Here is a 60,948-nt window from a genome sequence, read left to right on the forward strand (position 1 = left end):
GGCTTCATCAGATCATCATATCTTTGACTTTCACCCAAAATGTCAATTAAAAAAATCTACCATGATGTGATAATCCAGTAGTAACTCATGCATAGAGTACCTCTATTTTATAAGCTTTCCACAAATATCTACTCTCTGTTCTTTAATTTGTGTATTAAGTCCATTTTCCAAATGAAGCATCTGAAGCTCACAAAATGGGAAATACCTTGCTTCATGAATAACACAGAGATAGCAAGGGCGGATCTGTCTCCAAAACCCTGGCTTCTTCCCACTCTACCATGCTGCTCTTCTCAATGCTTTTGGGAGCCTCAACCTAGAAACAGATGATGTTTTCTAGATGCTGAGTACATACACTATAATGCCAGATCAAAAAACCACACATGCAGACAGACAGGACATATTACTAAAAATGGTGTTTTAATCAGTGGCCCAAGCTGTCCCTGAAGCCAACAGTAGCCCTAGACTTCACAGCTCTATGAGCCAGTACTTTCCTATCTGGCTGGCATGGTTGGGTGGAGTTTTCTTTTGCCTTTTTTTTTTCTGTTACTTGCTACAGAAATTGCCCCGATATACCACCACTAACAAACTCAGAAAAAAGGTCTAGTTTCCTAGGTTGATCTTCATAGCAACATAGACCAATCAGAGTTATAGATCTTTTCGAGCTGGAAAGGAACCCATTGAGTTTCTATATATGTGAATATACAGAGAAAGAACATATACTAGTATATATATACCAGAGGCCCAATGCACGAAATTCATGCAAGAGTAGGCCTTCCTTTCCCTGGCTGCTGGCACTGGCTTCCCTCTGGCACCTGGGACCCGGGCTTCCCTCACAGCCCCAGCTTCATCCAGAAGGTCGTCCGAAAAGATGCCCAGTCTAATTGGCATATTACCCTTTTATTATTATAGATATGTATACACACACACACACACACAGAGAGAGAGAGAGAGAGAGAGAGAGAGAGAGAGAGAGAGAGAGATGCTCAGTGAGAGAGGGACAAGAACATAGCAGGATATTCACACTTGAGGAGACTATTCTACATATGCTTTCATTCGGTTTGACAATAATGAACTTTACCTGAGCCCTGTGCTCCCAGAAAACAGGGACAGTTAAGAAATTCCCCCAACATTTTCTGTTTCATTACACAGTTCACCACAAAAAAAAATCTATTCTTCCCATGTGGCTTAGATAAGACTCAAAGTCCACTCTTTCTCCTGACCCTCCTAAGACATGGGGGTGGCTCCCTTATTTACCTTCAACCAGGCCAAACACAGACATTTCCCCTTCTGTCTGAACTTGTTGACAAGGCTGACCACAGTCCCTCCAACCTTCCTGTCATTTGTCTCGTGGTTGATTAGCTGAGATTAGAATTGTTTGCCCCCCTGAAATGTAGCTAACCACAGAGAAGAACATGTCCTGGTCAAATAACTAACTGAGACTTGTCCGGCTTGCAAAACAATCCCAACTGTAACTCAGCTCATCTACAATTTATTACTCTCCTTCCCCTCCCTTAAAATTTTAAGACAAAACCACACTGTGGAGACATTCTGATCTTCAGATATGGGGCACTCTTTTTATTGCAATAGCCTGAATACAATCCATCTTCTTGTCTGGTGTTTGACTTTTCCATCCCAGCTTTATTGAGATATAATCGAGTGCTTTTTGCCTTTAACAATTTAATCTGCTCAGGTTTTACTGAACCTCTAACACGCATGCAGGGGATAACTATGACACTCTTCCTCCTCTTCAGATGTCAACATGGAATAGAGAAAAGATACATGAACATAACTAATCCTAGTAACTGGCAGGCTGTAGCAAGTGCTCAGACAGGTCAAGTGTGCTAAGGTAACTATGGAGATGGAGAGAGGAATTTCACCTCGGGAAGATGGAATTTAAAATGGGTCTGGAAAAGCAAAGCAAATCTTCCCAATGTGTGGTCCCCTCCTGGTGGTACTGAGGGGTGAGAAGAGAGAGTTCTAAATCCACTTGCAACAACTCTTCCCAAGCCATCGAAACACAATCGAAGTAAACCCAGTGTCCTTTATATGCTTCAAATATGAACCCTTCAAAAAGAAGTATTTTCAAAATAAGCCAGTCAGAGAAAGATAAATATCACTCATATGTGGAACCTAATAAACAAAATAAATTGATGATCAAAATAGATCCAGAGACATAGAACCATGGAAAGGACTGATGAATTTCAGAGGGAAGGTATGGGTAGGGAGTTGGGGGTGGAGGGAGGAGATTAACCAGGGAACTTAAATGTATACTAGAGGCCCGGTGCATGAAAATTCGTGCACTGGGGGGGGGGGTTGTCCCTCAGCCCAACCTGCCCCCTCTCACAGTCCAGGAGCCTTCAGAGGATGTCCTACTGATGTCCTACCGCAGTCTGGCCTCCTTCTGTGGGAGGCAACCTGGCTGATCAGGGGAAGGCACCGCCCCCATCACCCTGCTGCTGCTGCCACTGCTGGCCGCGGCAGCTGCAAGGCCTGAGCCCTGGGCCTCGCAGCCACTGGGGCTCACAGTTGCCTGAGCCCCAGGCCTTGCAGGTGCCTGAGCCCATGGCTACCTGAGCCCACGGCTGCCATGAGCCCTGGGCCTCGCAGCCGCTGTAGCTTTGTCCGGATAGACGTTTGGAAGACGTCCACCCTAATTAGCATATTACCCTTTTGTTAGTATAGAAGATATGCATAGCCCATGGACACAGACAATATTGTGGTGAAGGCTTGAAAGGGGCAGGTGTGGAGAAGAAGGGGACAATGGGAAAAAGAACACAAAGGGGACATCTGTAATACTTTCAACAATAAAAATAAATTTTTAAAAAATTATTTGGTGCCCACCAGGTTGTGTGTTTCTGTGGAGAAGATCATTGGCAGACATAGACTGCTTGAGAGTCTGAAAATTACCAGAGCAGCCGAATGAGATTAACTGACATGGGACAGGGTATGTAGTCTCCAGCCGGCCTCAGGGAAGTAATAAAGGGACCCAGTGCTGAACTGATCTCTGCAGGAAGGTTATTTACACAAGCCCACGCTAGTCCTGCCAGTGAAAAGTGGGTTGAAAAGAATAATCAGTTAGTAGTTCAGCATGATGCTCTCCTTGTTTTACTTATGCGTAGGCTCAGATTGTAGCAAATGGGGTGGTTTCTATCCCTTTCAAAAGTGAGGGTGGGGGAAAGGGAGAGAAATTGTGAGACAGAACCAGATTGCAGAAAGCAATCTATCACAGCTTCCAGGGAATCACAAAGGACATCGACTTTATCATAAATCATAAATGTGCATAAACTTAAATGCGCATTACAGTAGCTGAAGCCTAACCAAAATTGGTGCATTTTTGTTTCAATAGCATTTGATTGTTCTTGTGATGTTATTCCTATGATCATAACTATTGCAATTTGCCAGTGTATAGAGATGGCTTGTCCAAAGAGATGCAGCTTTGAATCAAGAATAACAGAGGTGATTTGCTGGGAGCACCCGTGGGGAGGGAAATTGGTCAGGCAGCATTCCATTCAGGAAGCTCAGTGTGTTAGGGAGAGCCTGGCCACTTACCCCTGGGGAGAAAGATGCTGTGGGGAGACACCATCCTTAACCCCAAGCCTTGCTGTTGTTAAACAGCAACAGGACCTGGATAGTCACTTCACCCCCACTCCCAATAAGAAAAGTGTCACATATGGTGAGAGTAGCATGACCACAGGCAAAGAGACAGGACTAGAATGGGTAGGCGAAGACCATGGGACCATGGGACCAACCTGATCAACAAGGCATGCTTATGTTATGGGGCTGTGACAGGTGGAGCGGCAACATTGGAAATGCCCATTTTGAGGAAGGTCATGACTATTGCCTCCTGTGAAGTTGACCTGAAAAGGTCAGGAATCCTATCTAATAAAGAGGGAATATGCTAATTGACCCTCACACCATTGCAAAGATGGCAGTGCCCACAGCCAATAAGGAGGGATATGCTAATTGACTGTCACACCCTCAAAGATGGCGCCCACAGCCAATAAGGAGGGAATATGCTAATTGACTGCCATTCCCTAAAAGATGGCTGCGCCCAGTCCCCTCAGCCCCCCAGCTGCCCAGGGCCAGCCTGAGATGCAGGCAAGCCTCGGATGGCAGCTGCCCAGATGCCCAGGGCTGCCTGAGGCTCAGGTAACCAGGGCTGGCCGAGGCTTGCGCTACTGGCAGTGGCAGCAGCAGAGGTGTGATGGGGCGTCCCCTTCCCCTGATTGCCGGGTCGCCTCCTGCCCCTGAGGGTTCCTGGACTGTGAGGAAGCAGGCCAGGCTGAGGGCCCCCTCCTCCAGTGCATGAATTTTCATACACTGGGCCTCTAGTGCTAAATAAAAGCCTTACCTTTCCATGACCCCATCTGCAAAATGCTGTGACAAGATGAGGTGGTCAGTTGAGGACAAAAGCACCTAAGCTTTGGGACCAGCCCCAGACTGGGACCCAACCCTATCTCCATCCTTTATAAGTAAGACTGAGCAATATATCTTGATGCTCTGAGCTTCAGTGTATTCATATGCCAACTAAAGGTAATTATACCCACAGAAGAGATCATAGAAAGGCTAAAGGAAACTGTGTGTGAAGTGCCTGGTACAGTCACTCAAAGACACTGGAGCATGTGCCATTCCCCACACCCACTGTAAATCAGCATCGCTCTTAATTAGGCATGTGACACAGCACTGATTAGTAATAATGACGATAATAACGTTGCTGATTGTTCCTGATTACTAAGCATACTCCGTCACAGGCACGACGCTAAATGCTTTTTCTGTGTTATCTCATTCAATCCTCGCAACAATCCTGAGAGTGAGACAATCCAGTACAAGTTTGTCCTTGTAAAAGTTTTCCAATGAAATTATGCTCAAATGATGATCAGATTTGGACAAATGAGAGCTTCTCTGTCTTCGAGTTGGGCACAGTCATGAAAACAAATGCTCTCCCTCAAACCTGAGCCCATCAGGCTCTGGAAAATGTGAGTTCATTCCGTCACAAGAAGTGGTGAGGGGAGGTGGTTCAGGTCCAAAGAGCACTGACTGCTGTTCAGTCAATAACATGAGAAGAAAGCAGTTGGGTGAGTTGAAAGAGCAGCATATAGAAAGGAGACTTTGGTCCTAGGTGCAGATTTGCTGTAAATTTGGTCTTTTGTATGACCCTCAGACAAGTCACTTGACCTCTCTGAACTTGAGCTTCTTCCCTTGTAATAGGTAATGTTTTGTCAGGTAAAACATAAGGAACTTGCCCCAGTAGGGGGCGTGCAGGAGGCAGCCGATCAGTGATTCTCTCTCATTATTGATGTTTCTCTCTCTCCCTCTCCTTTCCATATATATACACTGAGTGGCCAGATTATTATGATCTCTGAACACATAATAACCTGGCCACTTAGTGTATATCCTATATAATAAAGGCTAATATGCAAATTGTCCCCTTGACTAGGAGTTCGACCAGCAGGCAGGCCAGCCAACCGCCCATGTCCCCTCCCCCTGGCCAGGCTGGCCAGACTTCACCCATGCACAAATTCATGCACCTGGCCTCTAACACACACACACACACACACACACACACACACACACACACACACACACACACACTGAGTGGCCAGATTATTATGCGTTCAGAGAGCATAATAATCTGGCCACTCAGTGTATATGGAACTTGCCTTAGGCCAATCGTTGTAATTCCTGGTTTACACGTTAGAATCACCTGGCGAGAGTTTTTTAAAAATAGGATGTCCAGGTTTCTACTGAGGCCAATTAAGTCAGAATCTCTGGAGAGTGGATCCCAGGCATGGAGTTATTGTGTGTTTTTTTTAATTCTCCCACATGACTTTAATGTGCAGCCGAGTTGGGAATTCAGTGAGCTAGGTGATTTTTAAGAGCTCTTTCAGGTTTAAGATTCAAAGCACCAGATATTTGATACAAGAAGATGGAGAAAAAGTAAATAAATGCCTCATTGCTTAAACTGAAACAGGTCAGTGAACACGGTGTGGTGCAAACAGAGGTGTGGCTGCCTGAGATTTGGGCAAACTATTTGAACAGATAAGCCCAATGTGGAGAAAAGACATATGAGTCCCAATAAAGATGGTGGGATTGGTAATAAACTGAGAGATCAGCATCCTGGCAGATTTACTGAAAGTGTTCATCAATATTTGTGGAGCTTTTACTATGTATGGGTCAATCCCTGTTGGACTCTGTAGCTGAAACACAGGTACGTTGGATTTGGATGATTAAATATGAGATAACAGAAAACACCATTGCTGAAGGCATTAATCACTTCTCTGTGGGCACCAGGAAATGCCTCATGGAGGAGGTGGTGTTTGAATTAAACCTTGAAGAATGGGTGAAGGCATATGCACATGAGCTCAGGTTGGGATGGAAAGCACATTCAAGGCAGAGGAAGAAGAGGACAAATAAAGCTTCGCACTTCACTCTCAGCAAAACTCAACTCTTTGTTTCTCCACACACACTCTTTCACGTCTCCATACTTTTCATCAAGGTGTTCTGCCTGTCCTCTTTTCTCTGGATAAGTCCTGTCATTTTTTAAGAGCAGCTGAGGTTAACCACCCCTAGGACAGTTAGAGGGAGAGAGAAACATTGCTGAGGCACCAGCTCTGTCTCCCAGTATTTCCCCAAGCTCTCCTCCCTCATGACATTGACACATAATAGCCCCAATCCTGCTGTGAGCTCTTTGAGGACAAGGATGTCCTATATATTCATTTATGGTCTTGTTCCCAATGCCTTCCACATGTCCTGCCTCTTAATGAGTCATAAATAAGTATATTTTTAACTGAACCAAAAAAATGAAGCAATCTTTTTAAAAGAATAAATCAGATTATGTTATTCTCTAGCTGAAAATTTTCAAATGGCTTTTTACTTACTTATAATAAAATCCAGACTCCTTACTGGCAGTGATTTGGCCCCTGGATATTTTTCTAACTTTAAATCACGATATTTTTCTAACCCTTTTTCACTCTGTGCATACAACAAGCCTTGAAAGGATCCACAGGTAAATAAACTGCCTGCCAAAACAAAAACTTAACACTTCTATTCAGGAAGATGATGAAATACAGATAATCACACCACGGCATCCAGCATACAGTCAAAACTTTCCAGGTATGTGGAAAAACACGAAAACATGACCCAAATTCAAGAGAAAAAACAGTCAATAGAAACAGATACAGAAATGAAAGGGGTGATGGAATTATTAGCAAGGGATTAAAAACAGCCATTAGAGGCGATAAAATAACATGCTAAAAAAAAAAAAAAAAAGAGGTCTGTTACTCTTAAAGAATGCAGGGAAGGAGGCGGGGAGGAAGAAAGAACTCGTGGCCCAAATAGAAAAACAAACAGCAGTATGGTGAACTAAAACCCAACTAAAGGAAAGTAGATTAAACTCTCCAATTAAGGGGCAGGGGCTGTCTGATTGAATAAAGGTAAAACAGAAAATAATCACATGGTAAACGGCAAGTGTCCCATTCACCAGGTTTGATAAGTAACATAAGACTGGGAAGTTTGAAAGGAGCTAAATCATGTTGGATCATAAATGTCAAATCCTATACTTACTATAGACACTTGTGTTTTCTCTGTGCAAATAGTTAGCTCACCCTGTGAGATGGAATGACCTTCTGGAAAAACAAGTATAAAGCTGACTTACTTTTCAGAATGTTTTATTTGATAAAGAAAGTACGTCTTCATCCCATCTCCTGATTTTTACTTTCCTGGAGAGGAAACAGAGTGGCCGTGGCCATACCTTTCAGCTGCCCAAGCCCGCAACACATAAATAAGCCAGGTGATGAACAAAACCACCTTTCAGCTACACACTATGATCTTTCCTTTAAAAGTGAAAATGTACTTGGAAACTGAAGAAAGTACTAAGTCTAATCTCCCCTTGTCATTAAATCAATAAAAAAAATTAAAGACAACATTACTCAAAACTGTGGTTCTTGGAAGACTGTCGTTTTTTATTATTATTGTTATTTCATTTTTCAGTGGCCACCTTGTATGAAGGTTCCTAGAGTTAAAGGCATGGCCAGATATAGGAAAGATATTGCTCTTGCCTGAGTTTCATGAAGCTGATATCAATCTATTTCATAAACTTCAGGCTGGTTATTGCTTCAAACACGGGCTTTGGTGCATTAAATGTGGCGCCGACAGGAATACAAATAAGAGATTTCCCAATGATACTGAGCAGAGGGGCTGGGGAAGGACTGGATTTCCCCCACACCTGAGAAGGAAATTCAGGAAAGGTCACAAGGCAGCCAGACTGACTCAATGAATGACTCCGAGGTACAGTTTTTGTTGCTGTTTTTTTCCCCAGTAAGAGAAGAAAGAATAAAGGATTCGATTGAGCTCAGAAGGTCAGACTTGGGGAGGTTGAAAGGGCCCAGACCTCAGAGTCAGAAGATGTGGAGTTTACCCCAAATTCAGCCCCTAAATAGCCCACCTCTCTGGGCCGTAATGAGATCTGTATAGCAGTTCATCTCCAAAAAGTCCTTTCTGACCTGAAATGTTAAGGACCTATGTGGGGCAATCATTAATATTTGGAAAATATTTTCCAAAACACAGTTGTCTTGATGCTAATGACAACCTTGGAAGGAATGAAGGGCGTAGTGGAGTAAGCTGAGGTTTAACTAAGCTGAAGGACATACAATTAGCTAACGAGTTGCTAGATCTGGTCCCAGGTCGAATGTCTTCTGCTTTCTAATCACGGGTCCTTTATCCCTCACTGCCTTTCAACAAAGAGAATACAAGACCTATTTAAAGGGAACATTCACACCTGGCCTATGTGGCTCAATGGTTGAGCATCAACCTATGAACCAGGAGATCATGTTTAGATTCCTGATCAGAGCATATGCCCAGGTTGCAGGCTCAATCCCCAGTGTGAGGCGTGCAGGAGACAGCCGATCAATGATTCTCTCTCATCATTGATGTTTTTAGCTCTCTCTCTCCCTCTCCCTTCCTCTCTGAAATCAGTAAAAATGTATTTAAAACAAATAAAGGGAACATTCACACAAAACAGGGAAAGGGTGCTTTTGAGTTCTTCAGGGAGGATTTGGATCTGGGACCAAACTGTAACAACATCAAGACTGGAGTTTGCCCTACTCCTGGGTATATACTCAAAAGAACTGAAAACAGGTTCTCAAATCATTGTACATAAGTGTCATTAGTGTTGGGATAAGAACAAGTCCTTATGCTATAGGGCATGTGGATAATATCTCCACAGATGATGTTTTAAGGCAAAATCCTTAACTTCCAAAGTCCCCCCCCCCCCCCCCCCCCAGTAATCTATTCTTGTCTTGCCTTTCCAGGCTAATCCTCACCACTCCTCAGTGCTACACTCTCCGATTCTTCCCTGCACCTGTCCACACCTTCCTGCCGCCCTGTCCTCCCACTGTTTCCTTGGTCCCTAATTGTATCCTCTTCCGTCATGTAAACACATCTCCATGGTTCTAAAAAGCCGACTCTGATTCTTTGAGCTGAAGTACTCCTCTCTCTCCTCTAACACTTTCCTCTTTCTCTTCTGCACACTTTATTTCTAACACTGTAACTATTCCTGAACTCGGCCTTATTTCCCTCTTAAGTGGTGCACTCCTTTAAGAGGAATGTGAACTGTCACAGAACATGGACTTAGGGATTCAAACCAATATTGATCTCTGGGGTGCCAGGAACCCCTAATCTTTATCTCAAATTTGAGATTAAATGGCTCAATACATAGTAAGTGCACAATAAAACTTGTGAAAAGTGATTTGTTTGTTCATTTGATCTCAAGCCCACATCAACATTAAACCTTTTTTTCAATCTTTATTCACCAATTTATTTGAAAACTGGCTTTTGGAGTAATAATATTTGCTGCCCAAACAAATATGCAAAATAAACTAGTACCTCCATGAGCATTTGTAGGGAATTTTCTCCTAGAAAAAGAAGTGGAGGCACCAATGACCTTGAAAGACTCAGGATTATCTCTTTCCCATTGCTCAACCCTGGCATCACCAGCACCCTAGCCTGGGAGAGCAAATCTTCTTTGTGGCATATTTTTAAAGCCTCCAGGTAGAAATGCTGAACTGAAAGAAAATGCCTTCATTTCGTTGCTATCAACCCTCACTCAGTTGACTACTGAACACACACCTGATCATGGCATGTTTAAGCTGTGAAGTATTTATGGCGCAATCAATGCCTAAGGCAGAGGATGTAGTTTTATTCATTCTACCACTCAGTGAATTCTGAATGCAGAGACTCCGACTGTGCAAGAAAACTTTCCTTGAAAAAAAAAAAAAAAAGAGTCCTTCATCTCCAGAATTTGATTTTCCCTCTGAAACATGGTGTTCTCCAGACATGCCTGAGATGATGTAAACACACCGAGGCTGTGGCTCAGTCCTACACATTCTGCCCTGTGGCTGACCCGTTTCTGAGCGGGTGACACTCTTCCTGCTGGTCCTGACATGGTAGAGCCACCACATGAAGGGCTACGTCTAAGTGCATGTTTGCTAAATGAAATAAAAAATCTCAGCTGAATTTCCCAGAGCTCATAACAACCCCCCTCGACCATTTTGATGTCCCCCAGAAAGTGCTGACTGTATCAGTGAGTCTGTAATCCTGGGAACCACAAGCACGTGGCAGTAGATGTGAGTTGAAGTGTGACCTGCCAAGAGCCTTTCTTTGTCGGAGACTGAGAAACTGTCTCAAAACTTCCATATGCCATTCATTTGCCTCTTTAAATCATGTTGCCCCAAACTCTCCTCTCGCCAGCAATTCCACAACTATCCTCTTTGGGGCTCCTGCTTTCCTTTCTCACACTGTATAACAGTCACTAGAATCAGTTCATTGGGTGCTCAATCAATATTTGTTGAATAAACAGAAAATTATTTGTGAGACTACTGTGCTAGGTGCTAGAGATGGCATTGTGCTAGAGATGATATTGTGAGAACAAATATAGCCTCTTACACCCATAGAGTTCACTGTCTAATGGAAAACAGACCACCAGTCAATCATGACAAAATAGAGGTTGGCTTACAGATGCGATAAATACCATGCAAAAGCAGCATGACACCTTCTGGGGAGACGAAGAAAGCACCAGTATTAACATGTCTCATCTAAATTGGTGAATTGCACGGTATGTGAATGATATCTCAATGAAGCCACAATTTCAAAAAGACAAATGTCTCACATATTAGAAATGTGAGCAAGTGTGAATCAAAGGCATTCAAGAATTGATCTTTGGCAAGTCAAAATATATCCTATTATTGTGAGGCCACATGACAAACATAACCTGAGAACCAGCCATGTTCTCTTGCTTCCTCCCACAGAGCAAGCTGGAATCAATGATCCCTGAGAGAAAAGAAGAAAGGAGGGGTGGTGAAAGGTTGGCAAGATTGTCTTTCGGCGCTCACCCTATCAAAGGCAGTAAAATTTCCTCTGCTGCCACCTGGTTCTGAACGGCAAATACATTTCCTGCTCTGGTAGTCGGGGAAAGTAACAGACACTGCCAACTACACTTTGATGAATGGCCAAGCCAAAGCCATCCAATCAAAGAAGTAGTTTAGGCCGAAACCGGTTTGGCTCAGTGGATAGAGCATCGGTCTGCGGACTGAAGGGTCCCAGGTTCGATTCCGGTCAAGGGCATGTACCTTGGTTGCGGGCACATCCCCAGTAGGGGGTGTGCAAGAGGCAGCTGATCGATGTTTCTCTCTCATCGATGTTTCTAGCTCTCTATCCCTCTCTCTTCCTCTCTGTAAAAAATCAATAAAATATATTTAAAAAAAAAAAAAGAAGTTTAGGATTGAATGAGACTAGTTTAAAAAAAGAACAGAGCCATACAGTGGCATAGTCTACAGTCATGAAAAAGAACTAGATCTCTATCTACCAATATGGAAAAATAACCTAGCTATATTGCCAAGTTAAAAAAGCAAATTTCATATGTACAGAATGACCCACTTTTTGTACAAGAGATATGTGTGTGTCTATATTCTTTTATATGTAGGCACACTCTATATCAGGCGTCCTCAAACTACGGCCCGCGGGCCACATGCGGGTGTTTTTGCCGTTTTGTTTTTTTACTTCAAAATAAGATATGTGCAGTGTGCATAAGAATTTGTTCATAGTTTTTTTTTTTAAACTATAGTCTGGCCCTCCAACGGTCTGAGGGACAGTGAACTGGCCCCCTGTTTAAAAGTTTGAGGACCCCTGCTCTATATGTTACTGAATAGTGAATATAAAGAAAGAAACTGGCAAAAATATATAGCATATATTATTAAATATAACATATACATATTTATATATTAACTACATAGCATATATATTAACTGTATGTAACTTATAATTAGCGGCTCTATCGGTCCATCTTAAGTTGGGCCCTAAAGAAGCACAGCCTAAAACAAGGATGTGCATGTAAATAATTTATTGGGGGATGGTCTCAGGAAACAACGGTAGGAGAAAAGAAAGTGAGACACAGAAAGAAAGAAAATAAAGGGTGTGTTATTAAAGGAATTATCATAGTGGGCAACTAGGGCTCTACCCCATGGGGAAACCGCAGCAGGCAGTCTGGCCCACGCCTCAGACATCCCCGCCAGGAGAGAGGAAGTCAGTTTTCCCATCCCCAGCCACGATGGTCTGAGGTCACAGGACATTAGCTCTGCCAGCCGTTCGAGCTTGCCCCACGTGTGCAAGTCAAGAGAAGCCCCGTTGTCTACAAGTAATAAGATCTTGTGGTGCTATAGGTGAGGCTAGGCCCCGAGGGTAGGGTCCAAGGTTAGGCTTCAAGGCTCCAAGGCTAGGCTAGGCTCCGAGGCTCCAATGCTTTCAAACATTTTTTTTTTTTTGCATATTAATGACATTTTAAAATCAGAAAGAAAAACTGATAATAAAAACACTCACCAAAATATTAGGTTTTCTAAGAAAAAGAGGCTTACCCCTGAGCCAGACAATGTGCAGGGAGCCCAGGTTCCTCACCCCAATGTCTGTTCCAAAGGCCACCGGCCCTGGAGACGAGCTCGCCTGGCACGCAGGGCGGCCAGCGTCGCGAGGAAAGAGACAGCTGAGACCAAGCACTGTTGGGCTTTTTATTCACTGGTCATAAATAGCATCTCGTGAGCATCAAGGTGATCATGGGTAATGGACTAGCACCTGGAACTTGGCCGTCACAGAGCACTCTGCTTCCCCATCGCCGGCTGAGAACTCGCTGCAGCTGCTCCGCGGCTCCCGGGTGGAGCGCTCAGCTTTGAGGGGACCCGGCCTCGGGTGCAGCAAGTTTATTCTTGGCTCGTTCTTGCCAATTTTTAAAAAAATCATAAAAGATCAAGTGTTTGCAAGAAAATATCAAAGAGGATAAGAAGATTTTCCGTTCTTCTCAAGTGTCTAAAAGTAAAAAGGAGAGGTAAGAAAGGAGGAGAGGAAAGGGGGGAGATGGCAGGGGCTGCCCAGTGTCTCCTTTCCCCAGAGCATTTTCGGAAACAAACACCGGGCAGGTGTTAGTGCTGCTTGGAGATGGGCTGCGTCTCTCTGATGAGCCACTCGAGCGCTTCCTGGCGGCCCTGTTTCTGCAGCTCCTTCCCGATCACGTCCCTGCAGGTCTGGTGGTAGTTGTTGAGCCAGTCACACTAGAGAGAGAGAAAGACAAACGGGCGCAGTGTGTTCATCGTCTCCTTTACCAAAGGCTGCACAGGCAGGGTGTGAGGGGCCCACGTGCTGAGCGCACCAACGAGAATAAAACTCTCCCCCTGCTCACGGACAGGTGACTCCCTGTGCTCTATTTCTCTGGAAACAGATGGGACGAGGCCACATCGCTTGTGGTGAAAATGCTCCCGGACAGTCTACTACACGTGGCCTTGCAGTGGCTAGGAGGGAACCACAAACACCTAATGGCAAGCAATGCCTTCAGGCTTCCCTGAGTACAGAGTAACTTGCAAACAGGATCCTGGGAACCAAACTCACAGGCCATCAGAAGAGGGAGGAGGCTGCACCCACCCAAGGGGCCTTATTCCCCTACACCCGAGTTATCTGAGGGTGCTGAGGGGAGAGAGAGGACCTGGAAAATAGTCCCTGGGCTGCTATGAAGACGCCTACTAAGAGACACTCTGTGAGGCTGGCCTGCCCACACGCTCACTTCCTATCCTGTATCCACTGACAAAGCTGAATCAACTAGGATGTGGGCCTTTAAGTGTGGCCCAGGCTATGCGACTGCAGGGCGGGGCAGGGAGTGACCTTGACTGCCAGACTCTCCTGTGGCCGCCACATCAGGAGATGAGATTTTAAAATAAGGAGGTTGACAGGATTTGGTGCCTGGTGAGGCAGATCACTGGGTCTGACAGTGAAAGTCCGGCAGCTGTAAAAGGGTGGGATGGCCCCCTTGTGTGGGTGGGGTTTGGGGGATGAAGGCTGGAGTGAAGTTTCTACCTTGAGGACAACAACCCACTCCCTTCACTGCCCATGAAGTGGGCGTGCCTGGACACCCAGCTGCAGCGAGGCTGGCAAACTGGCACCACCACGGGCGTGGTTACTGTAAGGAGCCAAGAGCTACTGGGGAAGCATTGTTACAAACTCATGGGCTTTGAAGTCTGCAGTCTGGACCAGGTACCGAAGCCTGGCTAAGGGGTCAAGATGGGCACACAAGTCTTCAAGGCCCAGGGGCAGACAGATGGGGTGATGTTGCCAGCTGGCCTGGGCCCATCGAGGGCTCTGATCCCCACTGATAAAGAGCCTGCGGGCCCTGCTGGGAGTTGGGGAAGGAGGTAGAGTCAAAAGAAAGCGAGTGCTGTGTCTGCAGCAGGGCCTTGCAGGGCTACATGGCAGCCTGCCGCCCAAACAGCTCAACAGTGAAGGCCACAGCGGGAGCCAGCCAGGGACCACAGGGGACCCCCCAAGGTCCTGTGGGATGGGGAAGGAGTGGAAGGCACCTGAGCAACCTCCCAAAGGCCCTGCCAGTCTGCAGCTGCCCATGTTCACATTCAACCAAAGTCCTCTGCTGCCATCTGGTGACAATGGATGGGAATGCTGACCCGACCCCCAAACTCCGCAAAGTGACAAGGAAGACCATCTGTCGGGGAGAGAGTGAAAGGCCACAACCAGGTATTTTCATCACCCAGCGAGCAGAATCTTGTTGGGGAGTTTTACTATGCCTTCGAACTATACCTTGAACACCCAGATCACTGAACTATTCTTCTGTCCAATTAGTTTTTGTAGAATATCTTCTTACCTTAGGATCATAAGCATTTCCCACAAATAACTGTGGACAACAGTATTTAACATATCAAGTGGAGCACATTATCTCTTTTAGCAAAAGGGTCCCTTTCCCATTTACCTCTTGATAAATCTGGGGCTTCCGAAACAACAGTGACTTACTCCTGGAGAGTCCCTAGCCAAGACCCCGGAAGCTGTGCCTAAGGGCCACCACAAGAGATTGGTGCCAATGGGGCAGAAGCCTCTAAGCAGGGTGGCTCCTGTGCCCTTTATGTGTTCTCGTCCCCTTTCACCTAAGTCCGTGGTCGGCAAACTGCGGCTCGCGAGCCACATGCGGCTCTTCCACAAAATACCACGGCCTGGGCGAGTCTATTTTGAAGAAGTGGTGTTAGAAGAAGTTTACGTTTAAAAAATTTGGCTCTCAAAAGAAATTTCAATGGTTGTACTGTTGATATTTGGCTCTGTTGACTAATGAGTTTGCCGACCACTGCCCTAAGTCATCCCCCACGGGGACTGGAGAAAAGCCCTGGACCGTGGCAGACCTACCTGCTGAAGAGACCCACCTGGCCCTGGGCTGCTCACAGTGCTTTCAGTTCTGCATCGTCTACAAGCTGAATAACCTGCATCAGCGGGGCCCGCTTAGGTCCTGTGAGCGGGAATGTTTGGTTGAACCAAGGCACCGATGGTCAAGCAGAGGTGCCCACACAGAGAGGAAAGCTAAGCAAAAGTGGGTGACCTTCCTCTGTCACCCATCTGTGAGCCAAACAAGGCAGGAAAGGCGTCTAGCTGGGCGGATCCCTGCCACAGTCCCACGGAGGCAAGCACCAGGCCCAGGCAGGCCCCACGGACAACGTGTTCCTGCCTCCAGAGACGCTCAAAGGCCCTGGGATGAGGCCGGTGGCTGCCTTGGTCACAAACATGTCTTCTTTCTCCAGGAGCCGCTATGCCTGTCCTGCCTTTGGCTCCCGCCAGTCACTTGCTTTTTGACGGCACTTCTGCCCACCTGCCTTGTTCTAGAATTTGTGTCCTGGCTTGTCTCCCTGGCCTGGGAACCGTTTTGTTGGTTGCTCCTGCCCCGATTTTCACCCTTGTCTCTGCTCTGACCTTGATCACCTGCCTGATCCCTCAGCCTTACTCCAGGGTCCTGGGCCTGCCACTTCCCTGGCCTCATGAGCCTGGGAGCCACCCTAAGATTTGAAGGGGCTTCAAGGCCTGCAACCCTGTGAGCTCGGTAGGTGACACCCTGGGCTCCTGCTCTGCGAAGGGCGCCACAGCCCCGAGGGTCCCGGGGAGCAGGCACCACCTCTCTGTGTGCAACTCAGGCGGATGGTAACAGAGTTGCTTCTCATTTCCTTAATGCTTGATGCAGCACAAGAAAACAACCTGCTGTGTGCAACAACCCACAGGCCCCACCACCGTCTGGCTTTTTGTAGGGAAGACACGTGGCCCACATTTGCTCAGGCAGCCGTGGCTCCTGCCCTCCTGGAAAACAACAGCACAAAGCAGGCTTCCACCTGCGAACCTACAGCCCCACAATGGGGGCGGGAGTAGGACAATCTCCACCCAGAGGCCCAGCAACTACCAGAAAAGCACCTCGTGCTCAGGAGACCCGGGATTAGCAGACTCAGCTGGCCCAGACCTCAGACTTCAAAAGTGAGAATGCAGGAAAGAGGATGAGGTAGCTCTCCCCCGCCCCCACGCTGCCTCCCCAGGACTCCCTCGTTACCTCTTTGTCTGTAAGAGAATCCACATCTATCATCTTGGTCTGTATCGGGACCAAAGTTAGAGGTTCAAAGGTCAGGCTTCCCCGGTTGCTGAAGTTATACTGTGGGGTAAGGAAGGAAAGAAGTTTTGACTCCTCTTTACCACCAGGCACCACCGTGAGGTCAGCCCTCGGAGCCAGGTGTATCGGACAGGCATGGCAGGCACGATGGACACAGCTGAGGCCACCGAGGCCTCCCAGCAGCAGGGCCACAGACCACTGTCCTCTGTGACGGCAGGGGAGTGCGGGCAAGGGAGTGGGGGCGTCTGGGCTCAGGGGCTTCCCTGGTTTCGGTTCTCAAGACTCTGCTGGGGTATAATTCCCAAAATCATTTGTTAAATGGTCAAATATGAGCCAGCCTTGACCCAGCCAGGCCCGAGATAACAGGTGTGCCCACTCAGCGATATGGAACAGCCGGGGCACCCGAGCACACTGGGCTCTGTCCCGGGCAGGGCTTTGGGAGGGAGGCGAGCGGCCACTTTCATGGACAGGGACTTCCACGTGGAAGCCGAGAGCAGGCCCCTGCAGCCAGCCTCACCGGAGGCATGGAAGCCACTCCCCTCCGCCTGTTCAATCCCCAGTCACCAACGGAGGAGGAGCAAACAGGTCTTCTAGGTAAAGCTCCCCGTGACCTCCTGGTGATGCCGATGGGGGAGAAGGTGAACCACACCTGCCCCGCGGCCTGCCCCTGGGCCCCACCCATGTGCCTCGGCTTTACTAAATCCCCCGGGGCTTTAGTGAAAAATACTCTCCAGGCCTGGAAACTGATTCAGGGTCTGAGAGGGGCCTTTAAATAAGCATGGGCCCAGCAGAGGAGACTTCGTGACAAGCCACTGCCTCTAATAAACTCACAGCCACAGATCACGCCAAGCAGGGGCCTCCACTGATCCCATTCCCGGGTCCCAGTTCATTAAGGATTTTCCTTCTGGTTTTGCAGAGGATGAGTCCCAGGAAAGTCCCCGATATCAGGGAAAGGAAGCTCCAAGCATAAAAGTCTCCGTCCTCCCCATTTAAGGAATAAGGAAATTTTAAAAGTAAATACATCAATTACTCACCTTGGTCTTCACAGGAACCACCAGGACCACATTCTCAATGCGAATTCCAAAGGCCCCGTCTTCATAGTACCCAGGCTCTGAAGCAAACCAAAGCCCGAATGAGCAGCGGTCCAGGAGGGAGGGGCACACAGAGGCCTGCCCACCCCAAACGGGGGGTAAAACAGGGGAAGGGCCCACTCAACCCGACGTGAGAGCCCAGAGGTGCCCCTTCTCCCATGTGGCCCCTTCTAATAAGTTCCTGAGCTACCGAAAGGTTTTGAGGTTCCTGAAAACTGGCTGCAGGGTAGGGAGGACAGTAACTGAGGAGCCATCAACTAAATCCCAATGCATACGCGAGAGGCATAATGATGCAGGCATTCAAATACATTCACAAGAACTTGGTGATGATACGGCAATAGGCAATATATTAAGAAAGCAGAGCCCAGCCTGCATGGCTCAGTGATTGAGCATCGACCTATGAACCAGGAGGTCATGGTTTGATTTCTGGTCAGGGCACATGCCCGGTTGTGGGCTCAATCCCCAGTGTGGGGCGTGCAGGAGGCAGCCAATGGATGATTCGCTCTCATCATTGATGTTTCTGTCTCTCTCTCTTTTCCTTCCTCTATGAAATCAATAAAAATGTATTTTTTTGAAAAATATGTACATATACAAAAGACCAAAACTAACATGTCGAAATATTAAGTCCTGTTTCCCTTGGGTGGTCAGATTACAAATGATTTCTTTTTCTTCAGACTGTTCCAATGTCTCACTTTTTCTACAGTGAACATGTATCACTTTTATAATCGTAAAAGGTGTTTAAGTCAAGATGACAAGGGGAAATTGTTTCCAGTTTAGTTTAAAATAATTAAAATATAAGAAACAACAAAGAGCCTTCTGGAGACAGGAGGATCCGTGCTCGCGTCCTAGGTGAGAGCCGCCTACCGTCAGTGACAATCATGCCCGCCTCCAGCGGCTCGTCGGAAAACGTTTTATAACTGATGCCGCAGGGACCCTCGTGAACATTCAGGAAAGACCCAACACCATGTCCCGTCCCGTGCAGGTAATCCAAGCCCGAATCCCACAATGCTGAGCGGGCAAAGGAGTCGAGAAGGTGGCCTGAAAGACACATGAAGAACCACTTGATAACTGCACAGCACTTTTCAATTCACAAAACATTTTAGCGAAGAGGCTTATTATGTTTGGCTCCAGAAGGTGAAACAGAAACCAGGGGTAAAAGTTACCAGGGGGTTCAGATTTCAGCCCAGCACAGGGAAGAACTAACGATCAGAGCCCCTGAGGAGGGCAGCTCCCCAGCCAGGCAGCGCAGTCTGAAGCTGGAGGATCTGTCCGGGATGCTGGTGAGGGGAGGGCAGCTGCAGCTGGTGAGGGGATGGCAGCCCACAACAGGTGAGGGGGTGGCAGCCCGCAGCTGGTGAGGGCAGCACTAGAGCCTGGCTGGTGTGGCTCAGTGGTTGAGCATCAACCTGAACCAGGAGGTCACAGTTCGATACCCAGTCATGGCACATGCCCAGGTTGCAAGCTCAATTCCCTGTGGGGGTGTGCAAGAGGCAGCCGATTGATGATTCTCTCTCATCACTGATGTTTCTCTCCCTCTCTCTTTCTCTCCCTTCCTCTCTGAAATCAATAAAAATATATTTTAAAAAGAAAAAAAAAGAGCTGCACTAGATAACATGGACATTCCCTTTCCAGCTCTGGGACCCTGAGGTTTTAGACTTACAAAGATGATATTCTCACCAGACTCAAGCAAGCAGGCAGGCAGGACAGATGAGGAAACCGACCCCCAGGGAGATGAGCACAAGCCCAGCCTAAGCAGATTCAAGGCCCAGGTCTTGTGCATTCCCCATTCAGTGCCCCGCCCACCAGTCCTCAGCAAGGAGGTACATATCTGAAGTCAGGGGCCCAGTAAAATAAACCCCAACACGCGTCCTGAAAGAACGCACTGGCCCAGAGCTGAAGGGCAGGCAGGAGGCTACACGGATGTTCACTGGCCCTGAGGCTCATGCCCTGCTGCCCTTTCCTGGAAGCCAGCAGCCCGTGTCACCCAACACCATTCATGGTCACCCAACACCATCCATTGTCACCCAACACCATCCATTGTCACCCAACACCATCCATTGTCACCCAACACCATTCATTGTCACCCAACACCATTCACTGTCACCCAACACCATCCATTGTCACCCAACACCATTCATTGTCACCTAACACCATCCATTGTCACCTAACACCATTCATGGTCAGGAGTGAGGCACACAGCTGACACCAGGCCAATCCCATGCCTACTTCCTGGGAGGCCCCTCTGAACTCAGTCGGTGGGTATAGGAGACTCACTCCGTGCAGCACCCCACCCCCTGCCCTGGCTGGACCAGAAGCGAGTTGGGGGCTGACACTGAGAGAGAAGGCCTTCTTTTCTTCCACTCAGACGTGTGTGATGCCTGGATGGGAAAAGGCTGCCATGTGACAGAAGGAACCACCTACCTTTGGTTCCGGTTGGGAAAATGGCTGCGCTCACAGCTATGTGGCCCTTGAGGACATACGTGAAGCATTCCTGCCAAAGAAAACCCAGGGGGGCATGTTGCAGAGCAGGCACGGGCACGCGATCCTGTGGTTTTCTGGTACTTCAGAAAGCCTTGCCTCTGAAGATTTGTCAGCAATACCACACAGAAGATCAGAGTTAAAAAAAAAAAAAAAAAAGTCTGGTGGAAAAAAGGTTAGCCTTGAAACCAATTTTCCAGAAAATCTTGGAATTAAATTCAGCAAAGAACTATGGGAGAGATGGCCCCCCAGCTCCTCCCCTTATCATGAGCATTCGGACACCCTCCATGTCATCTGAGCCTCGGGAAGACTGGAAAAGTAACCAGTGCTGAGGACATGAGCTAACATTACCGAGCTACTCCTCTGCGCCAGGCACGATGCTAAACACTACGTTTCATCCCACATCGCACGCCTGGGCACTACTGTCATCCGCACTCCACGGAGACCGGGGGTAGCAGGCCGGGCCATGCATTTCCGAAGTGGTAGCGTCTGGCCTCAACCAGGCAATCCTGCCTCAACTTCTGGGCTCCCTACCACCTGCTATACCCGGGCTTATCCCTAGTGCCTGGACAAGAAGAGGGCTGTAGGGAAGGTCAGGGGCTTGCCACTACTGTGCCAAGTCAGGACTCAACCCCACACTCCTCAGTCTGGTCTGGGGCTCTTCCCGCAGCAAAAGGGGAGTCACACCCAAGGGTATCTGGACCCAAGGTCAAACTCTTCTCAGGTGCTGGTGCCCACAGAGAGACAAGGCAAGGGACCAAAACTATGAAACCTGCCCCAGTGCATCACAGAAAACCCTCCTTCCTGGGATAAACTCCCTGAGGGGCGCCCCTGCGAGATTCACTCAGAGACTCAGCCAACATGCACTGAGCAGTGACTGGGACCCAGGAACTTGCTCAGCTCATGGAACCTTCCCGGCCAGCCTTGGAGGTGGGTGCTTTTATCCCCGTGTCTATCTATGGATGGTCTAAGTGCTTCATTCCAGGTCACGGAGCCAACAGGCAGCAGACAGGACCTGAAGTTAAGTCTCCAGATTCCTGGTTTACCTCTCTCTACCTCACAGCTGCTTCCTCTCCTGACAGACAGACCAGAGCCTGAGCAGTGTGTGCCACTGCAGAGCCTAGAGAGATGAGCCCAGACACAGAAACACTGAACTTGAAAAAAACCTAGATACTGTTTATAAAAAGCATGGATTTCAGTAACCCACTCCCATCCCCAAAGAGATTTCCTGACTCGAGGCTAAAGCCATTTAAACTTGAATCTGAGCTGCTTTGACCTTAGCAGACAGAATGCTTTTAAAAGTTCTCTAATGATTAATTAACTGGATGTCATAAAGCAGATAAGCCTGACTCCACAGTAATGGGCTATTTTACTATCCCACACATAATTGTTACTTATTTATACAATCCCCTTTTCATAAAAACAATGCTCTTCTTAAGAAAGCAGAGAGGGCCGAAACTGGTTTGGCTCAGTGGATAGAGCGTCGGTCTGCGGACTGAAAGGTCCCGGGTTCGATTCTGGTCAAAGGCATGTACATTGGTTGCAGGAACATCCCCAATAGGGGGTGTGCAGGAGGCAGCTGGTCTATGTTTCTCTCTCATCGGTGTTTCTAGCTCTCTATCCCTCTCCCTTCCTCTCTGTAAAAAATCAATAAAATATATTTTTTTAAAAAGAAAGCAGAGAGGGCCTGTCGAGTTTTCTGCTCCACCTTACCTTCTCATAGGCCGTAGGGGTCCCAAAATGCATCGTCCGGGTCACGTCTGTGGTTCCATCTCTTTCCAAAAGAAAAGGGCAAGTTAGTTTTCAGTCAAAATAAGCTTTTGCTCACATATGAGAGAGGCAAGGGTGTGGAGAAATTAGAACCCTCAATGTATCGCTGGTGAACTTGTAAAATAGTGCAGCCACTTTGAAAAACAGTTTCTAGTTCCTTCAAAGGTTACACCTTGAGTTACCCTATGACCCGGCAATTCCACACCTCAGTAAATACCCAAGAGAAATGAAAACATATATCTGCACAAAAACCTATACTCAAATGTTCATAGCAGCATTATTTACAATGTCCAAAAGGTAGAAACAACCTAAATGTTCATCAACTGGCAAATGAATAAACAAAATGTGCTATGTTCACACAATGGAATATTATTCAGCAACTAAAAAAAATAAAGTATTGACACATGCTACAACATGGATGAAACTTGAAGACATTATGCTAATGATAGAAGCCAGACAGAGAAGTCCATACAATTCCATTTATATGACATGTCCAGAATAGGCAAACACACAGAGACAGAAAGCACAGCAGTGGTTCCCTGGGGAGGGCAAAATGGGAAGAGTCTGGAATGGGAATGGGAATGGGGTTTCTTTTTGGGGTGATGAAAATGTTCTAAAATTGACGGAGGTGATGGTTGCATAACTCGGTGAGTACACTAAAAACCATGAATTGTACACTTTAAGTGAGTAAATTGTGTGGTGTGAGAACTATGTCTCAATAAGGTTGTTATCCAAAATAAAATGAGACAAAGTGTGAATGCAAGGATGGCCCAATGCAGTGGGAGCGAACTCAGGCCCCGACTCACACGCTCTTGGTCTACAATGTGAGGACTGTTTCATGGGAGACAGCACTGCGGGGATTATGAAGAAAAGGCAGGGAAACAAAGTCAACAGGAGCCTGTTTCTAGCAAATGACAGCCAAACTCCAATTCCTCTTATCAGGACAGAAAGTTTGCTGGACTTAAAAATACCCAAATGCGTCTCTTTTAACATCCTAATCCACAGCCCTGACAGAGAAAGGATAACTTCCTGAGTCCTGCTAAAATGTAAAAGCAAACCAGAGTTTACATCCCATGCCCTAAGTGCTAGGCTGCTATTTGACACCCAAGGCTGGGCTGTGGTCTCCATGTACTTGGCTGAGCTCATTTAATGAGGTTCTCCATCAGCCCCGGTCCCGGTGGCAGTGGGGAATGAACCATGAAAAGGCCTTGCTCCTACTCTCTTACTGCAGACAACACCTACTCCAGCTCCTTCTCATGGGTTCCACATCAAGACCCAACCCAATTTTGGGTTCTCCTCTGAGAAACTATTCTAGGGGATGATGATGAAAGTAGCAAGACATGAAGAAGGAAATTCAGAAATTCAGGGGTACCCTTCATTTCTCATTCATTCAAAGTCATGCCCTCACTTCACAAGGCCCTGGACCACTGCAAGGCCAGGGAAACATCAGGAAGTTCATGGGCGGGGACAGAAGACTTTGCAGTGGTTCTGAAAGCTCACTTTCAGTTATTTATTTAGTATTTAACAACTTCCGGCCAAGGGCTTAATATTTCTGCCAAACAGTCTTTTGTGGACGAGAGTCACAACTGGGCTATGTCAACGAAGGGTGAAAAACAGGACAAGACATGGGAAAGACTTCATTAATGGCCAGTGCAGAATGGGATGACCAGCTGAGCTCTTGGCTGGAGACTGGCTCGTTCCCTACTCAAATGCCTTGACTCAACAGAGTGGAGTTCTACACATTGGGCCACCTTTGCAGTCACATTTTGTCTAGTTAAGGGAACAGCGCCAGTTCACTTACTTGTATTGAGCACCCGAGTCAATGAGGTACACCTCATCAAGCGACAAGGTCCTGTTCGTCTCAGGGACCGGCCTACGGAAGTAAATAAAAAATGAGTTATTCCACAAATGTATTCACTTGCTAAGTTCAGGAGGAGGGCACATTTCATACTATTCTTACAACTTATGTAAGCCTGAAATGATATTTTAAAATTAAGTTGCCCAATAACTTAATTATTCCAACTAATATTAAACTTCCACTATTTAAAGGCCCAGTCAACCTATCTCCCCAACTAGAGAAAGAGCTACGAAAAGGAAGAATAACATACTTCTTTATGCCTATCTCCATTTGTGTCTGGAACAAAATAGGTATTCGTGAGATAATTGTAAAAGCTACAAAAATAATTATCAATAGACACAACAGGGCCAAACTAGAGTCTTGAAAACTAGGCAGAGAGCAGCCTAGAGTCGCTTATCTCTGGGTGTGTGTCCCTGTCTCAGGCTCCATGTCCCTCCCTCAGTGCTCACCCCATCAGCTGCCTCCCCACTTGCCTCTCAGACCACCAGACAGGCGATGAATTGCTCCATTGGGGAGAAAAACTACAAGGGATTTTTGTTGTGAAAAGGGATGGATCATGATGCTCTTATGCCGGAGCACTTTTTTCAAAGGAGCATGAGGTATTTTTAAAAAGTGATCTCATTTCCTCGTGCCTTTTTCCACACAATGTCACTGCCCTGAGAGATGCTAAAAAGGGATGGGAGCAGTCCAGGGCTCCGCCCCGCAGCTGAGAGAGGTGCTCCTTTATTTCCAAGCACCACCCCCTCCTTGGCAATGAAGCAGGAGAAGCAAATCCCCGCCCTCGCTCTGAAATGTTTTAATGTGTTAATTATCTGGAAATTCTAGGATAGTGTCCAGCCAGGAAATTTATCACCTAAGTGAAACATAAGACAGAAGCTGGAGTCCTTCTGACATCTGAATGTTGGAACAGAGGCATTCATGCGAGAGAACTGTGCAATCACACCTGTGACTAGCTCCCACACACAGCTTCAGAATTTGCCCCAAGACCAGAAACGCGAAAAGGAATCATCAAAAAGGGGGTGGGGGACCTGTGCCCAAGTGCAGCACAGTGAACCTAGCAGCACCCTCTTGTCTGGCAGGGATGCTCGGCTCTTGGTCCATGGGCTCTTGCGGGTCTCCTGGTAAAATCCCCAAATGCTGGGGTGCCAGGCTTCAAGCCCACAGAGAGGGAAAAGGAGGTGCTGATTATTTCCCCATCCATAACAGGGTGTTCCCCAACATAGTGATAAGCTTTTTTAGTATGGAGTTTTTTAGGACTAGTGCATCAGGGAAAGCTGCCATTACAGGGAAAACACACACACACAAACACTAAAGAATTATAATCATCAAGACTCAAGGGCTCTGAACACAGCTCCCGCGGCCTCAGAGAGGAGGGAGGGACAACGGTTTGACTACCCCGTGGAGAACATCAATACCATACATCTGAGCCTAAGAGGAGGTTCCCCGAGGCAGAGACTGGGGGATTTAGAGAAAATAAGACCTTAAGGTCTTACTGCCCATAGAGGAACAGTGTCAGCGGACACACAGCGGTGGGCACGGGGCCTCCCCTGCTCAGCCCCGGTGCAGGAGCAGCCGCAAAGCCGGGCAGCGGGCTCCTCGGCGGCCTTACGCGTAGTGGATGATGGCACCGTTGGGTCCCGTACTGGAAATCGTCGGGAAGCTCAGGTCCACAAAGTCAGCCTGTTGCCTGGAGCAGAAAGACACACGGAGCAGAGGGACAGTTTGTTACTGTGCAGAGAATCAGGCCCTCCCAGCCTCATTTAACTGGCCAGGGAGATGAGCACAAGGTTCCCGGGACCCTCAACAGACCCTTACCTACGAAATTCCTCCGCTTTGTCAGCAGCTGAGATCTCCGTCACGCCACCTTTGGGCACCTAACGAGGAAGTGACCATTCATGTGTCTCCTCCACATTAAAGCGGGCAGGTATACTGAAAGCTTACTTTTTCCTCAGCACCCATGTCCCAACTGCCTAATGTATGGGACGCAGATTAGGTCTCATCTTTAACAAGGAGGGAATTTCCAAAGGCTCTCACCAAAGCTATCCAAGGTGAAGGGTTTCTATCTAGTTTTTCCACTCACTATTTTATACCTCAGGATTACATCTGGCACCTCCCAAAACTTAATACATCTAAGTTTAACAAATCCTAAAGCATCCCCTCCTAAGAAAGTCATCCAAAATAAATAATAAAGATAAGTATGATGATATTATTACAGGGTTACTGATAACAGCAAAAAAATTCAAAACAATCTAAACATCTGAAAATAGGCGGAATGGGTAATTAAATCAGTCTAGCCACTAAATGCAGTCTCCATTTAAATCATTGCTTAAAAGCCTCAAAGCACATGGAAAATGTTCACACTATTATGCCAAGTAAATAAAATAAACAAAACAAAATCTTATTCGCATACTGAGAATTGTGTGAAAATGGTTTACAATGAAAAAATGCTTTACACAGATGAACACAGCCAGCGGAGAGAAAAATAGTCACACTGGTGGCCAATTTAAGTTACTTTTCATATTTAAAGGGAATCTGATATTATGCAATAATAGCACAAAGAAACTATCTTCCTGTCAACCACAGGGAGTGAAAGGGCAGGAATTAACATAAAAAGTTTAATGGCTTAAATTGATGTTCAAACTGTATACAAAGAGCCCGGCCGGCTTGGCTCAGTGACTGAGCATCAACCTATGAACCAGGAGGTCACAGTTCGATTCCAAGTCAGGGCACATGCCCAGGTTGCGGGCTCGATCCCCAGTGGTGGGAGTGCAGGAGGCAGCCGATCAATGATTCTCTCTCATCAATGATGTTTCTATCTCTCTTTCCCTCTCCCTTTCTCTCTGAAATCAATAAAAATATGTTTTTTTTAAAAAGTACACAAAGATGTTTTTCTCTTAATAGGATCAGTTTACTTATAATATTATCACGAGAGTCATCTATATATATAAAAGCCTAAGTGACCGAATGACCAGTCAATCGTTTGCTATGACACGCACTGACTACCAGGGGACAGACGCTCAATGCAGGAGCTGCCCCATGGTGGTCAGTGTGCTCCCACAGCCAACCTCCTGCAGTCCCTCCCTCCGGCGGCCTGCCAACCTCCGAGGTCCCTCCCCGCCGCTGGCCAACCTCCCGCGATCCCTCCCCCGGGCCAGCTGGCCCTCCCGCACTCCCCCCCGCCATTGGCCCCAATCGCCAGCCAGGCCGAGGGACCCCACCCGTGCATGAATTCGTGCACCGGGCCTCTAGTTTTTCTTATAATGAAATTCCACTTAGTTACAATTATAAGACAATTCCTTAACCCCCAAAGGATCCTCTCTGTTTATCCTTGTACTATTTCTTTATCCTTGTTACTATTTTCTATAATTAACTAATTTTTAGCCCAGCTGGTGTGACTAAGTGGTTGAGCATCAACCTATGAAACAGGAGGTCATGGTTTAATTCTCGGCTGGGGTACATGCCTGGGTTGTGGGCTTGATCCCCAGTATGGGGTGTGCAGGAGGCAGTTGATTAATAATTCTCTCTTATCATTGATGTTTCTATCTCTCTCTCCCTCTCCCTTCTTCTCTGAAATCAGTAAAAAATAAAACAAAGAATTTTTAAACACACACAAAGCAAATTTCCAGAAAGAAAAATAAAACTATTAAAAGAGAGGACTAAAATCAGATCCAGATCTTAAACACCGTGAACACCAGAGCACAGAAGGTGCCTTGGTCAGAATCACACATATTAATTCCTGGACAATCTGTATCCATTTATTAAACAAAGACTAAAGAACCAACCTCTTTCTCCAGCCAGTTAAAGAGTTCACAGAGGGCAACAGCATCTTTAATCTGTGCAAACAATAGAGACGTTTTTCAAGTATTACTGAAAATCAAATAGCAGTTTCAGAACCTAGTCCTAACATGATACAGAGAGGGCTGTATCTGCAGAGCACAAACCATCAGCAATTGGGGCTCGACATGCATTTCCTGCGACAAGTCTGCAGCAGTCCCCTATCAGGGACAGGCTGCTCTGCTGTCCAGCAGTTCAGGTACAGCGAGGAAGGACCCCCCTCAGAGCACACGCAGCTCCCTCAGCAGGTTCACTCCTATCCTATGGGGACCATAAAAGACAGGCCACTGCCAAAAGCTATCTCTGGGCCCCAAATCTTTCTAGACCCTCCGTTGGTTTTGAAACACAATCTGGGCCCTTTAAGGGGCTTCGCCTTCTTCATTTTCATCTTGGTAATCATCACCATCATCTAAACTATCATCATCAATATCTCTTTTTGTGTTGTATGTTATAGTTTGTTAAGATCTAGCCCATCAAGTGCTTTATCTCATTCTCTCATTAACTCTAGAAGGCTCAGAGAGGTTCCAACCTTGTGCCAAGCTCAAGGCCACAGAGCAGGTGAGGAGCTGGGCCTTCGGACCACCACACATCCCCTCTTCTGCACAGGCTGCCTTACTCACATGAGCTCGCCTCATGCCATCTGATTCGGTAGAATTCTTCACAGCTTTGGCAATGCAGATGGGGGTGTAAGGCATACAGCAGCGATGCTCCTAGGGGCAAAGGGCAGTAGAATGGGAGATCGAGGTTGGCTCCCCTCACCCAGACCAAGGCAACCACCTCTTCACCTGGCACACCACACTTCACACAAACCACTGGAAGAACTTCCACTCAGGACTCACCCAAACTGGCCGAGCCCTGGGATCCAAAGACCTGCTTCTATTGGTTGATGACTGAGCATAATGAAAGGGGCTTGAGCTCATCAAAAAAGATGAAGTAGCCCATGCGTCGTGGCTCAGTGGTTGAGCATTGACCTATGAACCAGGAGGTCACGGTTCGATTCCCAGTCAGGCACATGCCTGGGTTGTGAGCTCGATTCCCAATGTGGGGCATGCGGGAGGCAGCTGATCAACAATTCTCTCTCATCATTGATGTTTCTATCTTTCTCTCCCTCTTCCTTCTTGTCCGAAATCACTAAAAATATATATTTAAAAAATAAAAAACAAAAACAAGATGAAGTACTTCAAACAAGGTATTTCTTTTCTATCACCTACCCCCTGAGCTCTTTGAGACTGCTGGCTGCCAGATCAGCAAGATATTGCTTTTCAAGCTTCCATAGTTGTGGTGAGAGTTCCCTAAGGGATCAAAGTTAGACTGAAATAACCCCTTTATTGCTGCACAAAGGAGGCTTTTTCCAATGTCTGGGGACACACATGACTGACGAGGGAGGACTCCTGCTCCTTCCCCTTCTCGTTCGGGGCTCACACATCAGTACTATTCATGGTCTGACCTTGAAGGGCTGGGAAAACCCTTCCCCATTTGAGAACAAGTTTGAATCCAGCCTGTGTTATAGGGAGGGGTGATCAGGACCACCTCACACTTGCACAGAGCTTCTCAAAGGGCTTTTGCTCCCTCCACTCTTGTTATTCTCTCTCACACACAGAGAGAGGGCAGGCGTGATCCCCACTTAAGTCAAGGGAGAAAAGCTCTGGGTAACTGAGTGTCTCCCAGTGTGTTGGTGGCAAGGGTGTGATGACAAGCCAGGTCTAGAGGCCCAAGCCTGGGCTCTCCCCCAATGGCCCAAGCTCAATGGAGAAGGGGGACATCACTGGGCTTGTCAATGGCCACCTGGCAGCCAGAGGCCCAGGGAGGACAGAATGGTGACATTTTAGGTGGTTTGAACTCCAGTCCTGCCCCGGGCCCCCATTAAAATGAAGGGACAGGTATCGCCCAGCAAAAGCTCAGTCAAGGGCAGGGCTACCACTATTATTTGACCTTTGACAAGTCACCAATTCCTAAAGCTTTTCTGGGCCTCAGGTCTCCTTACTTATAAGATGTTGAGGGGCTGGGGGTGGAGTTATGTTCCCCAAACTTCAGATTTTCTCATACCACCTGCACAGCTCTTACCCTGGCTGCCTACCCCCTGCTCTCTCATTTACTTAAAGCTTTTCTTTAAACTATCTTTAAATCAACTTAGTTTCTTAAACTCAACTTTGTCCTAAGAAATAATTTTTATATCATGCTATCACATGCTGGTTATATGTTTCCTAGTATACACTAAACACTTTGAAAGCAGATACCTTTAAATAAACCAAAGTGTTAATGTGTGCCAACTAAGACCGTCTTTCGTACCACACTCTGGAAAGCACAGGACCCGGTGGGCTCTAAGGGCCCTGAGACTCTCAGGATGGCTCCAGCCCGAAGGGCTCATCCAGGCAGACGACACCTCTGACCCGACAGCCAGTCCTGGGGGTCTGCCTGACCAACCTCTGCTTCAAAGACAAGGCTACGCGATGTCAGAACTGGGAAGGGGCCGGCCCGTGGGGTGTGGCAGAGTTTATCTGGGCTTCAGTGGGGCTACCAACCTTGGGGATGGCCTCGCTCACAGCGTAGCTGGCCTTGTCGCTGACCCACACCTTCTCCTTCGGGGAGAGGCTGGTGCACAGAGCCTTGAGCTCATTCAAGATGGACTTGTAGGGAAGCACCTGGATTTTGTACTCAGCTTCCAGGCTCAAGTCAAGCAGCAGGTGCTCCTTCACGCTGGGGGCGTCTATGCGGTCACCATCAATGAAGAGCCTGCAGAGGGGCCACAGGTGAGGCGACAGAAAGAGGAGGGCTCATGGATGGGAGCACAGACCCACATGCAACAGGCTCGGCCCTCTGGCAATCAACACCAGGCAGCTTCTCCTTCCTCCCCATTCCTTTCCCAAGTCCTGCTCTGCGGGCTGTGTACACTGTCCCAGTGTGTACTGACACCATCCACCCAATTCCCCAAGTCACGACCTGGGCACGGTCTTCCTTTGATGCCCCTCCTTCCCTCCTTAAGCTCTTTAGACCAACAGCCTAAATGCCTATCAAATCTGTCCAGCTTTAGCTACAGCCTGTCCCAGTCACTGCCTTCATTCAGGCCACTGGCATCTCTCAGCCTCCTACCTGGTTTCCCTGCCTCCAGCCTTCCCTGCCCATCCTGTTTATCATATCCAGAATTCTTATAATTTATAAGGCTGATCCCTGTGAAAAACTCATTCGATAGCTCCCCCAGGCCCTCAGGATATGTGGCCTCTGCTCACCTTTTGGCCTTACACTCTATATTCCGACCACACTGACTCCTCTGGGTCCTCCACACACACTGTGTCCTCTCCTGCCCAGAGGCTCGGAAATGCTGTTCCCCATGCTTAGACCACCACCATTCACCTGGCCAACTCACATGAACCCTTACTCTCTGCTTTGCTCTCCCCAAGAGTCTCCTGACCCCAAGTCTAGCTCTGGCTCCTCCTATAACACCTGTACCCATCCTACTGACCAGGTGGACCCTACTTACGTGCCCAAATCCCCCGAGGAGACACTCATCTCTCCAACTCTAACCTGGGACCTGGTCTGTCTCATTCACTCCAGCACCCAATAGAGACCCTAGCACATAACAGGCACTCAGTCAATATGTTGTCTGCATGCAAAAAGCCATCCCAACAGAAGAGTAATGGCAGGGAGGCCACAGGCAGCGTTACAAGGTCAACTATGATCTGAGGAGGTGTGACTCAAGGGGTCTTCTAGCGTCATTCTAACCTCCCAAGTGACTGGGTTTATTTGCACTATGACCCCAGGATTGTGAACAGGGCGGCCTGAACAAGACTTTGCAGCAGGAATTTTGGGAACTAACCTCACTTGGTTTTGTTCGGATGTCCTTGCCTACTTATTGTTTTATCCCATAACTAGAGGCCCGATGCACGAGATTCGTGCAAGGGGCTCGGCCCTCGCAGCCGCGGCTTCGTCTGGAAGGACATCCAGAAGGTCGTTCGGCTGTCCAGTCTAATTAGCATATTACGCTTTTATTATATCCCATAATACTATGGAGACTTTCCTAGATTTTAAATCATCTGGGACAGAGGCAGGATATAAATAAATACCTGCTGTTAACGAAGGCAAGAGGGGAGGAAGGGAAAAGGGGGCAGGAAGGGGAAGAGCAGAATGTGAGGCAGAGACTGGGGGGCCCAATCAGAAAGGGGACACGGGCTCCGAGGTGCTGTGGGGCAGACTCACTTGATCGTCTCTAGTCCTATGATTGCGTAGGAGAAAAATACCGGATTGTGCTCCACATCTGATCCTCGGAGATTGAACAGCCCTAGAAAACACACACACAACGAAACATATCCCCGTCACCTGCCTGAGGGGAGACGTGAAGGGGTGCCTCGCAGGGGAGGTGAGAGCTTTGGCTCGAAGTGGAAGGGCTCAGAGGCATCTCTCAGAAAGGCCGGCACCTCACTTCCTGCTTCCACCTCTGGGCTGCAGTTGCTCGTGTCCGCCAAACGAGGGCGCCAGAACCGTTTTCTTAAGCTGCCGCCTCGCTGGCCCAAGGAGGGAATGGAGGAGTGATTCGTCAGAAAACACAAGAAATGCCCTTCAAACAAAGAGTTGCAATGGTCCGCCTGGTGGTGACCTGCCAGGCCTGACCGCAGAAAACCTCTGGCACTCCCAACTAACGGGGAAGGAGCCAAGCACTGTCTCCCTTCCGAGGCAAACAACGGAGGGTGAAAAACTGAGACCCACCCAGGAGGGCGGCCAGATGAGGCCCTCGGGACAGGGTCACGGAGCCCCGCGGAGGCGGAGCTTCCCGGCAGAGGAACAAAAGCATGAGTCAGAGGGGCCCACGATGAAACCCGAGCCTGCGGCCCACCCAGGGGTTAGCCCTGCAGCCCTGGGTAGAGACCGGCCTACAGCCAGCGTCAGGGGGTTTGGTGAGGTCACTGCTGTCTGAGAAACTAGAAGGACAGGCAGAGAGCACAGCTCTGGTCCCTGGGCTTCCAGTTGCCTAATTCATTCTCTCTCTCTCTCTCTCTCTCTCTCTCTCTCTCTCTCTCTCTTCTTCCCCCCCCCCCCCCGCCCCCCTCGGCCCAGAGTGCTACAAGACCTGGTGCAAAAAGTGCTGCCTCTATTTTAAAAGAACAGCTTCTCAAAGTAAAGCAACGAGGCAACAGTTCTTGTCTATCAGACTAAACTAGTACTTTAAGAAAAAAAAAAAAAAAAGCTAGTGCCTGGGCTGGCAAGGCTGTGGCATGAGGGGCCTACTCACATGCCCCTGTACAACCTTTCTGGCAGATAAATGGCAAGAGAGGTCCAAGCCCCACCACGCACATATTCTCTAGTCTGTGATACCACCACTAAAAGCCTACCCGAAAGAGGAAGAAAATGATCGGAAACTAAGACCCAAATTTTGATGCATCAAGATTTTGATGGCAGCATCAGACTAAAATCGTGGGGATACTGGAAATCACCAAAGGTCGTCTTTAGTGGAATGGTTAAGTAAATGGTGGTATAACCATATGCTAGGATATCTAATAATCATTTGAAATAATGCTTTTACATGCTTACAGTATACTGATACATTAAAAAAATCAAGCTACAAAATTATATATATGCACAGAATGTTCAAAGTGATTATCTCTGGGAAACAGGATTATTGGTGATTTTTTTTTCTTCTTTCTACTTCCTCTGCATTTTCCACACTTGGAATGTGTGGTTTTTTAGTAACAAAGGGGAGAAATTAGCTTTATCTGTTACCTTCTCAGGTGCTGAGGTTATTAAGTTAATTAGGGATGTAAACACTGATACTGTTGACAAAGTTTGGGGCTGGGGACTGGCAAGATGGGACACTATTGGGTCTCTCACTCGTGAGAAAGTAAAAAGTGAAGGCAGTGCCTCTTCTCAGCTACCCTGGGTCAAATCTAGTCAGAATACAGCAGACAGAACACATTCCTTCAGTTCGAGGAGATAACAGAAGGTACTGAATAATTACATGCGGGTCGTTCAAGGTTTAAAATTTGAGAAACTGCTACTCTATCAAAAGGCTTCACGAAGAACTTTTGGGGTTCCTAAGTTTTCTGAGGTAGAAATATTTCTAGAATATTCTCACTGTAAAGAACTTAGGGCACCACAGGGTAAGCAGATAAAGTAAAAATGTCTCCTATGACAGCCCTTGTCCCCCTATAGAGACATGAATGTTGGCAGGTACACAATGTGGGGAGCAAAGGTCCTCCCTCACAGGTGTCCCAGACCCGGGAAACTGGCCAGAGGTGGACGCCTCCACAGATTGGGCATCAGCAGATTCAGCACCAGCCTCGGTGAAACACTGCTCGGGGCCAGGCTACCCGCCCTCCCCCACTCCCGGCAACTCCTTCTCCATCCCACTTGGCATATGTAGAACCATTTGGTGACACAGACTCCTCGGTATTCCCTGGCCACTCGGAGAGCTGAGTGGCCTGAGAACACGGATTCCCAGAGAGCCAAAGGAGAGATGAGGCAACATGCCCACACGGCACTCACACGCAATCTCATCCAGGGCGGTGACCACAAACCACACCACGTTCCTCTCGGCCATTTTCAACCGAAGGTCCGCAACCTTGTCCTTCCAGGAGACGCCTGCAAAAAACACACAGGCTTCAACTCCAGCCCTGGTCCCGGGGACCTGCGTCCCAAACATTCCTAGCCAGCGCCACATCCTAGGGAGCGTGTTGTGTGAGCAGGCGGAAACCTGCAATCAAGCCCTACACAAGAGGTGTGACTGTCCCGGCCACTTGACTGGCGAGAACCATGATGACCCCGCCAGCAAAACGAATTCATGTGTTTATCCAGCAAATGTCTATGAACATCAAACTTCCCAGGGGTAGATATCTACCGGGCCGTGCTGGTCCTGCTGTCACAGCTCTGAGCTACCCCTAGTCCCTGAGCTACACCCAGTCCCTGCCCTCATGGGGCTTACAAGTCTAGAAGGGAAGACAGGCAATTAAACTAGCAATTAGTTGCACTATTGTATAAAAATCAGTGCAGCAGAGGAAGCCCTGGGAGCATTGAAAACACACTCCCCTGCAGAGAGAACTCATCAAGTCTCCACTCAGGGGAGTACCATCCACCACTCACATTCCTGGAGCAGCAAGGCTCATCTGTCAGTGCGAGGACCATGGGGTTCTCTGCAGCCTGACGCCGTGTGACTATGGCTTCCAATCACACCTGCCCTGTAGGATAAAGGCTCCCTGCTGCTCCCCAGGATTAAATCACCCCCACCACCACCATCACCCACCATCCAGCAGCACTGGTAACTCTGGTTGCAGCCACCTGTGCACTGGATAGGCATCTGTCCTGTTCACCCAGCACCTCGCATGGTATCCTGCACTCAAATGTTTGCTGAACAGAAGTCTTACCAGCAACATTTGTTCTCCCCTCTCCCACAAGCAATAGGCCAGAGCCTCTGCTTCAGTTTTGAAAAAAAATTCAAAACACGCTGATGGAAAATGTTTAGCTGACCTGGGCCACTCAGTGGACCCATTCCCCCGCCCCCCCCCCCCGCCCCCGCCCCCCCCCCCCAATTGGCTATACTCTCAGCGAGGGCATCACAAGGAGAGAGCGCGGGGGCTGCCCCCACGACCAAACGCTGCTTTGAAGCTGAGCACAGGAATGCGATTTAAAACTTGGCTGAGAGTCCGGGCTGTAATGCTTTCTTCCCAGGACCCCTCTGGGCAATCTGCCTGCATTCCAGACATCCCCCATCCACCTCTCGTCTCTGTGTCTGCAGCAAGGCTCTCTCCCCGGCAGCCCCACCTCCCAGGCCTTCCCCTCTGCGCCCCTCACTGTCCCATAAACCCACACTTTCATCCCTACAAACTCTCACAGAACCTTCTCCTCACCCACCAACTATTACACAGGCCAAAGAAACCTACCCACACCCCAAAACCTGGGAAGCAGAAGGTACAAGAGGGCAGGGGGCCTGGGAAGGTAAGCCCACAAAATGACAGCAGAAGAAAAGGAAGTGGCACCGAGAAACCAGGATAAGACAGCTTCAGGGACAGTGAGCAACTAAGTGGTTAAAAAAAAAAGAAGAAGAAGAAGAAGAAATAAGAAAACACCCTAGTGGCACCCAAAGTCTGCCCCAAGCGCTTTGCAAGAATAAACTCTGACAAAAGTAAGTGGTCAGTAGGTGGCAACAGTGGAAATAAATAAAGCTACTGCTTTCATCAAATGCCCCACTGGACCAGGATGGGGCAAAAAACTCCCATCAGCTCAGCCTTGACTTTGACTCCGAGGACCGGGATGGAGACCTGGGGACAGGAGGAGGGGGCGATGGCGGGAAGCCCTGCTGGGCGCAGCTGCAGTTCTGACCTGCGTAATCCAGGCCCAGAGTGAGGAGGGGCTTGCACGGGCGCTCAGGACGGTCTGTCCAGATCTTGTCCACCAGGTTCTCCTTGACAGGAATGAGGTGGTGGCCGGCGCTTCGCAGGACCTTGGCCATCTTCTTCCAGTAATCTGAGGAGAAGCACACCGGCCCAGCCATGAACGGGCTGCCCAGAACAGGCAGCAGGGCCTGGAGAGTCCGGCCCCCTCTGAAAGGCGATCCTGCCGGAGGCCCTGCGCTGGGTGTGCGGGATGAGAACTGTAAAAGGACGTCTTCACCACCGATGGCCTTCCCTGGCCTCGATGCCAGAATTCATCGCCTCACCGTGACCTTTATCGTGTTATCGAATCGTGTTGAGCCCACAAATATTCCACAGCCCACGAGCAAGCAAGGGGAGCGGAGAGGCACCTAGCACCCCCTTCCTCCCCCGAGTGGAAGGCCCCCGCACACTCACCTGTAGGAATGATCAGTGGGTCCACACCAACCCTGGATCCTTCCGGAAGCACACTCACCAGCCAGTCTTCCTGAGTCGGCGTGTCCTTCAGCCCTACAGAGGGAAGACCTGATGAGAAACAAGTCCCAGGGGCCGGGCTCAGGTCCCACCCAGAAGGATGCGGTTCACCAACAGAGCGTGACCGCAGGGTTGTCACTGAGCGCCTCCTAAGGTGGACAGGCAGGACTGCAAAATCTGACCCTCCCTGACCGCGGGAAGGCTGTGAGAGGTGTAAGGCGGTCTGTAAGGGAAGCGTCAGGTAACGGTGAGAGGGAAGAAGGAAAGCAGCAGGATTCTCATAGAACCCTGGTAAAGTGGCATCCTGGGAAACACTGTCGCAGGTACACTGTGTCATAGTGAGTGTCATCTCACCAGCCCTCAGTCACTTCATCGAAGGCTGGTCACTGAGCGAGAATATGGGTGGCGATAGGGTGAAGGTGGGGGGCTGGGAGCTCTCCTTACATCCCACAGCAGGTAAAGGGAACATACAGGCCAGGTAAGGGGAACACACGCCCCAGGGCCCTCCCGTCATCTGGAAGGCCGCATTGAGGAGAGCAGAGCCTGTCCCACAACCAGGCCTGACTAGAGGGCTAAGCACGAGTCTTAGCAGCAAAAAAAAATATTTCCTGAGATCCCAAAGGGGACACACAAGAGTCCAGGGGTCCTCAAACTTTTTAAACAGGGGGCCGTTCACTGTCCCTCAGACCGTTGGAGGGCCGGACTATAGTTTAAAAAAAACTATGAACAAATTCCTATGCACACTGCTAAGTCGGCTGCTAAGCAGCACAGGCAGCGGCGGCAAAAACACCCGGCGGGCCGGATAAATGTCCTCGGTGGGCCGCATGTGGCCCACGGGCCGTAGTTTGAGGACCCCTGCACAAGACGGCCACCACTGTCTTTAACTGGGCTCCCCGGGACTTCCCAACTCCAGAGAAAGCAGCCTTCCTGTGTCTAAGCGACTACCCATAGGACACCAAGGAAGCTTCAAGATATTCCAGTTTTTCTTTCATCCAAGCCCTGTTTGGGATGTATACGTTTTCAGTCAGACTTTGGCTAAACAATGAATAACTTGGTAAAATATATGCATATTTAGAGTGAAAGTTCACATATTCTACAACAGTACTTATCTTTACTAGTTTCTCTACGGAGCACTGATAACCTCGTAACCACAGAAGGGAAGTTCAAAGGTTTAAAAGGAAATGAGCTCATGAATAAGTTCTACAAAACTTCCTGAAAGCTGGAACTGGGTTGTTCTTTTGCTATTCGATTCTTTCCTATTTTTTTCCAAACTGCTAAACAAGCCACTTTTGAACGACGTTTCTTTAATGCCCTTAGCGTAACGTTCAGAGGACGAAGTCATGTCCTCCCCTAGCAGACAGATGCTTGGTAAAGCCAAAGGATGAATCACTCAGCAACCAAACCCACCAGAATCTCCCCACACAGGAGAGTCGCCTGAGGAAACGGGGGCTTAGGGAAGAGAAGTCTCAGAGAAGAAACTAGAGGGGGGCTTGGAGGGAACAAGGCCTCGTCCCTCAGGGCCACCACACCCCACTTCAAGGAGCGGGCAGACAGTATCGCTCCTCGGACACCTGACCCCCAGAGTGCTCCCAGAACTCACAGCTGGAGTTCTGGGCCCCAAGGAGAGATGCCCACACCCTCAGGGTTACGCCAAGCGATCCATTGGGTGCAAGCAGAAAATATGAGAGATTCCATTTGTATTTATTTTTTCCACAAAATAAAGAAATTAATCTTTGCTCAAATTTGAAATACAGATGAACACACATATTAAGGGTGCATGAGCGATTAACAGTTTATAGGCCTAGTGGCCTGTCCATTTATAATAGTCCCACAGCCCCAAATGCCTGTGTGTATGTGCATGTGTGTGTCAGAGAGAGAGACAGACTGAGAGAGTGAGAGAGAGAGAGAATTACAATAAATCTATAAATCCATTGTCAGGACAAAAATGTTCCTCAGGCCGCCCTAAGATAAACAACACATTAACTATGTATATGGAGAGTGTGGGTCCCGCACAAGCACACACACCCCCCTCAGCAGGCCAGCTGCTTGGATCTTGGTGTCACCTCAACTCAACTCAGTGCTAACAGCCTCTGTTTCCTGAACTGGGAGTCTGCTTTCCTCTTTACTTCCGACATCAAGCAAGAAATGTCAGGTATTTGCCTTCTCTTCTCTTTCTGGCAGCCCCCTTTCCCTCCTTATCTTCTATTCTCCAAGTTCCCAATTCAAGAGAAAGAGACCTCTGTACAGCCTCTAAAACCATATTCCTGGAGACTACTTTAATGACAAGGAAAATTCAATGAAAAACCAGAGACCAGAGTTTTTACACACACACACACACACACACACACACACACACACACATTAGTCAATAAACACTGAACTCTATACTTTCCATATATTTTAATTTTTACTATTATTACCCCATTTTACCGATGAGGAAAGTGAAGTCCTGAAAGTGGAGTAACTTGACCATGACAGTTCCAGACCCGTGCTCCTGCCCTGTGCCCTTCTCCAAAGCTGAGCTGCCAGAGGCGAGTCCAGGATCCTGGGCGGGAGAGCTTCCTGGCCTGTTGCCAACGGCGCCTGACCTTTATCTGACTCCGAATCACGAGGCAGCAAAGAGCAGTGGCCACGGTCAAGAACATGACAAGGCATGGGATCTGCAGCAAATCAGCTGCCCTCTCTGGCCCGCAGTTTCCGCTCACTAAAATGAGTATCCTGAACCGGAACCTTCCAAAACTGCGCACACGAAAGTATGTGCACACAAGGATGCTATCTTCTTGGTTTCCCTTGTGCCATGCACTGGACTGTGTCCCCTCACAATTCGCATGTTGAAGCTCTAACCCCCAATGTGACTGTATATGGAGGCAGGGGTTTTAGGAGGTTAAGTGAAGTCACAAGAGTGGAGCTCAATCCAACAGGAGTGGTGGCCTTTGAGGAGGGAGAGGAGACAGGGACCTAGCCATGTAAGGACACAGTGAGAAGTCTGCAAACCAGAAAGAGTGCTCTCACCAGACCCTGACCACGCTGCCCCCCTGATCTCCGACTTCCAGCCTCAGACTGAGAGAGTAACGTTCTGTTGTCGAGGCCACCTAGTCTATGGCATTCGGTACGGCAGCCCAAATAGACCAACACACCCTGGATTCTAAAAAGGGCCCATGACCCTATAAAAGGGTTAAGATCCAGGAGACCTGGCCAACTAAGCTTAGGATGGCCACACGTCTACGCACCCATCCTCATGAGCGTCCAGTTGCTGTCCATCTGCTTGGCAGCCTGGAGAAAGTAGCGCCCATCCGTCCACATGGCTGCATGGTCTTCTGTGATGATGGCTGTGCCTGGAGCAAGGGAACAAGGACATGAGAAAGGTTTCTGACAACTGCCCCAAAGCTGCGCAGAATGAGAACAGACAGGCAAGCACAGTGTGAGCACCAGCTCCTGTGCAGCCTGGCCACCCCCCACCACCCAGTGGGCAGGTGGCCTTTCACTCCAGGGCAGCCTCCAGGCCAGAGAAGGCAAAGCCCTTAGAACCAGCTGTGGGCCAGGCTCTGAAGGAAACAGCCCTGAGGCGGCCCAGGCTGCCTGGACCCTGGTACCTGTGCGGCATGAGTCAAGGCCAGGAGAACAGAGGACCGGGATCTAAGGCCAAAATGTCCTCATAATCCACGAGACAGAGAAACGGTTCCTGCTCAGTGATCACAGTGATCCACTCCACCAGACACCCCGAAGGAGTGGGAGACCCCCAGGGCTCCTTGGGAGTGTTCGTGATGGCTCAGTGGGAGTGTGTGCCTCCCACCTCCACCTGCCTTTGGTTCCCACAGACCTGGCAGAGCTCGGGGCTCTCGGCAGAGGTGTCAGCCAATCCTAAGTGCCAACCAACACAAACACTTACATCAAAGGAAGCCACGGGCCAACTGAGGAGAGAGGGGCTCTCGCCAACTCTAGCTAGCTTAAGGATGCGAGTCTGAAATGGGAACACCCTAAAACTCAAGGGCACAACAGCTTTGGGAAAGTGAGGACAGGGTGCTAATGAGGCTCAGCATTAACCTTTGCCATTTACACCAGAAGTGAAAAGAAAGAAATCAAAAGCCAATCATCTGGAGAACTAAGCAGGACCAGTAAGCGAAGGCAGGGGTGCTGGGAGCTGTGAGGGTCCCATGAATTGTTTGCAGTGCTAGTTGCACAGATATATTCAATTTAATTGATGTGATTTCCCGTATTTCTGTTATATTCAAGAAAAAGTTCCAAAACGTTTTTTAAATAAAAAACTTTAAAACTCTAAAAGCCAAGGCACCGAGGAAAGGGTCACTCCAGGGGACCGCGGGGAGCTGGAGGATGCTGGGAACTCGCACGTTTCTGCAGGGGCTCGATGGGGAACGTCTGGTTTGCATTTTCTTTTTGGTGCTTTATCACAGGCTGAAACTCGTTCCAGTTATTTTTGGGAGGCGAACAAAAGTATAGAAAGAACAGAGAGCGAGTTTAGCGACTCACCCGCAGAGCCATCAAATCCAGAGACGAAGGCCCGCCGACAGTCACACGGAGCAATGTACTCACTCTGAAAAACAAAAAGGACGAGGAATTGGACCCCAGTCAGGCACAGCCCTGTGCGAGGCCCACAGAGACTACACAGGCTGGCGAGTCCTTGGCACCTGGCTTCAAGGGACAGACAGGCTAGCTTAGAAGGCAGGCCGAACATTAAAAAAAAAAAAAAAAATGAGTGCACAATGCGGAAGACCCTAATTAATGAAGGGCTCAACAAGCTTTTCCCGTTTGTCTCTCGTTCCTCATCTGGAGAACAAAGCGAATCAAGAGAAACAGATCAAAACTGCTCTTTCCTCACCAAGATCTTACCCAAAAAACAAACCAAGAGTCTTCCCCCTTCCCGCCACTGACATTTAGGCATCTGTTATTTTTCTGAAAAGTAAGGCTGGATTTCTGTCTTCAGTGCCAACAATTCTCTAACTTAAACCTCTCTGGGTATGAGCTTGTTTCTGCACTTCCTGTGTGTGTCCCTTTTCCCAGGTAGCGTCACCAATCGCTCCCACGCAGACAGACCCTGTCCCTTCCTGTTAGGGAAAGAGGGGAAACGCTTCCTCCAACCCGGAGGCGTTAGCAAATGAAACCTCCTGTCCAAACCCAGGTCCTCCCCAGAGGACAATCCCTTGCCTCTGAAGGGAAGCGGGTAGGGACTGAAGAAAGTCAGAGGCTCTCAGTCCTGGGCAGAGGGTATGAGGCCACAGTGTGCAGCTTCTGCTATAGTCAATGGGGCACAGGGAGTTAAGGCAATTGCCTGACACAATCTAGTAAGGGGCAGAGGCAGGATTTGAACCTGGGCTGTCAGCTCCAGAGGCTGGACTCTGAAGCCTTCTGCCATGCTGCCCCCGTAGGACACATCATCTCATCCTCATAAGGACTCTCCAGGATAAGACCAACGGCAAACAAGAAAACGGAAGCTCGAAGACAGAATCTTTAAGTAACTTGCCCACTGCCAGGTCAACAGCAGGGCCCGGATCCGCTTCAGACCGGAGCTGCGGCTCCTCCTCCTGTTAGCAGTTTCTCCTGAGCTAAAGAACCTGGCAAGGTGAAGAATGCTTCGGGTGGAAAATGGGGACCCCGAGGCATTTTAGGGGGTGCCCATGATGTTAGGGGGAAAAGTGCTCATGTTCCACTCCTGCTGTGAGAGCTTCCCTTTCGCCAAGGCAGCCATAGCACATTCTCAGACCAGCCACAAGCCCACCACCTAGGGAGATGCTAGAAGAGCCAGCAGAGAGAATCGTGATGGCAGGACGAAGGGGCTCTGAGCCACACCTGCCCTCTACCGGCCCAGCTAAGTGGTCTGCATCGAGTCTCATCACCTCCCTCGGCATCAGTTCCTCCTTCCAAGAAGGTCATTTCAGATTGCTGAATGCAACAGCAGGCACATGTTTTATCCCGAAAACACAAAGGAACATTTCATAGAGAGCACTAAAGACGCAGAAAGAAATGGTGATCAATGGTATGAACTGGAGAATCCTCATTTGTTTATTAACCCAGCAATCATTGGTGCAAGACTTAAAAAAAAAAAAATAGGCAAAAATGGGTGGAGAGAGAAGCCACACCCTTCTCCTAGGACTGCTGTGAGGAACAGTACGTTAATGTTTAAAACAACTCTCCAGAAACCTAAGAGTGCTGCACATTTGCAGTGGAAGAGGTAGTACTCATGTCTTCTTCCGGAATGGTGAAAAGGCATCTAAGATAACTAACAAAACTGGGATAACTAAGTTAACAAAAATAATTCTTACACTAAAATCACAGTGCATACTGGGGAAGACACAACAGGGACACTATCGACGACAACAAGGTTCCCCTGGCTTGGGGCTCTCCCACCAGTGACACACAGTCAGGACACTGGCTTGGGGCTCTCCCACCAGTGACACACAGTCAGGACACTGGCTTGGGGCTCTCCCACCAGTGACACACAGTCAGGACACTGGCTTGGGCTCTCCCACCTGTGACACACAGTGAGGATGCTGACAGTCTGGCAGAGAAGGTACTGCTGATCTTGGCCCAGCTGGACTCCTCCATGCAGGGACACGTTTCTAGAGGATGCCCCTCCCCTATCTGGGCAAGCCTCAGAGGAGGGACAGGGCACCCATGGGGGTTTACCTAGAGGTACTCATCAGCAAAGGCAAGAGGAAGGTTTCTCCAAAGGAAGGTAATATATAGGGTGTTCCCCCCAAAAATGCATACACACACTTTGAATAATTATAAAAGCAGTGTTTACTAAAATACACTTCATTTTCAAAATTGAGCTATCAGCTGTTAAAGTGTGTATAAATTTTGGGGGGACACACTATATTAACAGCAGGTGGACATATTTGGTTTGGGATCAAGATGAGGTCTGGGGCAAGAATGTCTAGACATGACCTAAGTGGCCAACCCGCCAGAAAGACGTCGCCTACCGAAGCTGTCACCTCCAGGCTCAACAGAGACCAGACAAGCACTAGGCCCAGGCCTCCTACTCTTCCCCCCACCATGTGCTGGCAAAGCCCAGGAACACGCTCCCCTGAGAGCAGCAAAAGGTCGTAACATGCAAGGAGCAAGGCACAGCAGCACAGCTGTTGGCTTCTTCTCCAAGCCATCCACTTCTCTGCATCTCCAATGTCAGTACTCAGTCCAGGCCTCCATCATCTCTACCTGGACCACTGCCTACAGCAAGCATGTCAAACTCGCAGCTGCACGCCTCGTTTCTGCGGCCCACTGGCTGCGAGTTTGACATGCTTGGCCTAGAGCCACTCTTCACACACTCAGAGTGAGCTTTTCAAACTGCTGACCCACCAATCCAGGTTAGATTGTGCATGAGACAAGGGCTACCTGTCCCCAAATACTAAGGTAACTTCCCGTCTTTGGCATCATCTACTTTCTTAAATGAAACCAAGTCAAGGTATGTGGGAAAAACAGCTTCACACCCTTTCCTTCATGTACAGCTGCTGAAAGGGGGCTTCCCATCCTGGACTTCACCTCCCAGGCCCCCTTGCATTTAGGTGGTGGTGTCACGTGACTAGTTCTCACCAATGAAATGTGAGTGGAAGTGATGTCTGGGGCAGGAAACTTGGGTGTGTCTTTACCACACTCCTACCCCTTCCTCCAGCTAGGATGTTGGTGTCACAGGATGGAAAGAACCTAGATCCCTAAATCATTCTTCTTCCCCGTGGAAGAAAGTCACCCACCAACAGGGAACACCCACTCGCGACTGCTACGTGGGCAAGAAATAAAGCTCCACTGAAACTTCAAGATGTATCACCACAGCTAGCATTACTCTAATTAATAGTAGATAAAATCACTCTGGGATAAAAACCACCACCTCCCACCCCAGGGCAGAGTCTGTTTAAGAAATACAAAACAAAACAGGAAGCCGACTCCAGGAGGAATGGGAATAGGATCCAAGGAGTTTAGGAAAATCTGATTCATGTCTTCCAGAAGGAGGAACCATAAACACAGCCAAAAACTCAGTTGGCAGAGTCACCCCGGACAGAACGTGACCCTTTGACTAAGAGGATGGGGAGGGTGAAGAATTTGGATTTCTCAAAAGCACACTGGCACAACCCCAGCCCCTACTAATGCTCCTCCTGGTTTGGGGCCAGTGGTGCCCACCAATCTCAACATCTGACTTAGATGGTCCATGAAAGCCTTCAGATTACCAGAGAGAATGAACAACCCTTCACTGTAAAAGTCCCGCTGGGCCCAAGCTCATTAATACCACACCCTGTTCAGAGTTTACATAGAAAAAAACCCTTAGAGCTGCAGAGAAGCAGACCCCTGGAGTGCCAAGTCCTTGCGTAACTATGCATTTGGGGTGCATTTTCTCTCTAACACAGAACAGTGTGTGGGTGTCTGTGTTTGTGTTTTGGAAGATACAAAAAAGACAGAATTCAAGATTCCCCTTCATTCTCCAACACTCTCCCTTCCCCACCCATAGGAGAAATCCCAGCAACCCTGAATCTAGCCTGAAATGAAACAATTAGGAACAAGAGCCACAAAGAACAGCGGCCTCGCTATTACTGAGGAGGCTGCTGTGGCAGGTCGCACACAAAGCCAACCCTTCCTCCTTGTCCTCCCAGTCCTGGCAGGGACCCAGAATCCCACTTAACAGTCGCCCAACCATGCCCAGCCTCTCCACAGAAACCGAAAGAGGAACTCATGGCTTCTCATTTCTTTCTGTGGGTGGCACAAGGAACACTTGGGTTCCAAACTTCCCAATGCCCTCTGCCGTTTGCCTGAAGGTCCAATCTCTGTCCTACTTCTCCTCCTCCAAACACTTTCCCCCTCTTCTCTGCTCCTAAAGCCAGCACCCATGTCCAAGCGCTCTGCACCCCATCTCTGGGATCCTGCAAGAGCCTCCTAACAGGTTTCTCAGCCCCCAGTGTTTCCCTTCTCCAGTCCACACTAAACACTGCTCCCTCTCACAGATCATGTCACTCCTTTGTTCAAAGACCTTCAGTGGGTCCCTACTATCTAACAAAACCTAAACTCCTGATTCTGGTGGTCAAGGATCCCCATGACCAGTCATGGGTGGCTCATGAGTGGCCTTGACCGAGCCCCTATTTTTCCTTCTTTTTCAAGGTTATCATTACTCATGTTCTCCTACATCCATGGATTTGCTCATGGTACTTCTTATACCTCTTTCTCCAAGCATTTAAATTCTACCTGTTCACATTCCAATTAAATGTACTTTCTCCATGAAGCCTTCTTTGATCCTGTGAGCTTAGTATTCCCTCTCAGCTAGGAATTCAGTCCACACTTTATCTTTCTACTAAAACATAAGCACAGTGAGGGCAGGAATTCAATCTTAAATTCATCTTTGTAACCCTATAGTGCCATGACCACAAAAAGAAATGCAAATATTTGCTGACTCAAAGACTGAAAGCAGTAGGATCCTAGAATCCTTTCTTCCTTCTGCCTTTCAGCCCCATAACATGAGGTCTCCACCCGTCCAAATCTAACTCTCCCATATTTATTTATTTTTAATCTTCACCCAAGGTCATTTATTTTATTTTATTTTATTTTATTTTGAGAGAGAGAGAATGAGAGAGAGAGAGAGAATCATAAATGTGAGAGAAATATTGATCAGTCACCTCCCGTACATACCCCAACGGTGGATTAAACCCACAACCTAGGTATGTGCCCTGACTGGGAATCAATCCTGCAACCTTTTAGTGTACGAGACAACATTTCAACCAACTGAGCCACCCTGCCAGGGCCCTCCTATATTTAAATAACTAGTGTTCTCAGAGGTAAAGGGCACTTCCTGAGTTGCTTTCATAAAGATGGAGGTTGGGGGAAGGAGGGAGTGATACTCAGAATCATCCCTAAAACCCACTGGGTGAAGATCAATAATGACTTTACAGATGCTCTTCTGGCTGACAGAGGATGGGACAGTCTGGATGGAGAGAAAGGAGGAAGCACAGACAATTCTGCTAGGGACAGAGTGCGACAGATGAGGTGGGTAAAGTGTGTCAGCAACAGAAAGGTCCAGACTTCTACCCCTCATTTGTCCACTAATCCTTCCATCATTTGTTAAAAGCTGGCTATATTCACTGGGAACAAGGAAACCAGAACCAAATCAACAGGCATTCAGTGGAGCACACTGAACACAGGTCCCTATGCCAGGCCCTGGAGGACATGCTTAGTTGTGGGTTGACAACTAGAATCCGATAAACACGTTGGGGAAAAGAATGAAATGAGAGGAGAGACCGATGAGTTCCATCACCACCAACCCATCTCCACTCAGTACCTGGTGGGCATCCCCCGACGGGATGATGTAGGCCTGGATGGGTTCTGTCACATACTCCAAGTTCCTCATGGCTTGTCTCAGCTGCCGAAGCAGCTCGGAAGTTACTTTTGGAGGCATTCTGCCGTCTGCAACAACAGGAGAGTTTGTTTCAAAACCAGCCTGCCCCGTGCAACTCGATAACTACGCAAACGGAGCCCCAGAGAAGCACCCGCTTTGTTCTGCCGCATTCCCAGAGGCAGCTTCAAAATGACCGCCCCGCCATTCGACCAAAACCAAAGCTGCCCCCAAACTCTCCAGTTTACAGTTCTTAAATACCACTTCCAAGCAGCCACTTGTGGAAAAAAAAAAAAAAAACTTGAGCTACTAAGACTAATTTCCAAATTGATTAGTTACCTCTTTCATGTTTAGGATTTTATGCTAAGGAGATCATTAAACAAGTACACAAAGGTGTAGGTGCTTCTCTTTGTTTATAGTAGTAAAAATATGGAGGGAAAATACATGACTGGTTAAATAAATTACCTCCCATCCAACAGTACACAATCAAACAATTAAAAATTACATCGTTTCCACCATTATGAATAAAGTTGCCATAAACATCCACATGCAGATTTTTGTGTGAACATAGTTTTCAACTCCTCTGGGAAAATAGCAAGGAGTATGATCGCTGTAAAGAGTATATTTAGCCCTAGCCGGTTTGGTTCAGTGGATAGAGTATTGGCCTGCAGACGGAAAGGTCCCGGATTCAATATCAGTCAAGGGCATGTACCTCGGTTGCAGGTTCCTCCCCGGCCCAAGCCCTGATCAGGACACATGCAGGAGGCAACCAATCAATGTGTTTCTCTCACATAGATGTTTTTCTTTGTCTTTCCCTCTCTCTTCCATTCTCTAAAAATTGATGGAAAAACATCCTGGGGTGAGGATTTAAAAAAAAAAAAAAAAAGAGTATATTTAGTTTTATAAGAAACTATCAAACTGTCTTCCAACCTGGCTGTACCATTTTATATTCCCACCATTAATAAGTAAAAATTCCTATTGCTCCACATCCTTGCCAGGATTTGGTGTTGTTGGTGTTTTTGATTTTGCCAACCCATTTTTCAACAACAGAAAATGTTTTACTTAACAAAAAATGTGCTGGTGCACAATGCTCCAAGTAATGGAGTTACACGGAGGCAACTACACCATAGCTCATCCTCCAGGGCTGTCGCCCTAACTCATTGGGGCTTGTACTCGGTTAGGTATGGACCCTTTTTTTGGTTAACTTTTCATCTGTTTCTTTCTCCTTCATCACCAGCACCTTGCGCTTCCATATATCAGTCGAGATGATTTTCTCCAATAGAATCCCCTATGTGGTACTAGACTGATCTTGGGACTCACTGAACAAGTGCCCCATTCATAACCTGCAGCCAGGGCAGCTTCAGCCACAGGCCTCGGGCTCCACCTCCGGAGTCTCCGAAGGACAGTAGTACTCAAGGAACGCCCGCTGAAAAAGGTCCTAGTCACAGTTCAAACATGTCCATGTCCCGTGCATTACAGCTGCTTCTGAGTACTTCTCAGACGGGCATCCTTTCCTTGCATCTGATGTCCTGAGCCTGTAATCTCTCACCTATCTGAGAAAGAGGGAGCAGAAGTACCGGGGCTGACCTAAGTTTATAGGTCAACACCTCCACTGAGTTCAAAATGAAGCCCACTGCGACCTCATCAGCTTGCCAGCATCTGAAGGTGTTATTATGACACCTTCCAGGAGCTTCGAAATAGACTTAACGCATTTCAAAACCATACTTCTGAGTAACTTAATTCTTAGAGTCAAGAAAAAATGTAGACTTCCTTTGGACCAGTACTTCAACCTTGACTGCATATTAGAACTACCTGGGGACTTCTGACTTAATTAGTCTGGAGTACAGCCTGGGCATCTGGAATTTTAAAAAGCCAATGTATTTTCTTTCTCAAGACCATTAATTTCTTTATAGAACCTGGCTTCTATTTGGGCACGTTCTGACTTAAGAACTTTGATGGCACTGACTGGGTGTTTATAGCATTGACTGTGGTATGTGTCAACATTATCAGCCACTAACTTCATCAGCAAAGTCAACAGAACCAGTGGCAAGCACAAAATCCTCAATTAGAAAACTGTAAACCATCCAAGGCAAATGGAGCCAGCCAAAGACATCCTCTGCTTCCTGGGACCACAATCCCTCTCCTCACCACCACCTTCTGACCTTCCTCACCATCTCCTGCCTCCTCAAAACCATTGGCATCATCAGCTTTACTCTATTGCAGTGGCATTTTCCCACTTCCCCCCACAACGCCACCTGCCCCCATCACCACACTTGATACCCTGCTCCTTCCTCCTCATCCTTCATGCCCTTATTTGCATGGTGTCCTTGATCAGATGCAGCCACTTCTTTGTCACCTATATCAGACTGTTGGAAGCTGCCCATTGCCTTCACTAGCAGAGAGGTGTGGACAAGGAACCCAGAAGGCTGGTCAACCTTGAGGCTCTGGCAAGGGTCAGAGCCATACACCCACTGTTTAGTTGAGACAAAGGTAGCCAAGCAACTTCCAAACCTTTTAGTCTCATGTAAATCCTTACTGATAAGATAGTTTGCCTGTTACTGGAAATTGCCTGCCTAAGGGCTATGGGTGGATCCCAAACCTGAATAAAAGGGAACGCAACGCCAGAGCAAAGTGGAGTCCTTTCTTGGGCCTCCGCCTGGCCCCCAATTCCCAAATTAATATTTTCTTGTCTAGTCTCTTTCATTTGTGTGCAGCCTCCTCCAGAGCCTGAACCCTGAATCACGCAGAAGGTGGGGGGTACATTTGCAACTGGCACCCAACATGGGGCACACGCATCAGACCCAATGAAAAACTCCCAATATTGCAACCGGTTGTTAGGCTGCAGCAGCAACAGCAACATGCAGTGGCTGAGGTAGTGTGTGCTGTGGCCGTGGAAGCAACTACCACTCATGTAAATACAATGAGCAAGGTGTTCAGACAGCTGTGGCCACAGGGACAACAGGTCTTGAAAATAACTGAGTGGATGAGCAGCTAGAGCTGAGGCGGGGGCAAAGCTAGTACAGGTATAAGACCCAGCCATCGAGGTGGCAGCAGTTGAAAAGGCACTCAAGATGGAGAAGATGAGGCCTGGCTGGTATGGCTCAGTGGTTGAGTGTCAACCTATGAACCAAGAGGCCACAGTTTGATTCCCAGTTGGAGCACATGTCCAGGTTTTGGGCTTGATCCCCAGTAGAGGACATACAGGGAGGCAGCCAACTGATGATGCTCTCTCATTATTGATGTTTCTATCGCTCCCTCTCCCTTCCTCTCTCTGAAGCCAATAAAAATATATATTTTTTAAAGATGGAGAAGATGAAAGGCATGGCTGGCAATCCTCAGAGGGTAATTTTTATAAGGATTAAATGGGTTACTCTCTATAAAGCATTTAGAAACAGTGCCTGGCACATAGTAAATGTTATGTGCTTGCAATTTTTAGAGTGAGTGCACAATTAACTAACTCTGACAGCAATGTGATAAATGGTGCCACAGGTGTATCTACTGCTTCTCCTTAAGGCAGGGCCACATCATCTTCATCTCTGATTCCATTACCTCTAAATCCATTAACACACCCATACGCTCACTCAAAGATGGCTGGGTGGATATCACAACTGTGTATCTGTGACCTTCTCAGACTCAATATAATGAACAGTAATGAACCTTCCGTGAAAGCTAGGATCTTAGCCGATGCCGTATTATAGCATCTGTTCATTCCACATCCCATGACTTTTCAGAAATGTCAGAAGCAGCCAAGAGCTAATCAGGGTGTGCAGGAAAGTGGAAAGCCAAGAGCAACAAACCTAGTCCATGACGTAACATTAGCCCATACACTGCCAGGTATTTTTAAATCATGCTTTTAAAATGAATGACTCATTTAAAAGTCTCTTGCGTATGTGGATCTGCTTTTAGAAATAAGTTTCTAAACCTTCAGCCTTTATCACAAACTAGACATTTCACTCCCTGGAAGTTCATGAAAAGCACACCACATTAACCTTACTGGGTGGCTAGAAGTATTTAACATGACAACATGCGTGAAAACAACATGCACAGCATATAGTACATTGTAGGAGCTTAAGAAATAGGATTTGAATCTGGATCTGAAGCACCAGCCGGGATTTCTACAAGCCTTGTTATAAGAATAGAAGGGGATGCTCGCTCTCCCTCCCTCCCGGGAAAACGCCCTAGCCTTTCCCTCCCTCCTCTCCCTCCCCCACAGGCCTGCATCTCCTAAACTCTAAGGGTCCCCACGAGACTTGCAACCAGGGGAGCAATGGGCAGCAGCAGCTCGTCCTGGGCTAACCCCCTGAACCTGTCTCCAAGGCCCCTTTTCTCTGACTCTCCAGTGAGCCAGGGCAGCCCCGCCTAGGCTCTCTCCTGTTGCTTCCTCTACCCTAAGCCCTTGCTTGTCTCACTGTCTCTAACTTTAATAAACATACTCTAAAATTAAAAAATTAAATTAAATTAAATTAAAAAACAATAGAAGGGGCTGCTTTTCTCCAATTTCAGCATCTTACCACGTACACAGATGCGAAGCTGGGCTTCCAGCATCTGAGCAAGGGCCAAGGGGTTTCCAGGCATTAGTGGTTAATTCTCACAATAATCCTCCAAGGGAGGTTTCACTATTCCCAATTTTCAGATAAAGAAACAGGAGTTAAATACTTGCCCAAGTCAACTGGATCATTAGGAACCAAAACCCAGATCTATCTAATTCCCAAGTCCCTGTTCTATTATCTAAGGGATCGTAACAGAGGCTCTCTTAAAGCTTTCTAAGACCAATGGAATCAAAACAAGCAGGTTCCGGTTTCCAGCTGGGATCTGCAACCTCAGACTACTGAACCCCCTGAACCTCTATTTCTTCATGTATAATAAGAAGTTCTCTAAATTGGATAGTCCTATCACTTTTCCCCTTTCTTTACTTCCCCTTTTCCCCTCTCCTCCCTCCCAAGATGGCCCAAAATGTGTTGCGTAATCTATATTTTTAAAGAAAAAGGATTAGTACAATTATAGCACTAATCTTCCAAAGAGATTAGTCATGGTTTCTTGTGTACTTCGGGATTGATTTTTTCACTCAGCTAGAAGGAAACATTGTGGTTCTCCTGGGTAGTCCATAGAAAAGCACTGGCTTGTGGGGGCTAAAAATACAGACATGCGTCACTTTTCAGAATTCAGGTTTCTGGCAACCCAACAATGCAACTAACCAATTCTGGGGAGAAGATATAGTTCCAGAAATTTTTCCCAAAAAGATTTTCCTGAATGCACATTCAATTTATAAAGCACAATAATACGTATATTACAAACTTTTCTCATTTCATAATCATATGATGAACATTGAAAGCTAATCTCTAAGGCAGCCAATAGAGGATTATACTAGAGATTAGAAAAACTAGACTAGTAACTTATCACAACTACCCCTGGAATGGGAAATGCCATAACTTTCATTCTCTAACTTACTACCCTAAAAAAAGTAGCGAATACTTAGAAACAGTAACCAACTACCCAGAAAGCCAAGAAACAAAGTGGTTTTTAAGTTCCAGATATACATCCTCCCAACCCCACCCATGATCAATTATTTACCCCTTACCTTCTCTTTTCTCCCACCTTGAGGTTGAGGCAAGGGTAACTAAAAATCCTTTTGAGATGTTCCCATCTAATAATCGGCAAAATTATTACCTGTGTCCATACCTGGGGCTCCTGAATATATCACCTCGTAAGGTTCAATTATTCTTAAATTTTTCAGCTGAAAGTCTCGGTGGCTTGCCCTTAAGAAGAGAAAGAACAGGATATTGCAGACTTTGACCGCAGTAAACGTGGCAAGGCTTAGTCAGAGAGGCCATCAACTTGACTGAGCAATTTTCCTTCATGAGTCCAAAGAACTCTTACCCCAGGATCAGTAATCAAATAAATGGAAACCGCAGATAAAACATCAGTATGACAGTATACCTTTTCAGGCCTAGCCTATAGTTCATGAGTTTTCATCAGCTGTGTCTCCCCTCCTGTTTAACTATGAGAAAAAGACTTTATTTGCAATGACTGTCACATGTACAAATTCTTGGATCTTTTCAGATTTCCCTGTTCTTTCTTCATGGTGTCCTATTCTTTTTTTTTTTTTTTCTTTCTTTCTTTATCCTCACTCAAGGATATGCTTATTGATGAGAGAAAGGAAGAGAGAGAAACATCCATCAGATGCCTCCCGTATGTACCCCAACTGGGGATTGAACCTGCAACCTGGGTGTGTGCCCTGACTGGAAATAAAACATGCAACCTTTTGGTGTAAGGGATAATGCTCCAACCAACTGAGCCATTCAGGCAGGCCCATGGTGTCCTATTCTTTCACTATGGTTTCTATTCCCTCTCTTAGCTTTAATTATTTGGGGCCCTTGTTTTATAATTCATTTCAGACTTTCCACTATGGTCTGGGGACAGTAATTCTCAAGTTTGTTGGATCTACTGGCTTCCTCCTGGTGGGTCATTCCTTGTGAGCTTTGTAATCTTTTAGTAAGAGCTTATCTTCAATAGAAAATGAGATGTGTCCTGGATTGTACAAGCATTTCTGTCACTGTCATTTGCTTCTGAGACTAATTTTCATGTTAACTTCTTAGCTAGGAGACTCACACACGAGTCTCCTAAGGGGATAGTCTCACACCCTGGTCCCCTGGAATGAAGGCCTATAGCATCCGATGACCTCCCCAAGGCTCAGTTCCAGCTCAGTTCTTCAAAAATTCAGACTTTAAGTTCCACTAATATAAATTTCTGGTACCTGGGGATTTTTCTTTCAAGTCCATTCAATCAACAAATAATTTTATTGAGAATCTTCTATAATCCAGGCCCTATTCTAGACACAACAGTGAACAAAGCATACATCTCTGACCTCAAAAGGTTTACATGGGGGTGGAGGGAGGGAGGTTACTGGGAGGGAAGGGGAGGGAAGAAAGGCAACAGACACAAAACAAGAATACAGCGTGTCAGATAGTGAATATGTGTTCTATGAAACAAGTCAAGTGGGGCAAGGAGAAGAGAAGGTCAGAGACATAAGGGGAATGTTCTCTGATATGGGTTTGTCAAGCAAGGCCTCTTTGCTAGCAGATGACAATTTATCAGAGACCTAAAAAAAAAAAAAGTGAGGGATCAGCCCTGTGGATTGCCTAGGGGAGGAACATTTCAGAACTGGAGAACAGCAAGTGCAAAGGCACTAAGGCAGGCATATGCCTGGTGTACCAGAGGGAAAGCAAGGTGGCCAGTGTGCAGGGAGGTGGGAAAATAAGTGGTTAGGAGACAAGATCCGGGAGGCAACAAGGAGCCCGTTACAGGCTACAGACGGGGTTTTAGATATTATTCAGCTATGAACTTAAAAGGGAATTTTGTTCTAATTTTACCGCATTTTTATGTGTTAATAGAGAGAAAGGCGTTCACATTCAGTCAGTCCACCACACAGCCAGAACCAGAAGACCAGACATTGTCACCAGTCACTCCAGGCCTGCTCTCAGATAGCTGCTACTGTCATTTCATGGCCAGAATGAGATGTTCTTTACTGGGGGAACCATGTATTCTTTCATTCAAAAGTAAGACATCTCACTAGTTCTTATAAATATAAATGCAAATGTCCTCAAAAAATACTAGCAAACTGAATCCCATATATCCTATCTAATAAAGAGGGAATATGCTAATTGACCCTCACACCATCACAAAGATGGAGGCACCCACAGCCAATAAGGAGGGAATATGCTAATTGACTGCCATGCCCTCAAAGATGGTGGCGCCTGCCAAAACCGGTTTGGCTCAGTGGATAGAGCGTCGGTCTGCGGACTGAAAGGTCCCAGGTTTGATTCCGGTCAAGGGCATGTACATCGGTTGCGGGCACATCCCCGGTAGGGGGTGTGCAGGAGGCAGCTGGTCGATGTTTCTCTCTCATCGATGTTTCTAACTCTCTATCCCTCTCCCTTCCTCTCTGTAAAAAATCAATAAAAATAAAATACATTTAAAAAAAAAAGATGGTAGCGCCCAGTCCCCTCAGCCCCGCCGGGGCAGCAGGCATGCGGCAAGGCCAGGCCTGCCTGCCTCCGGAGTCCCCCAGTCCCCTCAGCCCCCCAGCCACCCAGGACCAGCCCGAGGCACAGGCAAGCCTTGGATGGCGGCTGCCCAGCTGACACCTGAGGTGCAGGCAAGCCTCAGATGTCAGCTGCCCAGCCTCCCAGGGCCGGCCGAGGCTTGTGCTGCTGGCAGTGGCAGCAACAGAGGTGTGATGGGGTGTCACCTTCCCCTGATCTCCAGGTTGCCTCCCGCCCCTGAGGGCTCCTGGACTATGAGAGGGGGCAAGCCGGGCTGAGGAACCCCCCCCCCCCCCCCCCCGTCCAGTGCATGAATTTTCATGCACCGGGCCTCTAGCATATATATAAAAGCCTAAGTGACTGAACGACCGGTCAACCAGTCACTGTAATGCGCACTGACCATCAGGGGACAGATGCTCAACGCAGGAGCTGCCCCCTGGTCAGTGTGCTCCCACAGCCAACCTCCCGTGGCCGGCCAACCTCCCACGGTCCTTCCCCCCACTGGCTGGCCGCCCCGATCACCCTGATGGGGACTGGCCTGATTGGCCCCGATTGCAGGCCAGGCCGAAGGACCCCACCCATGCAAAAATTCGTGCACCGGGCCTCTAGTAACATATAAAAAGGATCCAAGTGGAATTTAGTCCATGAACACAAGATTGGTTCAACACAAAATAAATAATGTAATATACAACATCAATAGAAAAAAGAACAGCCCTAGCTGGTTTGGCTCGGTGGATAGAACACTGGCCTGCAGATTGAAGGGTCCCGGGTTCGATTCCGGTCAAGGGCACATGCCTGAGTTGCAGGATCAACCCCCAATAGGGGGCATGCAGGAGGCAGCCAATCAATGATTCTCTCTCATTGATGTTTCCATCTTTCTCTCCCTCTCTCTTCCTCTCTGAAATCAATAAAAATATATTTTTTTAAAAGGAAGGAAAAAGAACAAAAATTACATGATAACCTCAGTAGAGACAGAAAAAGCATTTGACAAAATCCAACACCCCTCATGATAAAAGTACTCAATAAACTAGAAGAGAAATTTCTCAACTTGATCAAGAATATTACAAAACCCACAGCTAACATCATCCCTATTGTTAAAAGGCTGAATGCTTTCCGTATTAGATCAGAAACTAGACAGACATGTCCACTCTTGCCATTTCTAGTCAATCGGGCAAGAAATTGAGTTAAAAGGCACTCATGTTAGAAAAGAAGTAGTAAAACTATCTATTTGCAAATGGCATTATCTTGAATATAAAAAATCCTAAAGAATCTGCACACAAAAATTAGAATGCAAGATACAAAACCAATATGTAAAAATCAATTATATTTACATATACTTGAAATAAAAAATTCAAAAATGAAATTTTAAAAAGTTCATTTACAATAGAATCAAAACAATAAATACCTAGGAATAAACTTAAACAAAAGATATGCAAAACCTACACTCCGAAAACTACAGAACATTGTTGAAAGAAATCAAAGAAGACCTAAATAAATAGAAAGCTATTCTATGTTCATGGATTGGAAGACTTAACATTGTTAAAATGGTAATACTCCACAAAGTTATCTATAGTCAATGCAATACCCATCAATTCCAGCTAGCTTCTGGGCAGAAATTGACAAGTAAATCCTAAAATTAATATGCAAATACAAGGAAACCAGAATAGCCAAAACAATCTTGAAAAAAATGAATTTGGAGGAGTCAACCTTCATGATTTCAAAGCTAATAAAACTATAGTAATCAAGATAGTGTGTGCCCTGACCGGTTTGGCTCAGTGGAATAGAGCATCGGCCTGCAGACTGAAGGGTCCTGGGTTCTATTCCAATCAAGGGCATGTACCTTGGTTGCTGGCACATCCCCAGTAGGGGGTGTGCAGGAGGCAACTGATCGATGTTTCTCTCTCATCGATGTTTCTAACTCTCTATCCCTCTCCCTTCCTATCTGTAAAGAAATCATATATTTTGAATGTATTAAAAATATATTTTAATATAAAAAATATATTTAAAAAAAGATAGTGTGGTACTGACATAAAGATAGACTTCTAGATTAATGAAGTAGAATTGAGAGTTCAGAAATAAACCCTCACATTTACTGTCAAGGGTGCCAAAACCATTCAATAGAGAAAAATAGTCCTTTCAACAAATGATGCTGGGACAACTGGAGATCCACATGCAAAAAAACAAAGCTCACACTATATATACCATGAATGAACTCAAAATAGATCATACACATAAATGTTTTCTTAGAAGAAAACAGTCATAAATTTGCCTGACCTTGGATTACACAATGATTTCTCAAATATGTCATCAAATATGACATCAAGCAACAAAAGAAAACAGATATACTGGACATCGTTAAATGAATGACTTTTATGCTTCAAAGGACACAAGTGAAAAGACAATCCATAAAATGAGAAGAAAATATTTGCAAGTCATATATCTGGTAAGAGTCCAGTATACAGTGTATAAAAAGAACTATTACAACTCAAGAGAAAAAAAAAAAGACAAATACCCAATTTTTAAATAGTCGAAGGTTCTAAATAGACATTTCATTCTCTAAGATATACAAATGGTCAATAAGCATATGAAAAGATTTTCAATGTCATTATCCGTTTGGGAAATGAAATCAAAACCACAATGAGATGCCACTTCACATCCACTGGGAAGATTATAATTTAAAAAACAAACAGACAATAACAAGTAAGGGCAAGGATGTGAAAAAATTAGAGCCCTCAAACATTGCTGGCGGGAATGTAGGTTTGGAAACAGCCCAGAGTTCCTCAAACAGTTAGAGTTTTCCTATAACCCAGCAATTCCACTCTTAGGTATAGAAACTGAAAACATAAGTCCACATAAAAACTTGTACACAAATGTCCATAACAATATTGTCCATAATATCCAAAAATTAGATCAAAGAACTTGCTCAAGGCCTCACAGCAATTTGGTGACAGGAATTGTCTAGAACTAGAGGCCAGGACTCTCAACTGGACTCAGCGCTGTTCCCCTTCCCAATACACCTTCTCGACACCATGAAGTGCCACTGGGTGGGTAAGGGAAAAGAAGGGTGCAGAGAACTTTGCATAAGACAGTTATAGCACATTTTTCTTCCTCTCTCTTTTTAAAGAAATCCCAGCAAGGTTCTTGTTACCCTCCACCCTCCCCCAGCCCATGATGAGAATCTATCACTCAGGATGGGGCAAAAAAACAAGGACCACCAAGATCCTCAATCATACCCCATGAGGTGAGGCAACCGTAGAATGGAACAAGTTCAAGGGTGAAGATGTGAGTAATGTTGTCTTTGCCTACCCAGAATCCATCTCTTCTTCTTTTGATGAGAGCACCTTAGTTTTCTTTTTGAGAATGTCTCTTCTCCAGTTTCAGTCCAGAGAGCTGAGATGAGTCACCCACCAACTTCTGGGATCCAGATCTGGTCAATCCATCCCTCCAGCCACAATGACTGGTTTCAGGATGGTCAAAAGCAGTGGTCGGCAAACTACGGCTCGCGAGCCACATGTGGCTCTTTGGCCCCTTGAGTGTGGCTCTTCCACAAAATACCACGTGTGGGCACGCACGTACAGTGCGATTGAAACTTCGTGGCCCATGCGCAGAAGTCGGTTTTCGGCTCTCCAAAGAAATTTCAATCGTACTGTTGATATTTGGCTCTGTTGACTAATGAGTTTGCCGACCACTGGTCAAAAGGATCAAATCAGCCCAGGGAGACAGATTTCTGCTCCAACCAGTAAGTTCTAGGAAGGCTCTATTTCTGCGGAGGCTGTCGGCCTAGAACTGCTATTGACCTGCCATGAGGAAAACCTGCCTATCAGTGAAGCCAACACTGAAGAAATCAGAGCCAAGAGGTGTGAAAGAGAGGGAAGACTGATGCCAGTGCTGGTCTACTGACTCAGCTGCCCCAGAAGCCAGCTCAACCCCTTTCTACCTACATCAATTTGAGTTCAATTTCCATCACCTCAACTGCCTCACTTTTACACTGAGTGGCACTCAAATTCTGCCACGAGGGGAGGTGCCTGGAGCAAATGATCTCCCTTCTCTCAGCCTCTGGGGGCCTCTGGTGCAAGGTAAAGAGGTTTTATCAGCTGATGTTGAAGGACCCTTCTGCCCCTCCAATGTTGTGATGCTGGTAAGAGTCCAGTATAAGACCACCTTGGTCCTCAAAGGCTCTCCACCCAGGGCCTAACTCATCATTCTGAGCTTGCCTGACCCCACTTTCAGCATGGAACCTGCAGGCCGCTCCTTCCACATGCAGGTTTGCCACATCTCATGCCCAACGTGCTGCAGCCCAAGGCCACATCCACATCAAGGTCGGCTTGTGATCTGTCCAACTCACAAACACAAGCACATGCCATGGTCTGTGTTCAGCAAGTGAGCCTGGCCATAGTGCCAAGCGTGTTCATTCAAATTTCCACGGGTTGGAGGATGGCTGACTGACCCCATGTGGATCTCCAGGGAGTCTGGCTTCTGGCCTTGGTGAACACTGCATGTCTCTCTCGCTCTCTCTCAGTCTCCCGGTCAGTTAGCTGCTCTGATAAGTATACCCTGGCAGCAGCCAGGAGGGGAAGGAGGGGGGAGGGAGGAGGGGGGAGGGGGAGGGGGGAGGGGCGCGCTACATGCTGAAATGTATTTAATGTGAGACTTGGGGATTTATCCGGGGAGAAGACAGGACATGTTACTGATGGGAGTCCCCAGGAGATGATGTCAAAGTATGGCCTCACACAGCCTTCTGCAACCAATTGGGTGGGGAGGAGCCCGCGTTTGCCTATCTTTGTTCCGGTGACAGGTCAGTCCTGCGAATTGCACGTGTCAGAATTGTCAGGTTGTACATTGAGGATTAGATTCCCAGGGCCCATGGGCGAGGGCAGGGACTCGCCGGAGGAGCCAGGGGGCGTCAACTTCCAGAAAGACAGCGTGGCCTTCCAGCGGGCCGGGACGGCCGCAGTCACCGCCCCCTCGGGCCGAACGCGGCCGCTCAGCAGACACACTCCATCAGGGGCCCGGGCTCGGGCTCGGGCTGCCTGGGGGTGCCAGCGGCCCCGCCTGAAACAACCCGGAACTTGCCCGCTGCAGGTCGCCCTCCCCCAGCTCTGGTTCGGGGGGCTCCAGCCAGTCCGGGCCTTCCCCGGCCTGCAGCGGGCCGCCCGCCGCTCTACCCCCGCGCGTCCCTGCCCTCCGGACGGCCACACGCGCTCCGGGCCCGGGGAGCCGCGCGCGCCCTACGCCCTACGGCTCCCCGGCGGTCTCCTCACCTTACTCGCGGTGCCTTCCTGGAGGCTGCCATTCGCGGTGACGTGCCCCGACCCACGTCAGGGGTGCACAGACCAGCTGATCACCCGCGGAAGGGATGGAGGGAGGGAGGGAGGGAGGGAGGCCGGCCGGTGCGCGAGTTGCTAGGCGCGCGCGCCCGCCGGCCACGCCCCCGGCTGTGGCGTGCGTGGGCGCCTCGGCCCCGCCCACCCGCAGGGCCCGCCCACCACCACCCTGAGTCCAGCCTGCAGGCACCTGCAGTCCGGCCTACACAGGGCAGCCAGGTCAGTCCTTTGCAGTCTGAGATCATGTCCCTCTACTGCTTAGCACTTGCCGATGGTCCTCATTTTTTGGGGGGGGTAGGAGGGTTGGCCTAGCTAGGGATTCAATGAGACTATTTTTTAAAATAATTATTTATTGTTGAAAGTATTACATATGTCCCCTTCCCCCCCCCATTGTCCCCCTCCAGCCCGGTCCCGCCCCCCGCCCCCGCCCCACCCCCAGGCCATC

The 60,948-nt window shown here is 47.7% G+C and overlaps 1 protein-coding gene across 2 annotated transcripts; it reads right to left on the minus strand.

Moving 5' to 3' along the window:
- Window positions 1-13,041: 13,041 nt before the first annotated feature.
- XPNPEP1 (X-prolyl aminopeptidase 1) lies at window positions 13,042-60,554 on the minus strand. 2 transcript variants are annotated; one of them, XM_079794294.1, is made up of 21 exons: window positions 60,441-60,554; window positions 52,817-52,893; window positions 47,084-47,208; window positions 41,302-41,365; window positions 40,044-40,148; window positions 36,757-36,849; window positions 36,290-36,433; window positions 34,460-34,555; window positions 32,180-32,261; window positions 30,508-30,718; window positions 28,606-28,695; window positions 27,934-27,984; window positions 25,967-26,025; window positions 25,761-25,838; window positions 24,095-24,166; window positions 22,237-22,297; window positions 20,467-20,536; window positions 18,910-19,083; window positions 17,989-18,065; window positions 16,898-16,996; window positions 13,042-13,592 (listed from the first exon to the last, which is right to left on the minus strand). In XM_079794294.1, exons 1-21 carry the CDS (start codon window positions 60,470-60,472, stop codon window positions 13,464-13,466), a joined length of 1,989 nt encoding a protein of 662 aa, XP_079650420.1. In that variant the 5' UTR covers window positions 60,473-60,554; the 3' UTR covers window positions 13,042-13,463. The 2 variants fall into 2 exon arrangements, with proteins under 2 accessions (XP_079650420.1, XP_079650419.1); XM_079794293.1 differs by having other exon boundaries at window positions 52,805-52,893.
- Window positions 60,555-60,948: the final 394 nt, after the last annotated feature.

Source organism: Cnephaeus nilssonii, assembly GCF_951640355.1.
Source record: "Cnephaeus nilssonii genome assembly, chromosome: 16".
NCBI classification, from domain to species: Eukaryota; Metazoa; Chordata; class Mammalia; order Chiroptera; family Vespertilionidae; genus Cnephaeus; species Cnephaeus nilssonii.

Excerpts from the sequence above, each read along its gene's own strand:
- XPNPEP1 (XM_079794293.1), bottom strand. The coding sequence starts at position 60,472 with ATGGCAGCCTCCAGGAAGGCACCGCGAGTAAG. Across the intron at positions 19,084-20,466 it reads TTTCCCAACCGGAACCAAAG|GCCACCTTCTCGACTCCTTT; the intron begins GTAGGTGGTTCC and ends TGTGTCTTTCAG. Across the intron at positions 18,066-18,909 it reads GGGCATGATTGTCACTGACG|AGCCTGGGTACTATGAAGAC; the intron begins GTAGGCGGCTCT and ends GGTTTGCTTCAG.